At 38.2% G+C, this 63,433-nt stretch overlaps 6 protein-coding genes across 7 annotated transcripts; 3 read left to right on the forward strand and 3 right to left on the reverse strand.

Annotated features, from left to right (window-relative positions):
• Positions 1 to 3,615: 3,615 nt before the first annotated feature.
• Positions 3,616 to 6,294, reverse strand: LOC113047268 (heat shock 70 kDa protein-like). Its single transcript, XM_026208623.1, has 2 exons — positions 6,158 to 6,294; positions 3,616 to 5,700 (listed from the first exon to the last, which is right to left on the reverse strand). Exon 2 carries the CDS (start codon positions 5,682 to 5,684, stop codon positions 3,753 to 3,755), a length of 1,932 nt encoding a protein of 643 aa, XP_026064408.1. The 5' UTR covers positions 5,685 to 5,700; positions 6,158 to 6,294; the 3' UTR covers positions 3,616 to 3,752.
• Positions 6,295 to 7,342: 1,048 nt separating this feature from the next.
• On the forward strand, positions 7,343 to 9,998 carry LOC113047258 (heat shock 70 kDa protein). The gene is made up of 2 exons (XM_026208615.1): positions 7,343 to 7,495; positions 7,906 to 9,998. The coding sequence occupies exons 1-2, from the start codon at positions 7,391 to 7,393 to the stop codon at positions 9,859 to 9,861; spliced, it is 2,061 nt and encodes a 686-aa protein (XP_026064400.1). The 5' UTR covers positions 7,343 to 7,390; the 3' UTR covers positions 9,862 to 9,998.
• A 1,568-nt stretch (positions 9,999 to 11,566) lies between these two features.
• Positions 11,567 to 13,290, forward strand: LOC113047538 (estradiol 17-beta-dehydrogenase 1-like). The gene is given in 4 exon segments (XM_026208905.1): positions 11,567 to 11,814; positions 11,946 to 12,142; positions 12,842 to 12,918; positions 13,063 to 13,290. Coding segments are annotated over 4 exon segments (501 nt in total). The 5' UTR covers positions 11,567 to 11,717; the 3' UTR covers positions 13,193 to 13,290.
• A 4,238-nt stretch (positions 13,291 to 17,528) lies between these two features.
• Positions 17,529 to 20,236, forward strand: LOC113047493 (coenzyme Q-binding protein COQ10 homolog, mitochondrial). The gene is made up of 5 exons (XM_026208886.1): positions 17,529 to 17,794; positions 18,637 to 18,789; positions 18,892 to 19,084; positions 19,332 to 19,433; positions 19,940 to 20,236. The coding sequence occupies exons 1-5, from the start codon at positions 17,697 to 17,699 to the stop codon at positions 20,108 to 20,110; spliced, it is 717 nt and encodes a 238-aa protein (XP_026064671.1). The 5' UTR covers positions 17,529 to 17,696; the 3' UTR covers positions 20,111 to 20,236.
• A 6,307-nt stretch (positions 20,237 to 26,543) lies between these two features.
• aclya (ATP citrate lyase a) lies at positions 26,544 to 52,986 on the reverse strand. 2 transcript variants are annotated; one of them, XM_026208572.1, is made up of 28 exons: positions 52,809 to 52,986; positions 41,948 to 42,126; positions 40,143 to 40,265; positions 39,293 to 39,355; positions 38,646 to 38,836; positions 36,193 to 36,272; positions 35,376 to 35,506; positions 34,544 to 34,662; positions 33,805 to 33,941; positions 33,590 to 33,651; positions 33,359 to 33,476; positions 33,135 to 33,289; positions 32,777 to 32,870; positions 32,279 to 32,420; positions 31,964 to 32,135; positions 31,753 to 31,857; positions 30,443 to 30,639; positions 30,268 to 30,349; positions 30,018 to 30,128; positions 29,790 to 29,917; positions 29,619 to 29,712; positions 29,385 to 29,539; positions 29,113 to 29,263; positions 28,884 to 29,027; positions 28,646 to 28,759; positions 28,224 to 28,306; positions 27,706 to 27,782; positions 26,544 to 27,559 (listed from the first exon to the last, which is right to left on the reverse strand). In XM_026208572.1, the coding sequence occupies exons 2-28, from the start codon at positions 42,104 to 42,106 to the stop codon at positions 27,465 to 27,467; spliced, it is 3,282 nt and encodes a 1,093-aa protein (XP_026064357.1). In that variant the 5' UTR covers positions 42,107 to 42,126; positions 52,809 to 52,986; the 3' UTR covers positions 26,544 to 27,464. The 2 variants fall into 2 exon arrangements, with proteins under 2 accessions (XP_026064357.1, XP_026064363.1); XM_026208578.1 differs by having other exon boundaries at positions 26,545 to 27,559; positions 31,964 to 32,132.
• A 1,952-nt stretch (positions 52,987 to 54,938) lies between these two features.
• LOC113047371 (2',3'-cyclic-nucleotide 3'-phosphodiesterase) lies at positions 54,939 to 60,707 on the reverse strand. Its single transcript, XM_026208731.1, has 4 exons — positions 60,525 to 60,707; positions 58,110 to 58,826; positions 57,888 to 58,015; positions 54,939 to 56,778 (listed from the first exon to the last, which is right to left on the reverse strand). The coding sequence occupies exons 2-4, from the start codon at positions 58,804 to 58,806 to the stop codon at positions 56,308 to 56,310; spliced, it is 1,296 nt and encodes a 431-aa protein (XP_026064516.1). The 5' UTR covers positions 58,807 to 58,826; positions 60,525 to 60,707; the 3' UTR covers positions 54,939 to 56,307.
• Positions 60,708 to 63,433: the final 2,726 nt, after the last annotated feature.

Genomic DNA, 63,433 nt, shown 5'->3' on the forward strand with positions numbered 1-63,433 from the left:
ACCACTGATGATTTAAGGTGTTCTGACACGTCTCACTCTGTGAAATAATAGATGCACTGACCATCATAAAGGCAAGGACAAACATTATTTATGTGGATGGCTGGGAGCAGTCAGATGAAAGAGAATGTTTATGAGCGTGTATCTTTGATGTCACAGCTGTGAAAAAAAACTGTTATCAGCTTTTACAGTGAAGGAACATTTCTAGGGGAACAGCTTCTTATCACTATTAATAATAGCTGGTTGTCCTTGAGTATTCTTAAAAGAACAGAGGGCAGAGTACATCCTAAAGAAAGCACAACACCCTCATTAATAACCTCTCTCTCCCTCTCTCCCTCTCTCTCTCTCTCACACACACACACTTTCTCTGTCTCTTGAGATTATATATAGTTCAGTGGTGCTGACCTCTTGTTCTGCTGCAGACTCTGGCCTTTCAAGGCCCAACCACAAGTATGTTTGCTTAGCAACCCTTGATGTTTTCACCAAAGTGAACAGAGTTCACCAGTTCGCTACTGTAGCAGCTAATCATAATAATAATATAAGCATCACTATCAGCAGCAGCAGACTGAGCATGTGCACCTCTGGTGATGCTCCTGTTGCTAGGTGTGCTATTATATAGACATTAATAATTTTATGTTTTGAACTATTATTTAAATTATTAATTTAATTAATTTAATTATTTTAATTATTAATTTTAATTATTAATAGTTTCTTAAAATTGTGTGTGTGTTTCTCTTCCTACTAATAGTAAAGTCTTGTGCGTGTGATGTATGAGCTTCTGTCTGTGTAGCAGCGCATTAGATTACCACCGTGATTAACTTGTATAATGAGCTGTTTAAAACATAACGGATTGTTCCGGTCCTTGATTCTGATTGGTTGAGCCGTGTTCGAAGCTGTTGTAAATCACTACAAACATACACCTTTGTTTACTTCTGTGTGTTGCTCGGTAACCATTTTGTTGCAACCACAACTGTTTCTTAGGAACTACATTGTTTGGTGAAAGAATTCTATTTTTATTTATATCATTACGCTTTGTTTGCTCTGTTTTATTCTGTGAAACCTTACTACGTATACAGAATAACCATTTTTTATTAAAACTTATTTTTAATATTTTAATGCTGCCAAAGTTAATGCACTACTTTAATAATTTAAAGATATTTAATCGCTAAATTTAAATAATAGTCTAGATTTATTGCCAGTTGCACATTCATGTAGCCTATAGCCTGTAGAATTCTAAAGCTAAAATTAATTTGTCAAAAAAAAAGTGGCTCGGTGGGCAAAGACGGACAGGTTAATCTAAATAAAAAATTTATGACAAATGTGAGAATGCTTGTTTACATTAACTTTGTTGATTAGTTGTAAGTCTAGAACTCACACACTCACACTTGTGTCACTTACTGACATAACACCGTTCTTATAGGATCCAAACACGTGTATCTTCTAGAACTTTTGCACATTATCTTTATCAGTTGCCATTTTTCTCTGCTAAAAAGAAAAAAAAACACTTAAACCTTATCGTCGATTACAAGCATTTAATGCTGTTTACTACCATTTATTTTATAAATATTCTACCATATTCAGTTGTATTATGAGTGTATATGTGGTTGTAGAATGTGTAAACAGCACTGGGCTGGATCAGTTTAGAGGTAAATAGTATGCATCCTGCATGGGTGTGCATAGAAATACACTCAGGCATCTATTTGTCTAATAATATTTTAGAAGGTGCAGTTGTCCACTATAGAGTTACAATATTTGTTCCCATACAATTAGGATGACATTTAATGTGAAACAAACAGCTAAATGTACTGCATATGTATGGGGATCATGGAGATTTACCAGGATGTTTTTAAAAGCATGTCATGTGACCATGTTATATGTTTATGCAGATCCTTTTATTATGCTCATGTTTTGATGAGGGTTTTTTATTGTTCTTCCATTCTTGAGGTTATATTATCTGTGGTAGGGCATGTTTTGATTGGCATGCTTCAGCCTAAAAGGGCTGTCCTTGTCATGCCAGGGACACTGTGAAACTTAATATGGAAAGGGCCTGACATGTTGTTCTTCACACGTGGTGGCCTCACACTCTTCCTGATATGCTCTCATTGATGCACATGTGGCTTATTGTCTCCAGTCACAGCAGAGACACACATGCCTGATGCCAACATAATTGTGCTGATCAGCATCTTAAATCAGTGCTCATTATGTTACAATGACGGCTGAATGTATAACTGAAGACTAAACTAATCGTTACATTAAGTTTGATTAAAGGAATGTTCTGGGTTTAGTACAAGTTAAGCTCAATCAAAAACGTTAATGTTGATTGCCACAATATTTCCACGTCTATCATTTTGTCTAAAAACAAAAACAAATGCTGTTAACTGAACTTGTGTTGAACCCAGAATATTCATTGAATTGGCATTTATCAATCGTTAGTCAAAGAACTGTTTATTTTTAAAAAAGAGATCAAAGTATTTTCTTAGAATATTAATTTCATCCACATAACTTTCGTTTCATTTATCTATTTAGCAGACACTTTTATCCAAAGTAACTTACAGTGCATTCATGCTACACACTTTTTTTTTACCAGTGTGTTCCTTGGGAATTGACCCCACAACCTTTTGTGCTGCTAACACAATGCTCTACCACTGAGCCACAGGAACACTGTGTGCATAAACACTTGTGTATGTTTGCAGTCAATTGGTCATACTGGACAGTGTTGCCTGTGTTCCTTGTCTTGTATTAATCTTGGAGATGTACTGAGCATCAGACTTCTTGTAAGAGTGGAATCAGATTTGAGCAGTAAAGTAAGGGTCATCTCATGAACTTTTGTGTATCTTGTTCTACAGTTTGACTTTCAATATCTCTTTAGTAACGCCAGATGGTGTTGTGCTCTTAGATGAATTGAATAATTCCATTATTAATAATTAAACATAGTTTTAATGTGTGAGGATCTGCGTGCTGCATATGAAGAAGTCAGATCATTAGTGTTGGGAGTGTTTCTGGATGAAGTATTGTTTTCTAAAGTCAAGGACTATTATGTCATAGTCTCTTTTTTTGCTGCACTCATGCCAGGGTTCAACAAAGAAGCCTTCCAGGAGACATGAGGTCCAGGGATCTGAGGTTGTCTGTTTTAAGTCAGGACATGCTGACCCCTGCTGCTTATGTCATGAACTACAGCATACATGTGAAGAAGGATTTTAGCCTAAAGTAGAGAAACTGCACCTTAAACTCAAAACTGGTGTCTGTGTGTGTGTGTGTGTGTGTGTGTGTGTATACTTAATCCATAATGTGACAAAGCCTGTAATTTATGAATACTGCGTGAGTAGTGCCTTTACTGTTATTTTATTTAAAGAACTATTATGTAACTGTACTTATATTTAGTTTTAGAACAGATAAAGAGTACAACTACACAATTTAAAATATTAACAATTTTATTCAGTCACCACAACATTCAACATGTAACAGTTAAAACATGAATAAATAATTTTAAATATCATCTTAGAAAATGTAAAGCTTATTTTTAAGTCAAAACAAATTGACTAAGCAATATCAAGTTGAACACTTTTTTTTGTAGAAAATGGAGTAAATGCAATGATAGAACATATGGTACATACTGTATAAAGGTGTGAGCATTAGAGGAAAAGGAATCATAATGGAACGAGGCCTCAATTTTTTTTTTTTTTTTATAAATAAATGGAAGAGTCAATGAGAAAAGAGGTTTATCAGTCCCTTCACCATTCAGTTCATGAGGTGTTTTAATCCACTTCTTCAATAGTTGGCCCCTGAGCACCGGCCCCTGATCCTCCACGTGTCTGAGCTCCACATCCTCCAGCTGGCATCCCTCCCTGATACAGTTTAGTGATGATTGGATTGCAGACTTTCTCCAGCTCCTTCAGATGATGTTCATACTCCTCTTTGTCAGCCAGCTGGTTGTTTTCTAGCCAGCTGACGGCCTCGTTACATTTCTCAATAACTTTCTTCTTGTCGTCCTCGCTGATCTTTCCCTTCAGGTTCTCATCTTCCACACTGTTCTTCATGTTGAAGGCGTAGGACTCCAGAGAGTTTTTGGCAGCAATCTTCTCTCTTTGCAGATCGTCTTCAGCTTTGTACTTGTCTGCTTCCTGCACCATCCTCTCGATCTCGTCTTTACTCAGTCTGCCCTTGTCATTGGTGATGGTGATCTTGTTCTCTTTTCCAGTGCTTTTGTCCACCGCCGACACATTTAGGATCCCGTTGGCGTCGATGTCAAAGGTCACTTCGATATGCGGGACTCCACGTGGAGCAGGTGGGATTCCTGTCAGCTCAAATTTACCCAGAAGGTTGTTGTCTTTTGTCATGGCCCTCTCTCCCTCGTAGACCTGGATCAGGACCCCGGGCTGGTTGTCTGAGTAGGTGGTGAAGGTCTGGGTCTGTTTGGTGGGGATGGTGGTGTTGCGTTTGATGAGGGCCGTCATGACTCCACCTGCGGTTTCAATACCTAGGGACAGTGGAGCCACATCCAGCAGCAGCAGGTCCTGGACGTTTCCAGATGTGTCTCCCATGAGGATGGCGGCTTGGACCGCGGCGCCATAAGCCACTGCTTCGTCTGGATTGATGCTCTTGTTCAAGTCTCTGCCGTTGAAGAAATCCTGCAGGAGCTTCTGGATCTTTGGGATTCTTGTTGATCCTCCGACCAGCACAATGTCATTGATCTGAGACTTGTCCATCTTGGCGTCCCTCAGGGCTTTTTCCACAGGCTCAAGTGTTCCTCTGAAGAGGTCCGAGCACATCTCTTCAAAGCGAGCTCTGGTGATGGACGTGTAGAAGTCGATGCCCTCGTACAGCGAGTCGATCTCAATGCTGGCCTGAGAGCTGGACGAGAGGGTCCTCTTGGCTCGCTCACACGCTGTCCTCAGCCTCCTCAGGGCTCTCTTGTTCTGACTGATGTCCTTCTTGTGCTTCCTCTTGAATTCTTCAACAAAGTGATTCACCATGCGGTTGTCGAAGTCCTCTCCACCCAGATGAGTGTCTCCAGCCGTGGCCTTCACCTCAAAGATGCCATCTTCAATGGTCAGGATGGACACATCAAAGGTGCCTCCTCCCAGGTCAAAGATCAGCACGTTGCGTTCTGAACCTTTGCCTTTGTCAAGGCCGTAGGCAATGGCTGCAGCTGTGGGCTCGTTGATGATTCTTAGGACATTCAGTCCAGCGATCACTCCAGCGTCTTTAGTCGCTTGCCTCTGGGAGTCATTGAAATAGGCAGGAACTGTGATAACTGCATTTGTCACCTTCTGCCCCAGATAAGCTTCAGCAATCTCCTTCATCTTCACCAGGACCATAGAGGAAATCTCTTCAGGGTAAAATGTCTTGTTTTCTCCTTTGTATTCAACTTGAACTTTAGGCTTTCCTCCATCACTGACGACTCGGAAAGACCAGTGCTTCATGTCAGACTGCACAACTGGGTCATCAAACTTCCTGCCAATCAGCCTCTTGGCATCAAACACGGTGTTGTTGGGGTTCATGGCCACCTGGTTTTTAGCTGCATCTCCAATGAGCCTCTCGGTGTCTGTGAAGGCAACATAGCTGGGTGTTGTTCTGTTCCCCTGGTCATTGGCAATGATCTCCACCTTTCCATGCTGAAACACCCCCACACAGGAGTAGGTGGTGCCCAGGTCAATCCCAATAGCAACTCCTTTTGCAGATGACATGTTTGATTTGAAGTAACTGTAAAACACACAGACACACACACACATACAAAAAAATATCAGTATAAGCTGATTGTTGCGCAATGGATGAGCAAAGAAAGTATATGTCATTATGCCGTTATTAGTATTATGTCAAGACGTTTACAGTCAATGGCACCTAATAATAGTTTAAAAAGACGGTAGGCTAATTATACACTAGACAATCTGGGGGGGGGGAAATAGTTTTCTGTGGTACATAATGTCTATAGGTCGTGTGCTCATTTAATAACAATAACCTAAAATAAAGTAAGTTGATTTTTTTTTCTTTATGCAAAGAGTGAATACTACAGGCAAAAAAGCGATTACTATTTTCTAGTTTATTTAGGAGAACGTAAACTGCCTAAATAACATCTAATAAAATTTACATAGACCTATACAAAGTAAAATATAAAAGTAGACTGTGTTTAGCCACTACAGGAAAATATAGGTGGACTTACCTTAGAGGAAATACTTGAATTTAATTAATTTTCACCCCGTCGCGGAAAAAGTCAAGTTTGCTGTTTCTTCGTTTGTGTTTCGTTAGCGGGAGCGGCTGTTATTCGCTCTTTAAATACAGCAGAGCGCGCACCCGTTCAAACTCTCGTCACTTCTGGAAGCGTCCAGTGAATGAATCCGACCAATCAGAACACTGCAGGCAGCCGCGTGCCATTGTAGCGTCAGCTGAGCATGTCACTGAAGCAGCACACTGGAAACTTCTGGATGCTTCCAGACTTTTGCTTTTAAATGAGGCCAAACAAAGAAATTGCAAACATGCGAGTGTGCATTAATATACAAAGTGTGGGTTTATGACTTTGTTTCTAGTGTATTTTGTTCCGTATATACCAAATGCGTTGACATAGTTAATAGTCCTCCTTAATCGAAAATAAAATGGCATCACTTATCCTAAAACATTATTTAAAATTAGTTTTTTTTTAATCAAGTAAATAATATTCACCCCCAGTTGGATTTGTGTGTGTATTTTTTTGTGTCTGTGTTTGTAGTAAACTTCTGTTTTCCAATTTGCAGTATACATCTATTTTCCTAATCTTCCGAAGACAAGAGATGTCAATGAATGAGTCTCTTAATGCTAGATTTACAAGAGTTGCATTTTTACACATCTTTCAGTCTTTGGCACACACAACTTTAAAAATAAACGTTGCAATAGCCTATTAAAATGTGAAAAACAAAGACACCATAGTAATGGTCTTGGAAGAAATGCATATACATACACATTGTTTATGCATGTAAGCTATAAGTGGATGAAATGAATATCCTAAGAAATAGATAAATAAATGCCTATAGATAAATACCTCTTCAAGGAATATTCAATACAATTTCAGTTAACTGCATTTGTGGCATAATGCTGATTTTAAGAAACATTATTCAACATTAAAAATAAATAAATAAAAACTTTCAATATATTTTTTATTATTTTTTTAAACGTAAAGCTGTTTAAAAGTAATTTTGTTTACACATTTTATATGGTTTCAGGCTTTTCTACGTTTTCACATTAAACCACACCATAGAAATCGCCAGAAATAGCTAGGACTGGACTACATGATGACGCAGATTTGAGGGAGGGGCCGTCCCGCTGTGCTGGTTTTTGATTGGTCGAGCTCGCTGGCGCTTTCGAGAAACTTCAACAGGGCTCTGCCGGAGAATATAAAACACGACTGGTCCATTTCTGCAGTATGTACTTCGGGATAGCTCAGAAAGAAGACCGGAGAGACAACGAAGTGTACTATTTAGACAAGGAACCGCAATTAAGCCTGACAAAAAGATCTAATTATTTCAAGGTAAGTTTAAAATTATTCAAATTTACCGCTGTTCTTTTTCGATGTTTAAGTAGTGCACAGTTACACCTACAGCTTGAAATGGGACACGAAATGTATACAGTAAATTGTTTTATCCTACGCTCATCAATTTCACGATTAGAAAACCAGAAATAAGTGATTGAGAGTTGCCTAATGAATCAAAAATTATGGATTTACTCACGTTTCTTATAGCAGGATAATTTTTAAGTGCACGTTGTTATTATTATTATTATTATTATTATTATATTCAATAAAACACTATTATCGTTTTTCAGATTATTTTATATAGACAAATATCAAAAAACAAATGCATTTAACATTCATTTTATGATGAAAGTCTGTGGTTTTACATCCCAGTGTTTTTCTAATTTTCTTTTGCTTGTTGAATACAGGTTGACATTAAAACAAAATCAAACATGTCATCTGCAAAAGGAGTTGCTATTGGGATTGACCTGGGCACCACCTACTCCTGTGTGGGGGTGTTTCAGCATGGAAAGGTGGAGATCATTGCCAATGACCAGGGGAACAGAACAACACCCAGCTATGTTGCCTTCACAGACACTGAGAGGCTCATTGGAGATGCAGCTAAAAACCAGGTGGCCATGAACCCCAACAACACAGTGTTTGACGCCAAGAGGCTGATTGGCAGGAAGTTTGATGACCCAGTTGTGCAGTCTGACATGAAGCACTGGTCTTTCCGAGTCGTCAGTGATGGAGGAAAGCCTAAAGTTCAAGTTGAATACAAAGGAGAAAACAAGACATTTTACCCTGAAGAGATTTCCTCTATGGTCCTGGTGAAGATGAAGGAGATTGCTGAAGCTTATCTGGGGCAGAAGGTGACAAATGCAGTTATCACAGTTCCTGCCTATTTCAATGACTCCCAGAGGCAAGCGACTAAAGACGCTGGAGTGATCGCTGGACTGAATGTCCTAAGAATCATCAACGAGCCCACAGCTGCAGCCATTGCCTACGGCCTTGACAAAGGCAAAGGTTCAGAACGCAACGTGCTGATCTTTGACCTGGGAGGAGGCACCTTTGATGTGTCCATCCTGACCATTGAAGATGGCATCTTTGAGGTGAAGGCCACGGCTGGAGACACTCATCTGGGTGGAGAGGACTTCGACAACCGCATGGTGAATCACTTTGTTGAAGAATTCAAGAGGAAGCACAAGAAGGACATCAGTCAGAACAAGAGAGCCCTGAGGAGGCTGAGGACAGCGTGTGAGCGAGCCAAGAGGACCCTCTCGTCCAGCTCTCAGGCCAGCATTGAGATCGACTCGCTGTACGAGGGCATCGACTTCTACACGTCCATCACCAGAGCTCGCTTTGAAGAGATGTGCTCGGACCTCTTCAGAGGAACACTTGAGCCTGTGGAAAAAGCCCTGAGGGACGCCAAGATGGACAAGTCTCAGATCAATGACATTGTGCTGGTCGGAGGATCAACAAGAATCCCAAAGATCCAGAAGCTCCTGCAGGATTTCTTCAACGGCAGAGACTTGAACAAGAGCATCAATCCAGACGAAGCAGTGGCTTATGGCGCCGCGGTCCAAGCCGCCATCCTCATGGGAGACACATCTGGAAACGTCCAGGACCTGCTGCTGCTGGATGTGGCTCCACTGTCCCTAGGTATTGAAACCGCAGGTGGAGTCATGACGGCCCTCATCAAACGCAACACCACCATCCCCACCAAACAGACCCAGACCTTCACCACCTACTCAGACAACCAGCCCGGGGTCCTGATCCAGGTCTACGAGGGAGAGAGGGCCATGACAAAAGACAACAACCTTCTGGGTAAATTTGAGCTGACAGGAATCCCACCTGCTCCACGTGGAGTCCCGCAGATCGAAGTGACCTTTGACATCGACGCCAACGGGATCCTAAATGTGTCGGCGGTGGACAAAAGCACTGGAAAAGAGAACAAGATCACCATCACCAATGACAAGGGCAGACTGAGTAAAGACGAGATCGAGAGGATGGTGCAGGAAGCAGACAAGTACAAAGCTGAAGACGATCTGCAAAGAGAGAAGATTGCTGCCAAAAACTCTCTGGAGTCCTACGCCTTCAACATGAAGAACAGTGTGGAAGATGAGAACCTGAAGGGAAAGATCAGCGAGGACGACAAGAAGAAAGTTATTGAGAAATGTAACGAGGCCGTCAGCTGGCTAGAAAACAACCAGCTGGCTGACAAAGAGGAGTATGAACATCATCTGAAGGAGCTGGAGAAAGTCTGCAATCCAATCATCACTAAACTGTATCAGGGAGGGATGCCAGCTGGAGGATGTGGAGCTCAGGCACGTGGAGGATCAGGGGCCGGTGCTCAGGGGCCAACTATTGAAGAAGTGGATTAAAACACCTCATGAACTGAATGGTGAAGGGACTGATAAACCTCTTTTCTCATTGACTCTTCCATTTATTTATAAAAAAAAAAAAAAAAATTGAGGCCTCGTTCCATTATGATTCCTTTTCCTCTAATGCTCACACCTTATACAGTATGTACCATATGTTCTATCATTGCATTTACTCCATTTTCTACAAAAAAAGTGTTCAACTTGATATTGCTTAGTCAATTTGTTTTGACTTAAAAATAAGCTTTACATTTTCTAAGATGATATTTCAAATTATTTATTCATGTTTTAACTGTTACATGTTGAATGTTGTGGTGACTGAATAAAATTGTTAATATTTTAAATTGTGTAGTTGTACTCTTTATCTGTTCTAAAACTAAATATAAGTACAGTTACATAATAGTTCTTTAAATAAAATAACAGTAAAAGTACTACTCACGCAGTATTCATATATTACAGGCTTTGTCACATTATGGATTAAGTATACACACACACACACACACAGACACCAGTTTTGAGTTTAAGGTGCAGTTTCTCTACTTTAGGCTAAAATCCTTCTTCACGTGTATGCTGTAGTTCATGACATAAGCAGCAGGGGTCAGCATGTCCTGACTTAAAACAGACAACCTCAGATCCCAGGACCTCATGTCTCCTGGAAGGCTTCTTTGTTGAACCCTGGCATGAGTGCAGCAAAAAAAGAGACTATGACATAATAGTCCTTGACTTTAGAAAACAATACTTCATCCAGAAACACTCCCAACACTAATGATCTGACTTCTTCATATGCAGCACGCAGATCCTCACACATTAAAACTATGTTTAATTATTAATAATGGAATTATTCAATTCATCTAAGAGCACAACACCATCTGGAGTTACTAAAGAGATATTGAAAGTCAAACTGTAGAACAAGATACACAAAAGTTCATGAGATGACCCTTACTTTACTGCTCAAATCTGATTCCACTCTTACAAGAAGTCTGATGCTCAGTACATCTCCAAGATTAAAACAAGACAAGGAACACAGGCAACACTGTCCAGTATGACCAAGTGATTGCAAACATGTACACAAGTGTTTCTGTATAAGAGTTATAAGTGGATGAAATTATTCTAAGAAAATACTCTGGTGTAAAGTTATCTCTCTTTTTTAAATAAACCGTTCTTTGACTAACAATAGATTAATGCTAATTCTAGGAATATTTTGAGTTCAGTACAAGTTAAGTTAACATAACTCATTTGTGGCATAATGATGGTTTTAAGAAACATTATTCAGCTTATTAAAAAACAGCATTTGGCTCACTTTGCCCCATGGCTGCCATTTTGGAAAAATAGCTCTGTTGCTTATCAGTTCAGGCTAATATTTAGCTAAATGATTTGCATGATTTTATATGTTGCTTAATCACCTCTATGTATCAGAAATATTTTTAGAGCTGGGCAAATTTGGTTTGATGTAACGACCATTACATCTGTTATGCTAAAAGTGTAATTTGACAAGCCAAAAAAGTTAATGGGTACCTTCCATTGCCTCCATGTGTTTCTCCTGTTCACAGTATGGGAGAAATTATGGGTGGTTTCAAAATACATGGTCACAAGACAGTAAAAGTGTACAGTTGTTAAGAAACTGGAGGTGGGTTAACTTACCCCACTGCCCCCTACTTCCATTGAAGATGAGGCAGAAGCAGGCTCAGAGAGTGCAGGGAGAGCCCACTCTTATCATATCATCTTTAATAAAGTCTGGAATTATTACAGAGTGTGCTGTCTTCTCTGTTAATTGTATATTTGTAACAACTGGATAATTTGTATTAACAAGCACCCACCCCCTAGTGCCCATCTTTTGGTTTGGCCCACTGCCCCTCAAAATGTCTGTGCACGGCCCTGCACAGATGTATGTGACAGACCGGCAGTCTATACTTGATGCTAAGAGAAATGTTACCCAGGTCAGAATTGACATATTAGGTAAGAGAAAGAAAGCCCAAATGAAAAGCCATCCTTTAAATTCACTGCTAAATTATGATATATATATTTATAAACCCCTGTTTTAAGGGATCAATTATTTCATTGATTCCCTCCCACTATCTTGGTGTTAGTTTGTAATGCAGGTGTAGGTCTGCTGGGTCCTCTGGAAGTCCACTCACTGGAAATTATACATGCAATCCTGGATGTCAATCTGCTGGGCACCCTCTGCACCATACAGACTTTCCTACCAGACATGAAGAGAAAGAGACATGGACGCATCCTTCTGACATGCAGTACGGGAGGACTACAGAGTTAGTGAGGGAGAGATGTTTCTCTCACAAAACACATGCAGCTAAGCAATTCATTTTACTCTATTTAGCTTAATTTCTGTTCATTGTTGATTTAGTTCAGTTTGATAAGTGTCAGTAATATAGGGTTTGTGTCATTATCCAGCTTAATTCAAATGATTATTTTTTTCCTTATCAGATATTGTCAGTGCAGATGAATCAATAATATTACTAGGGTTACTCCACCCCAAACTGAAAACTTTGACATTAATCACTTACCCCCTATGTCACAGCAAACCTGTAAAAGCTTTGTTTGTCTTTGGAACACAATTTAAGATATTTTGGATGAAAATGTGGAGGCTTGTGACTGTCCCATAGACAATCAAATTTTAATTTTTGGGTGGAGCATCCCTTTAATACAATATGAATTGTCTTTTAAATCCCAGCCTAGCAAACCAAAGGAGACAAGGTCCGTAAAATAAGATAAATGTATGTATGAAACACAACTACAAAATAAGTTTACAATTATTATTATAATTAATTTTATTTAAAGTAAAAAAAAAAAAAAAAAACGTATTTTAAGATAATATTTTTTACAATCTTGGCAAATAGTTCCCCCCCTTGTTTTAAAGCGTAAATCTCAGTAAATTTTGTAAGACTGCTTGCAATAAGAAAAACAAACAGTTTGAATAAAGAAATAATAAGAAATATATAAATGTTCTCAGTCTGAAACTCAGGAGGTCTACTGTGCTAGCAAATGTGCAGTAGAGGGTGCTTGTGAGAGCCTGGCTATACTACTTCAGCACTTCAGGATCCAGTGTATTATGTGCACAACTTCATACATGACCAAATAGAATCCTTTTCCCTATTAAATGTTCCAAAATGATCCTCAGATATATTGCTCAGGTACCCCTACACTATCCTAAATCCATCTAAACATTACACACCTCCCATGCTGCAGTGTGAGCCTGATTGAATGCAGTCCAGTCATCACAGACTTCCTGATGAACCTGAAGAGAACTGATCCCAGCGTCGAGGCGCACACGCGCAGCCTGTATGATCAGTACCTGCAGCACTGTCAGGCTGTGTAGAAGAACGCAGCTCAGGACACAGAGGACATCATACAGCTGCTAACATCAGCCTCTGAGTGAACGTCTGATTCAGGAAGTCAAACCCTGACAGGGCGATCAGGGCTTGATTCAGAGCCAAATAGATAAACAGATATGAGCTATTGATTTGAGTTGAATTGTTTTATAATTTAAAATAATATTTTAATGAATCTTAAAACAATTGGCAGAGCAAAAAAAGGTCATTTTCACTATATCACACATTTAATGAATGGCTATGTTATTCTTCATTTTGTTATTTCATTTTATTAACAACATTTGTGAGTCGTAATCACTCTAATTTTGTGCATCTGGATTTCTTTATTTTTTCGTCAATGAGAGATTTGTGTTTTTAGATTTAATTTTAATATTGTTTTTATTTTTAACTGGGAAGAATTGGAAAGAAGAGTGGCATGTTGTTATAAGTGTGAAAGTTTAAAAGATACTACTCATATTACAATAACTGTGTTACCGTGCTCCTCCCGCTCTTGTCTTTACTGTTAGGTGTATATGGCATTTGAAGCTCAGACTCCATTTCTCAGATATTACACTAACAGAGAGCCCTGCTACCCATGAGCAGAGGAAACAGTGAGAGAAGAGCATACCAAGTCTGTGCAAGGTCATTATTGTGCTCTATTTTGTGAGCGTTTCATTCAAGGACACAGTGATCTGGATCATATGCAAACGTCACTGATGACCAGCACATCACAGGTTCACAGCTGCCTTACACCTTCGTTCTGGTTTTTAGAGGTCTATGGCCTATATATACACACAACAAGAAATAGCTGCTTAACCCAACCTAAGTCAGTTATGTAATACTTTGCAAAAAAATTGTTTTGTCCTGTCATATCACACTACATTACAGTTCCCAGAAGACAGCAGAGATTGTTCATTGATAGGTGCAATAAAATACACACGCTGACGTAGTGATTTGCGTATTCTGACACTGTCGGGACTAGGTGGAGGACTCTGATCAGGGACTGTTAAAGAGGATTAGATCTAACACAAGAGATCAGTTTTGGTGAGACAGTCACATAACCAACTTAAGCCACTTGATGCAAGGATCAGCCATTGCGGTGCATGTGGTACTACTTCATGGGTTTAAATTATATTAAAGGGTCGACACTTTTGTTTAAAGTTATAATATATCTAGTTTCAATAACCAACAGAACACAATCAACTGTCTTGTCCTTGTAAGAAAGTAAGACTGACTCTGAAACAATTATAACTGGGCCATTTTAGCAGCTGCCTTTGTTCTTTACTTTTAAAAATAAAGGTTCAAGAAAGATTTGTTTTTTAGAAGCAATGCCATAGAAAACCCATTTTTGGTTCCCCAAAGAACCTTTTAGTTAATAGTTCTTAAAATATATATTTTTTCTTAGTGTGAAGAATATTAAATGCAGGTAATAAAAGTACAGGTGCATCATTGACTATATACGTGTTTGCCATGTGTACAGCAGCGCCAAATCACCTGAACCTGTGGACTTTGATCCGAATGTAAGAGCCCACATTTTCTGCATCAAGCCTGTTCTTGCAACGTCATGGTTGATGTTCCAGTTATTACACAACAGCAATTAGTTGCACTTTGCAGTCCTGTACTGAATGAAAAGTTAACATTTAAGCTCATCTGTGGCGTTACCTTATTTCTAGCAGCCAATCACGGCAGTCACTTACTGACTCTGCCTTATCTGGTTTATTCCTGTTCCTCTTTATGGGTTAATGACATGTTGAGTCAGGCTCAAACAGAAGCACATGATTCCTCTCCTCCTGACGTTTCCTCCTCTTCAAGAAAGAAAGAAAGAAAGAATGAAATCTGAGAGTCTGAAATTCTTGAAATAATAGTGCAGAAAACAATTATTTTACATAATCTATTAATAAACAGATTAATATTAATAAATAATAAATAGTACATTTTGTTTTATAATTTGATACCAAATCAAAAAAAAATTAATTGTTTTTTTTTAAATAACACACACACACACACACACACACACACACACACACACACACATATATATATATATATATATATATATATAATCCAGGTGTAAAAAGTCATATATAGCCTATATGTTAGTGCTGTCAAAATTAGCGCGTTAACGCATTCGATTAATTTGAAATATTTAACGCGTTAAAAAAAAATAACGCAATTAACGCGGTTGCAGTTTTTTTTTTTATTTCCAGTTGTGGCCTATGTGTGTTCAACGTGCAAAGAAATATGGATAAGACCAAGGAAGGACTTTTAGACGGAAAGTTTCAGTATAAAACTCTGCCGGATTACTCTTCAATCTGCCACAAGAAACAGCAACATTAAAATCATGAACTCAAATGTCATTGTTTAAAAAAAAAAAAAAAAAAACAATGACTGTAACAGTGCGTAAATCAGACCTTTCTGTAACGCTAACGTTAATAAGCTTAAACGAAAATAAGGAAATAATTGTGTAGCGGAGTATTTTTTGTACACAGTGCCGCGAACTGTCAATCACTCCTGTACGCGTGCATCACTGTCCTCCTCAGCTGCAGCAACTTGCGCTCTCTCTCTTCATCAAGCTTTAAAACAAAAAGGGGACAAAAAGATCATATTGTCTTTGTGCATAGGCTATAGATTAATTAGATAAATGAATATCTAAATTTGTGCCTTGCCGTCTACGGGATTTTTTTAGAACTTAGAAAAAAGATGCTGCAGCCAATGAACAGCCAGCGGGGGCTGCATGACGACTCAACCTCCGCAGACAGTTTTTAATGTTTATCAGACAATAAATACTCAAGATTTTGCTTTAGTATAACTCACAACGAGTTTCACACACCTTCTCCGGCCACGTTGAGTTGTTGACACTTAACAGTGGGAAAAGCGACACGTGCGCTATTCACTTGTATAACTTAAGGGTGAATGGGTAATGTAGTTTCTGCTCTGGGTGGGATGAATTAGGAAGCTTGCATTGTGAAGGGCGCTCTGAAAATCGGCAGTGCAGGTAAAAGATTAAAACCTCTATTAAAACAGATGTCCAAATGAGCGTACCGGTACGCTACAAGCACGTTCTGGGCGCACGGAGAGGTGGCAGTACGCTCAAGAGCTATATTTGGAAGTGACGGTACTGAGTACTGGTGCGTACCGGCCCACTTAAAGCACTGGCAATGACTATACTTTGGAATTTTTTTGCAGTCCACTTAGAATTCAACATAACAGAAATCATTTTTGTTTTTTATTGGCATTGATTGTTTTGAAATTCAAATGGTACTTACATGCCTGTGCTTTTATTTCTGTAATAAATATGGCTTTCAAGCCAACAGTTAATTTGGAGGATATTGATGGTTTATTGCAGGTATGTTGTTTACATGAGAAAATCTGTGTTACAAGTTAAACAAAAATTCCAATAAACAATCATATTTTGAATTTAAATAGTTTATTTGTCTTGAGTTTACATTAATTATTTACATTTTACATTTACATATCCAAAAAGTTTCAGTCTTTTAATTGCGATTAATCGCGATTAATCGCGATTAATTTTTAAAAATTGTGCGATTAATTAGTTAATTTTTTTTAATCGATTGACAGCACTAATATATGTATATATCTCATATATTTCATATTTTGTCTTTTTACACCTGGAGGCCCATTTGTTCACCTTAAATAGAGTAACCTTTGTAAACTTCTTGATGTTATGTACAGTACATGTACCCACATGGTCCAAAGAAAGTATTTTACCTGATAGTTACAAACCACATTACATCATTCATTAAATGTATTTTACGGTATATTTTTTCTTAAGAAAAAAAGGAAGCAAAAACTTTGGTTTTAGGATGCAATATTGGCTCTCTGTGCACACTAAAGCAGTGGTTCTTATAATCAGGAGGCCCCAGAAATCATCTGTGGGGGGCTCAGGGTGACTTAAAATAATGATTTAAAGTCATATTAAATGCTATTGCCTTTTCTTCACTATTGTGGCATATATCCAGAGTGAAACGGCTTCTCGGATGTGAGATGTTTTTTTATTTTATTCACTCCTTCAGCAACTGGTTCACACCATGGTCTTGAAAAACCTGGATATATGAGTTTAAAAGTGTGTTCGTCTTATCTCCATAGTTGTTATTATTATTATTTTTTATATATAAATTTTTTTCTACTAAACTTTAAAATTGGCTAATCCTCATATTTAAGTCTTATCTTCTAAATCATTAAAAAAAAAACAATGGGGCCTTTAATATTTGTTGTGAACAAAGGTAGGGTGGGGTGAGAGTCACTGCCCTAAAGCGCATTTTTGTCCTTGTTCCACAGTCAATGACGCGCCACAGTGAACCCCCTGAAGGTGAATAAGTACCTGTTAGCTCCTCCCCTCACAGCGTCACTCTCCAGCTCTGCTCGTAACAGAAGAGCGACTCCACCATCGGGCGCTAACAGCGGAGCCGCCGGTTAATACGGCCATCGACACAGATACCATTCCATTCACGGAAAAGCTGGAGTGATTTTACAACCTTTCGAATAGCACAAATGGCAAAGAAGGCCACTTCGCTTCTCCTCCGGGCTCTGGAGATGTCAGAAAGACAGTCGTGCGAGGTTATGAGGAGAAACTCCAACTGCACCATCAGGTAAAAGCGCATCACTCAGCCTGTACAATACTCGCCATCCATAAAACATAAAAAAGAGAGAGAACTGTTTATAAATCATTATATATAATTCAGTAATTTAGGCTATTTTACCTGAACAAACCACCAAATGACGAATGTTAGTTCAGAAAACAGCCTGGTGCTTTAAGTTTCTTTTACAGTTTAGTTCAACGACTGTAAATAAATATGCGTTCAGTGTTTATGTCAAATGGTTGCAGTGGTGAAAAAACCTGTTGAACTGAGAGACTAGGTAGTTGTTAACTGTGTGGGAATTTCTAGTGTTAAATAGCTCACAGGACACAGAGGGGTGAGAAGTCACGAGACGGAGAAACTGAAAGAGTTACTGTGAGCACCAGAAGAAAAAAATATAGCCTTGTATTTCTGTCAAATATCGACAAAGGTAGCTGTAACGTAACTATAACATAAAGCTTTAATCCAGTAAATTAATTTAGTTTTTTTGAAAGATTTTAATGATTTTTCTTTCTGGAAGGAAAGCGAAGCGCGTGCCTTATTTGAATAACGCAGTGCCAGTGCGCGGCCGCGCGCTTCTGGCCGTGGGCCATACAGCGGTGAAACGGGTTTACCTGTAATTGATCGGCTGCTCTTTGCTATTTACTAGAAAGTACGTCATTTTACCAGGTCAACATGGAAATTTCCAAAAACACTGCTTCACATCGTTTTTTCACATTTGTTGTAAACAAATCTGTCAACAAGTTGAATGATGCGACCCTTTACAGACATATGACAAGAGTGTGGCTGTAACCTATAGTATTCTCCTTTGGTCAGGTGATTAAAAACTTATGTTTCCTTTTTTTTTTTTTAAGACATTTAAGCTCATGTGGCATCTTAGCTACACGACGAGTGAGCTTACGTCCTCCTTCAGCATCTTCTCAGATGGTGCCCAGCCGGAGCTTCATTAACTTATCAGCCCCCCTCATAGCGCGGAGAATGGAGTACTCGGAGAGCCGGAGCATTGCGTATGTACAAATCGCTGTTACATAACACAAAAAAATATTGATTTTTGAAGTTGATTCTCTTTTAGCAATATCTTTGTTAACACAAGTTGATTTTCCCACCAGTTACTCACCTGAGCAGATGTACAGCATTGTTGCCAATGTGGACCAGTACCAGCAGTTTGTGCCTTGGTGCAAGAGGTCAAAGGTGACGAAGGGGCGAAATGGGGACATGCGAGCTCAGCTTGAAATCGGGTTCCCCCCATTTGTCGAACACTACACCTCTGAGATCACAGTCATCCCGAACCACCAAGTCCGAGTGAGTCTAAAAAAACTATCAAGAAATTAGAAAACGGTTTTTCTACGAAGGCATTATTCTTGTTTTAACAAAAAGAGGTTGTGATTTGGAAGTAGATTTATGTAGATTAAATGGTATTGATTTAACGTGGGTAAATCTGATGTTTGTGCTAAGACTACAGCATGTCTATGCATCACAGGATCAGTTTACAAACTGGCCAAGTAAGCTGTCAGTGGCCTTCTGTCTGAAGTATGTTCTTGTGTTTCAGGCGGTGTGTACAGACGGGACGCTCTTCAATCACCTCGAGACATTGTGGCGATTCACTCCTGGAGCTGGGGGCCAGGCCGAATCCTGCAATGTGGAGTTCTTTGTAAGTAGTGCAGCTGGCAAATACAGAGACACGCACACCCTTTTACAGTCTACATTCATCAGATTGACACTTCTATTACTCATGTTCTTCCTCTTTGGTGCTTTAATCCCATAATTCCTGTTCAAAGTGAGCAGAGGTATTAGACCAAATTAGTGCCTATTTTTACCACCTGTGATTTGCCCTTCCGGTTCTCTTTAAATAGCCAGTAATGAAGACAGGCATAAAAACCATTCCATTACTGGAGGGAACTGTATGACCTAAACGTCATTAGATTAGGATATCTGGGAGATATGGGAGATTGAAGGCCACAGTGATTTAAAAAAAGAAGAAGATGACTAAAACATAAACAAATGTTGAAAAAAAGCCTTTTGTTAATTAGAAAAAAAACCCTCAACTGAACTTTAGCATCAAATCTTTTTTTTTTTAATCATACAGCACATAAATAAATTAACTTGTGGGTTAAAATATATGCTAATTTTACCCATAACTGTGTATCCCCTTTCTAGGTGTCATTCGAGTTCAAATCTCTGCTCCACTCACAATTAGTGACAGTATTTTTTGATGAGGTGGTCAAACAGATGGTCAATGCTTTTGAGACACGAGCAACCAAACTTTACGCCACAGGTGTTCATCGACAGAAGACATCATTCAGAAGAGCAACCCGAGAACCTTGTTAAAACGGATACAAGGAGATACATAACCACATACATTGTTAAAATGTTCTGGAGAAGAACAGATCCTCTTTGTTAATCCAGTCTGTGGGATAGGCCAGCACAGGAAAAAAAGGCCTGCTGGAAAAAAAAGAACACATTTGAGAAGTATATTTATTTAAACCAGAGATATAATTTATTGAAATCAGTGTGTGTGTGTGTGTGTGTGTGTGTGTGTGTGTGTGTAATTTATATAATACCTGTGGAGTGAAAGAGGAAGATGATTGCAGTAAAAATATTTAAGGATGAATGCTTTTTCATATTTATGATCATTATATTCACACACTTGACAAAAGGGAAAATAATCATCTCTAAATTATTATTGAGTGCACTTTGTCCAGACTTGTAATAAAACAATAATATATTTTCTTAAAACTTTTTTTCCTCATGATTTTATATGTTGTCAGAACCACACATCTAAAGTTTAATCCTTATTAAGAAAAAAAGAAAAAAAAATTGGGTTATAACAAAGGGATAAAAGAATAAAACTTAAGGCAGCGGCTATTTGCACTAAGTGTAAATAGCTACAGTATAGATTATATTTACAATTTGTTAAAAATGTTACTACTTATTGTAAGTAGTGGCAATTTTCTGCACCTTAGTATTGTAGTACATTGTAAAACAGTATACAATATGAACTTACTGAGTGTAAATTGTAATTATTAAAATTATAAAATGAATGCCACCTTATTGGGACAATAAAACCCTCCCTACACCTATCATAACCCTACCCAATACTTTATTTTCAACTTTTTGATTATATTCTTCATTTTTTTTTCTGATGTGATTTGAAATTTGAAAAGAGAGAAAAAAGTTTGGCAAAATTTCAATAGGTCAATCGGGTCAAAATGAGTACGCCAAACGATTTGCCATCTGCGCAACTGGAACAGATGATGGTTGGTTGTCTTTTGCAGTGTTGACTAGTCACACGTTGGTGGGCGGAGTTAGTGTACATAGCTTCAGCCAACAAGGCAGGCTATTTGCACTAAGTGTAAATAGACACTCCAAAAACCTAAAGGGTTAGTTCACCCAAAAATTCTGTCATTAATTACTTACCCTCATGTCTTTCCAATTCCATAAGACCTTTGTTCATCTTTAGAACACAAATTAAGATATTACTGACGAAATCCAAGAACTTTTAATGCCCAGAATGCACACGCATGCGTCATGGTACTCTTGTGGACACCAGTGTTGGGAACGTTACTTTAAAAAAGTAATTAGTTATAGTTACTCACTACTTGTTCCAAAAAGTAACTGAGTTGGTAACTGAATTAATCTATAATAAAAGTAACTCGTTACCAGGGAAAGTAACTATTTCCGTTACTGAAAAAAAAAAAATAATAAAGTTGCTACATGTCAGAGAATTTTTACTTTTTTTTTTTTTTTTTGCAGTTTTCACAAGTCAGTTGAAATGAGTAGAACAGACAGGTATATAACTTTTGATATTTATTGCCCGTCAACAGACAGCAAGAGTTTTATCCTGCACTTCAAGTATTATCTTTGTAAGAAAAGTGTTTTTGGCCACTAGCTTTGTAGATGTGTGTCACACATTATATGTACACATCACATGCACGTTCTTGCCTTTGACCACAATGAATTTGAAGTAGTGCTTATATCTCCACCTTGAAAATGCCAACTTTTCATCGGATTGCTCGCCATCTCTGCTGTGAATCTCTGTGTAGCTGTTGCGTGTGTGTGTTTGGCGCCGCTGGCGCAGCCGCGTGTGCCGGCATGTGTGTAAAAACACTGGCTTTGATTGGCTACCATGAAACACATGACTCTGCCTTAGCCAATCATAATCGCTTATCTCGTCATTAACCCACCTGCTCACTCGCTGTGTGAGCCAGGGGTACGTTCGGATTGCATAGTTTATTAAATCAATGCATAGTAACGCACCGCATTTAACGTTCAGTAATGTTAACGGCGTTGTAACGACAGGAAAAGTAATTAGTTAGATTACCGCGTTACTGAAAAAATAACATTGTTACCTAATGCCGTTCTTTTAAACGCCGTTATTCCAAACACTGGTGGACACGTGTCGAGGACTGGAAGAGAAGAAATTGTTGAATAAAGTTGTCATTTTTGTTTTCTTTGCGCACAAAAAGTATTCTCGTAGCTTCATAAAATTACAGTTGGACCACTGATGTCACATGGACTATTTAATGAATTTCTTACTACATTTCTGGGCCTTGAATATTTCAGTTCCCTTGCTGTCTATGCAGGGTCAGAAAGCTCTCAGATTTCATCCAAAATATCTTAATTTGTGTTCTGAAGACGAACAAAGGACTTAAAGGTATGGAATGACAGAATTTTCATTTTTGGGTGAACCATCCCTTTAAAATCCCAAAGAGGTTTAACACATGAAGCACAGTTGGTTTCTTTCATAGGTTTATTTTATAGCTGTTTTTCTTACCATACCCTGACCCATAATCTGGTGTTCTTTTTAAAATGTTGCAACCAATAGGATGCAATGTTTTCTGATCATACAAAATCCACAGGATATGACGTAATAGCTAGGTTATAAAACACTTCCTGTTTTTTTTTTTTAACTCTTTAGTCTTGCAAATAATCTGAAACACACTGCACTTCATACATTTCAATGAGAGCAAATATTTTACACGTTTTATCTGCATTATATGAATGAGCCTCACAGTATCACATTCGAAATGCTTGAAGTCTTGAAGGTGTTCGAAGAAACTCATGATTTCAGCATCCCTAACATAAACCACAAGCTGCCAGCAGAGAGACACCCATTTCTGTCTAAACAGCCAATTGCTTCCTTTTTCTCTAACGTTGGCCAATCACAAATTAGCTGAGACCACCTCCTTAAGAAACCAGCAGTGAGAATATTTTCTTTAAAGAGATTTTCTTACACACACCCTGACAGAAAATGTCTCCAACAAGATCCAGATTGACAGTTTTTGTTCTGTCAAATGTCACACTGAAACACAATGCATTTCCAACTATAGCCTAGCTCATGTTATGTTCTCTGCAAACTCCTTAATTACAAGTTAAATCAATCGACATCTCTAATTTTTCCGAATTTTATTTAAGTCATGGAAGAGATTCCATTCCAAAAATGTATAATACTGCCACACAGAATGCAAAACAGATACTGTATAGCCTGTTATTTTGATATTTGATTCATATCATGTGGCATCTCAGGATTCTGTCTGGCACAGATTACAGAGTAATTCAGTTATGATATCTGATCATGTAGCTTGTGACTGGTTCAGCGTGGCCATTGTTCTATTTACCTAGTTCTGTCAGATTGTGTAAAGTTAACATTATTACTCGAAACCAGAGCTTTACACTTTCTGAAGAATAAGTAAGGTTCTTTCCTGTGCAACCTCACAACAATGATGCCACATTGTGTTATAAATGGTTGTTAGCATGTTGCTGTTGATAGTGTATTAGGGTGGTTGTTTTCAGCTACAAGTCAAAAATTTAGGATATTCTGTGTATCTTGATATGGTTTGGGTTACTCCGAGTCCTTCTTTCACCCTTAATCTGCTAGAAAACTAATGTCACACCTGTCCTAAACAAGCTAAATGATTAGAGTCATCATTCCTGTCCATAGCCAAAATTTGCAAGGTCTCAATTTAACCCTGTAAACCATGATGGATGATATAGTAAGCAAAATCAGTTTATCTGATTTATTAAATATTTAGACAATATACTAAAACTAATTCATTAAAGATTGCATTTTTGTTTTTTGTTGAGTATCATATTTGACACATCAAGTTTTTTGGTTCATATATTATGATAAAGGACTATTTAAAACATCAGTTTTATTCAGAGGCCCAAACTGAGAAAAACATTATCAGTTTATGATATTTATATAACCAAATGAAATTCTGATAGCTTGTAATGTAAATAAGATCTTTATAATAATATAGTAGACTCATTACAGTCTTCATCTTAAAATATTACAAAAAATTTAAGTTTTACTTTATTAAAACCATTAAAGGTTACACAACAAAAAGAAATGTGTATCGGAACCTGAGGTTTTTTAATTACACTAAAAGTTTTGATCATGATAATTTAGAGGCCTTATTTAGTTAATATGGAGGTCATACACATATATTCTGTGTGTATGCTTTCAATTTATTTTCAAGATAACTTAATCAGTACTTGTGCACGAACAGAATTTTGAAGCCTGTAAATCTGTCATTTTAATGCTTACCTTTAATGTGGCATAAGTAAAACACTTAAACACAGATTTCAGACATAAAGTAGTGACCTGCTTTACGGATTTCCAACGAAGACATATTTTTACATACACATGAAATAATGTTTGTAGGCACAGTGCCTCAGCATCCTCTCACACACACAGCTCGGTTAGCAAGCTAGGTGTCTTTATACAAACCCCAGGGTTCATTATCTCTATCTGTGGCCAACATCTGATCTTCTTTTGAGCTTGTCCTGGGGTAGACTCGGGGTGCTCATCACACTCGTAGCCTTAGATAGTGTACCCTGATCTTGTGACACAAGGACAGATGCACTGACGGCACGTCTCACTCTCTCCTCACCTTGCATAATACAGCACACAACCCAGTTTACTAGCAATGGATTTCACAATCAGGGATTCTGCAGGATTTTGAAACACAAATTTAAGATTTTTTTAAAAACCTTTTTTAAGACCTGTACAAATAAAATTAATACAATGTAAGCAGGGAAAGGCAGTATTTAAAGTAACAGTAAAATGTAAAATGATTGTAAAAAGCATGATTTACAGTTCAGATACAGGTCTTCACAAAAAAAAAGAAAAAAAAAAAAGTTTAATGATCATGACCTTTACATCTCACTCTTTAAACCATTTGTATGAAGAACATTTTTTTTTTTCAGGATGGGGACGTTCCAGATCCAACTGGTTAGGTTATTTTGGAAATGAAAGGGATTCCTATGTTTTATTATACAGTATATAATAATACTTTCTGAAAGAATCTTTTTGAAAAGTCACTTTCTTTGTTCCGGAATGAATCAGCTGTTTGAACAAATTGACTATAATCATAACTTATTTAAAAGCATTCATCACTTAAAATTGTAATTATGAATTTAAATGCTCTCATGCTACCTCTGAGGTGCATTAAACAGTCTGTAAATATAACTAAATGGCACTTTTGTGTACTCTGTAGTTAAGTTGAATTGTTTTGATATTGATTTAATTTGATTGTTAATTCATGCTTCTTGACTGTGTCTAATAAGCTAATTGAACGGAGGTTACTGTTATAATAATAATAATAAAAAGTTTACTTGTATAATTACATTTATTTTTATACATAAAAAACACATGGTTTAGAGGAAATATGAAATAAGTTTATAACAGTTTTTGTAATTAAATAAATCTGAAAGGTCGTCTAAAAGTTATCCCAAATTTTGGCGAACATGGAATGCCTTTAAAACAGTTATTAAACTTCTATAAACTTCTAATATTAAACTTTTTTTTTTCAAAAGCTTGTGTTAAGCTAATTTTAATGGTGAAAACACTTCATAACCGAAATAAGCAGGCCTGGCCAGTCATGGACTCATCATGGTCCAGGATCCCATTGTCCTCTAGTCGCTAAACTGTGAATCTGGATCTTAAAACAAATAATATTGTGGCATTATAAGCCACAAAATTTACAAACTTACATGTATGGCATTTAATGCACATTTTATCAATTGAATAACTTTACATATTAGACTATCCCACATTAGTCAAAACCTGCTGTCCCACTTCTGAAACATCCTTTTCTAAAGTGGGACGATAAAGAAGAATATTCTTAACACATTTTAACATTTTTTGTGCAAAATTTGATGCGTAATTTCCTCACAAATATAATTTGATAATTTAGAACATTGTTTTATTTATAACGGATTTATATCCTTAACAGTTAATTTAGTCTAAATCCTATGTCAATGTCATTTCAGTGAACTTTACAAGAGGTACTTCCTGTTTGTTGATTTTCTTAGCCACATTTCTGACAAAATTTCCAGAAAGTAGAGTGATTTCAAATCTTGACACCCCTGCTTGAATTCAACACCAATCACATTCACTTTCACGTTCACTAATGTTGTAAAAGAAGAGACATTACATTACCACATTAGGTAATTATATGGAAAAGGGTGTCCGAAAGGGGCTATAGACTCATTTTCATTGTCAAAAATTTAATATGACAATACCATGACGAAGGTCTATGGACTAAAGGTATTTCAATCAACACTCAAGGGGGTCTGAAAAATTTTTTAGATCCTCATTTGTCCAAAGCTTGAGCTTCAGCATTTGTGCATTAGGACACTGCCATCTAGGGAACATTTCTTCAATAACCAACAATACCAAATCATCATCAGTGTTGTTCATAGAGCAATTCATCTAAAACAACAGAAAAGAAAAGAAAAACTACAACACATACCCAGTGAATCTGCTTTAAAACAGAATTCAGTTTAATGGTCATCACAGCTGAGCATGGATTGAATGAAAAAAAAAAAAAAAAAGAGATTACATTTTTAGAATAAATGTTATTTTTAACCAGATCATTGAAGTAAATATCTGACACTGAACAGCTGCACAGATGGACTGTAAACATTGTGAACTTTGTGGCATGCAGAACATTTACAAATAACACTGGTGGCCAAAATACTTGTTTGATCTGTATAATATATATATATATATTTATTAGTTCATAAAAATAGCAACTTTCTTTTTTTCCTGCAAATTAGTTGGTTTGACATTTAAGACGACTTATAAAGACATGCATGAAGCTACTGCATACTGTTATGCGCAGTGGATAATTGCACTGGGTTAATTATGGATCTCACTTTTGACAAGATACTACTCAAAATAACATTGAAAAAGCACAGCCTAGCTATCAGGACAGATAAGTCTGACATTTACATTCTTTAAGTGCTCTTTCACAAGTTCAGTGTGCGGTCACCACCACTAAAAATAAATGACACTGAGAAGTTTACATCAACCAGGCATTTTAGTTTCTTATCTAATTTCCCTTTTGTATGCACACTGACATGACAAGCAGGTCTTCGTGTTTTAGATATACTGTACATGAGATGCTTACTACAGAAAAATGGAATGTGTTCGAATTTTTTCACAGTTTTAAAATGACGTTGCACAATCAATACTAGGAATTTAGGTTATTCACAGGTTACAATTACAGTTTACAGAAGAAAACTCTCACTCTTACACAAGATCACAAACACTAGAGAGAAGAAGATTGTAACGCAAACACTCACATTTGGAGGAGTGCATGTAGACATTTACACATACATAAAAACTTATTTTACTTCCATAGTGCACAGGTTTAGTGAGATCTGGAATCTGTCATTACATGGTCATGTGTTCTGGAAGTACATAAGAAATATCATCCCAAGGATGGCGGTACAAACCCTGCTTCAAGCGCTTCTGGTCCAGATAATGACCTGCATAAAAAGAGAGATAAGGTTGTTTAAATAACATTATTTCATAACAGACACGTCAGAGATAGATCTCTCTCACACGCGCGCACACACACACACACACACACACGCGCACGCACACACACACACACACACACACACACACACACCTATGAACCCCATGCTGCGTCCCAACACAAAGATTCCATTCAGTGCTCCAATCTCCACAAACTCATCGGCCTCATCACTGTAAAAGAGAAAAATAAAGTGTGTGAGAGATCATTGTTATTTTTACTACCATTTATGTGAACACTCTACTTTGCCAGTGTTTTTAACTTTAGTTAAGATTGAAAATAATTTTCGTTAACTGAAAATAAGCTGAAATAAAGTAAAATATAAATATTAGAAAGAAAAAAAAACCTTAGAAATGATCTCTTGGCAGCTAAATGAAATAATTTTAAGTTGAGGTACTATATTTCTAAAACTGAAATTAAACTAAAAGTTAAAAAAAATATATATATATAAATCCCACTAAAAAGTGCATAACAGAATAAAAAATGTAATTAAAAGAATAATATAAAATATAAAAATGAATGCCAAGCCTATAAAAGACTATGATATATAACGATGAAAAATTATACATTTAATTAAAATAAGTAAGTAGAAATAATACACTTTTTTTTCTCACCGAGTAAAGCCACCACAGTTTCTCAGAAGATCCACAAATGCCACTCCAATGAAACCATCAACATTCAGGATAAGGTTTGGTTTCTGATAAAGAGAGAGATTTTATGAGATTAAATTAGGATGATCTAAATGTTTTCATTGACATTTATTCATAGCTGATGCTTTGAGCATACATGTATGTTTCTCTGGATGTTCAATGCTTTTCTTATTTTCCTTTTAAAGCTGCAGTCACATTTACTGTTGCATGGTGAAACTTTCATTGAGGAAATGAAATCATTTCAACAGGAATCAATGTGGTCAGCAATTTTAATGAGAGGGAGAAAGATTTTACAGTGCATTTCTCACTGGGTTCAGTTACAATATTACTTCCGTGGACAACGCTAATACCAGCCGTAAATCCAAGACACATGCAAGTGTTTGTACCTTTGAGGTGGTGATCTTCTCCACCTCCAGAGCGTAGTCCAGCAGCTGAGCGGCAGGGAAGTGCTGCTTCACAAAGTCTTTGAGGATCTGGACCCGCATGTCAGGATTATTGATCTGATAAAAATAAATAAATAAATCATTCAGTAAAGCCAGTAAAACAAAACTGTGAGAAACGGTGTGAAATTACAATATTACACATTTTTGAACACTTTGGATTTTCGTGTGTTGGTGTACTCACCGATTTCACCCGGTGTCCGATGCCCATAATGAGTTTGCCATCTTTCTTCATTTTATTGACAAACTCCATAGGCAGCATGCCACTGTCGAACGCCTTGCTGAACTGCTTCGCAGCTGCGTCCAGGGCACCTCCGAAACGGTCCCCCTAAACACAAACAGAGCCAGTGATGAAACAAGACGCACTTCTGATGCCAAGCAGACCGTAAGTGAGAAAGGGTTTCATTTCGTACAATGGTGAGGAGTCCTGAGGTCAGGCTGGAGATCAGGTCTTTTCCAGCCCGCGCACACACTATGGTGTTATGAGCTCCAGAGACAGCAGGACCGTGATCCGCCGTCACCATCAGACACATCTCGATGAACTGACAGGCATAGCGCGGCAGCCTGCAGCAATACACAGATTAGCTGAAAGTCCCAATCTCATTCTTAATAACAACATAATTTATGAGATTTTATAATAAAAATACTACTAGAATATTACTACTAAACAGACAGTGACACATACCTCCTCTGGAACCAGAGCAGGCCGAGGGTGCCGCCCAGCCCCATCTCAGACTTAAAGACCTCAGTAATGGGCATGCCTGCATAAATGAGCTCCTGTCCTCTCTCATCACAGATACTCGTCATGAAGGACGCCGGTTTACGGATCAGTCCCAGCTCCTACAAAGAGAGAACAGAAGAGATGCTGCTTAACCACCAGACAAGACTCTTCTACAAAACGCATGTTGTTCATACTCACTCGAGCCCAAGAGTAATCCATCGGCACCGTGGGAGGAGGAAGCTCTTTAGCAGGCACAATCACACCCTGGGCTACTAGATTATCATACACAGATCTATAGGACACACAAACATGTGGTTAATGAAGGCTAGGTTAAGAAGTTCAATTTGGAAGTCCACAAAGACGACATACTTGATGACGTCTCCCAGCTCGTCGAAGCTCTTGGGCACAAAGGCTCCTGCTTCTTCCAGAGCTTTGTTCTTAGCAAGTGCAGTCTCAGACGCCTGGTTAGCACAAGCTCCGGCGTGGCCAAACTGGACCTGAACACAAAAGCAGGATTCAATCAGTTTATTCAGCCATTAAGATTTGAAGCAGGTTAAACTCACAGTTGCTTAAACAGGTCTTTTGGACACATTGTACCTCAGATGAGAACAGGGTGGCGCAGGTTCCTATGCACCAGCAGACCACAGGTTTGGTGATCCTGCCCTCTTTAATGCCCTTGCAAATCTTGTACTCGTCATTTCCTCCAATCTATAAGCAAAGAGAAGACCTCTGAATGTATTGTGAATTTTATAGATTTCTATATAATTAATTTATAGTGACCGTGAACTTATTTTTAAAGAGGAGGAAGAAAGGGCTGTAAGTAGCTGGACAAATGTCTTTCTCTAACCTCTCCGAGCACAACAATCATTTTGACTCCGGGTGTGTCCTGATACCTCAACACGTGATCCATAAAGACAGAGCCTGGATACCTGCAGGAAACACATGCCCCACAGGTTTAACCTCACACGCAAACCGTTACACTGATCCAATGAATCAAACCATTTACAGTATTGAGCACACACCTGTCTCCTCCGATGGCAACTCCTTCATAAACTCCGTCTGTAGTGCGTGAGATGATGTTATTGAGCTCGTTGGACATCCCACCAGAGCGGGAGACATAGGCCACACTGCCCGGCCTGTACAGCTTAGACGCCAGGATGTTATCCAGCATCCCACCCGTATTACCGATCTTAAAACAGCCTGGTTTAATACCGCCAACCTACAACACACACACACACACACTTGCATTTGTGGTTTACAAGGACTTTCCATAGGTGTAATGGTTTTAATAACGTACAAACTGTATTTGCTAGCGCCCTACAACAACCTACACATAAACCTACCCGTTACAGAAAACTACTGGCAATTTTTTTATTTCATAAAACACCGTTTTGTTTGTTTTTTAAGTATTTTATTTTACAGGGACACAGGAAGTGTCCTCATAAATCATGCTTACATTGTAGTACCCATGTCATTATTCACGTGTGTCCTTATTAACCATATATATCAGAACACACACACACACACACTTAATAATAATATAACATACAACATTAATATTATATCAACTTACATCATTACAATGTATTAAAAAAATCTTATATATAAAGTACAATAATAATAAACATCATTTTACTTGCATTAAATAATCAATAAAAAATATTGTATTTTTCCTAAAATATATATAGTTAATAAATGAGTTTTTAATAAATTAGTAATTAATTAATAGTCAAGTTATAACATATAAAAGTGATTATTATTATTATTATTATTGCTATTAAAAATAATGATTTCCAATTCTAATGTCATTATACATAAAATCTATTTTTTGTTTTGTTTTATATAACTGGTATAAATAGTAATAATTAACAACAATTGTATGTGCACTGTAGAATTAAACATTTTTTTATTCTCCAATGTATATAACAATATAACATTCAGTTATTTAAATGAAAAATTTAAATTATAGTTATAATATAGAACTAATTTATTATTATTGTTTTATTATCAATATTTATTTATTAATATATTTATGTAATATAATAAAATGTTTACTTACTTTAATAATAACAACAATTACCACTACAACTACTACAGTACTACTACCGTAAATATTAATAATAAAATAAAAATGTATATATGTAATGTAAAATTAATAAACTCTTTCTTCGAATACATTTTATTATCATTGTTAATGTCAACGTTTATTATTAAACTTACAAACATCAACATTTTTTGGCCTGTAGAGGGCACACACACCTACAATTATTCCAATCAATTTGTCCCAGAGTATACACACAGCTACACACAGAAAGGCAGTTTGGAGTCATACCGTTGCAGGACCAATGATAGTGACTCCCTTCTCCTCTGCCATTTTGATGATCTTGCGAGTCAAAGCCTCTGGAATCCCCTCAGCTATGATCGCTATAGTGCGGATCTATATACAACAAACCACACAGAACAGTCAGATGACACTGGTTTGTAAACAAACATTTAAGCAATAGTAGATGAACATATAGTTTGATCTGATGCTGATCTCAGACCTGTGGGTACTGCATGGTCTCAATGGTGCTGTCGTAGGCAGAGCGCAGGGAGGCAAAACTGATCAGCACATCTACTTCTGGATGTTTCTTCATCGCATCAGCCATGTTCTTATAGACCGGCAGCAGGATCTCCTTATGACCCCAATAAAACTTCTGCTTATGGTCTCCACTGCTTAAAATAGAAATAATGTGTTTTAAGATCAAATATGCATACAGTATGTGTGATATAAGGACATTCAATCTGGGACTCCTAAACATCACTCTATAATGAAAACTGTCTCCTATTATGGTTTTAAATGGAAGCATATGACTCACGTGAAGGGGTAAACCATGGCTGCTACTGACGGCTCTTGACGCGAGCACACATAATCGAAGTCCAGCATGCCCTGCACTGCACGCGTCTGCATCCCCCACACTATAGACTTGGTGTGGTCACTGAACAGAGTGGTGCTTTTGGCTACCGAGATAAATACAGGAGGACAATGAGAAACAACAGTTGGCCCTTGAGCAAGACACTGAACCCCCAACTGCTCCTCCCTCTAAGTCATGGTACTGCCAGCCTGAGACTCGAACCCACAACCTTAGGATTAGGAGTCAAACTCTCTAACCACTAGGCCACGGCTTCCCATTAGAAGTGAGACTCAGAGACTCACAGTCCTCTTATATTTTATGTATATGTATTTGCATTGCTTTGATCCTACCCTTCTCTCATGCCTTTATTGTTTGCTTATGTACAATGCCAGAAATCCCAACAAACATTCAGTTACTGTGAATACTGTCTGCTTGTGGGAGTGTGATCCCATTTGCACAAACCTGGAGGAAGTCCAGCACGGGTCTTTTGAGCTGATGAGTTTTCTGCTCCAGTTTTGACCTCAGAGAAAGAGGCAGACCTGGACGAGGCAGGAGTCTGGGAGCAGGAGAGAGAGCAGTAGAAAGAAATTGTCAAACTATATCAGTGACACTCATAGTTCAGTACAAGCAGCACTCGTGATCTCTAAAAGCAGTGGAAAAAGACTCAACAATAGGAAACATTACTAAAAGCCCTTGATCATCTAATGGCATGCTTCAAGCTATGAGAGGTTTTTAATGCAAGCACACATAAAGAAAGACACACACACACACACACACACACACACACACGGACATGAGATCAAGTCACACAATCACTCACTGTGGTACCACTGCTAGTGTTGAGAAGGAAGTTAGCAGTGTGGGCGGCAACACGAGGCTGTGTGGCGATTGGCCGATGACCTAGTGCCATTCCAACTATAGCAGTCATGTGGGTTTCAGTCCCAAATACATGAATGGGGATACCAGTGGTCTTTCCTGCACACACAAACACACATGAGATCAAGTCTTAAAGATTTGACTTTATGTACACATGCACAAACTCACCAACTTCTCCCATCACTCTTAAACCTTCCTGGTAGTTCGGGCCGCCACGACGGACAAATATAGTGACCTCATGCTCTTTCAGAGGGACCTGGTAATCTCTGATAGCCCTGACGATACCCTGATACACAAAGCAGCCAAACAAACACATGATGTTACAATATTCATATGTGCGCTGATGAAGATAGATGACACAAATGCACATGCACAGCATGATGGACTCTATGATCAAACCTTGAATGTTGCAGCTACATTGGTGAAGTTGGCAATGCTGCCTCCAATGATCAGGACTTTACCTACACAAGAAACAATGATACATTAGATACCGGACATACAATATTTATATACTGTAAAGGTGGGATTCTCAAGTTCGGGGCACGTCTGCCTACTTTAAGTTCTCAAATCAAACTTCTAAAGAAAGTTGAACTTTAAGATCTTAGTTGACGTACCATTTGGGTGTTTCTCACGGGTCATGAGGGAGAGGATGGTCTTGGCGTAGTCGTATGTTTGTTGCTCACTCGGAGCACCCGAATACTCTCCGTAATTGGCCAGTTCATCAACTCCGCCCAGATCACAGATTGTGTCACTAAAAGTGAGGAGAAATGCAATACGTTGAACTGTTGGCTTTCATGTCAAGAACATTTATGACAGAAATCACAACATTAGGAAACACAGGAAACAGAACAAGTCAGTATTAACCAGTAAATGAAACATCCGTTTAATTTGTTTGTTAGTTTATCAGCATTAAAGAGAAATACATTTGGTGTCTTGATCTTCTGCTCTACTCTCATAGGACAGCACATACACATCCTAATTAATCTCACAACGCTTTCTCTCGCTCCATCTCCTCTCTCCATCCAGAGAAGGACAGGTGCAGCAGTGAAAGATAAACCTCTAGATAACCGTTATCATGTCATTTAGCTCTCAGAGTCTGGCTCATACAGGTATCGGCTTCATCTCTCATTCTATGTTCAGCTCATTACACCAGCATCTTCCTTCAAACGGCCTCTTACTGCAAGTTTCATAATCCAAGCTACGGTTAAGGATTTCCCTCATTAGGATTTCATTTAGAAATGAAAATTCAGTCATTGACTCATCCTCATGCCATTACAAATCTGTAACAGTTAACACTAAGAGTTAACATTCATTCATCATGTACGAACTAGATAACTCCTGAGCGACAGGTACCTGTAGACGACAGAAGCTCCGCCCCCTGCCACCATCGTCCAGATCCGTCCGCGAGGGTTCAGGAGAGTCAGCTTGAGGCTGGCGCCGCTCTTAGCATCTAGATCCGCTATGTATGCCTCCTACAGGAATGTCATGAAAAGTTTCACATGGTAAATTAAAAACAAATTACAAAAAGTGTATCTACTAGTAAAATGCTATAAGAGAAGCAGATGATAAAAAGCAGCAGAAACTCATTCGTTTCTGGTGTGAAGACACGGTAAACAGAAATGGCTTGTGGACTGTGTGTTGGTCAAATATTTAATGAAGCCAACACTCTTCTCTGCCTAACCCATATGGATCAACAACCAATTACAGTGACACATCTGACAGATATGTAAAAGAGTATACCAAAAGTTATTTATTAATACACCAACACCAATTTTATTCCAGCTAAACCGGTCTTTTGTAACAGCTTTTGTATCTGTGTGTGTGTGTGTGTGTGTGTGTGTGTGTGTGAAATCAAATAAACCTGCCCTCTGTCAGATAAACATTGCCTCAACACATACTGCAAAAAATGACAATTCACCCTCTCTTTCTCCAAGACTGATCACTGTGATAGTGTTGGTGTGTGGTGAATGAATGATTTATGAAAGACTGCCTCTAATGAATTATTAAATCATATTCTTTAGAAGAAGTGAAAGTAAGCAAACGCAGCAGAATCAGATAAGTACAAGCAGTTTCCTTCCCGTTCCTAGTTGGGCTTACAGATAAACTCGTACAAATTAATACTTGAATGGCAACGGTCACTGAAAATGAACTGCATTAATCAACAAAATACACGTCTACATGTTACCTCAGGATAGGCCTCTCTGCCGAAGGGAGGGGGAAACTCCACATCACCCCACTTGGCTTTACACAAGTAATCGGCTGTGGCATCGATTTTAGCAGCCATGTCCAGCACATACACTCCATCCTTAGTGACCACTGACAGAGAAAGACAGCGTTTGTTAATCCCAGTTTTATTTTTTATTTTTACAGACTGATGTGACTGATTTTGATTATTATTGGCATGTGTGTGATTTTATTGTTTAAAAAAAAAGTGAAATGCTATGAGAAACTCATGTAGACAGAGTGTATTTCCTAACAGACTTTTCACTTTCACTGCTTGTTCAAATATGCAAAAATGTTAAAACCTTGGCTTATTATAGACAAAAACATGAAGAGGAACATCAAAGGAAGTTTGAAACTCCGTTCACAACACAGGAACAGATGCCATAGGGCCCTCAGTGGTTATTAATTAGTGCCCTATGAAACATTCCCAGTCACCATCAAACAGCATCCATGTTAATTAATTAACCTTAATTTGATCAAATTAAATCTTTCCTCAAAAAATTCTATGATGTTTTTTTCACACCAAGTTGGATCGGAGTTTAGTCTTCAGTAATGAAGGAAAGTAAGCAAATCAATAGTGTGAATATAAGATTTGTTCTTAGTCATCCAAATGTAACGAGCTAGTAGAACTTTTACTGTCTTTCTTTGGTCTCCATAGAGTGAATCAACAGTGCCCAGACTTTGGGAAGAACTGAATCAGAAGTACAGCTGGGTGCACAATAAACATCATCCAGAAGAGACTGTCAGCTGAGGTGGGATGGGTGGCTTTTGTGTCTTACCAAGAGGGTTGATCTCCAAGTATGTAAAGTACAAGTCTTCATACATGTTAAACAACCCCACCAGGAAACTAGTCAACATCCTGCAGAAATAAAAAAAAATTCCCTTAACAGAATAGTTACATAAAATATTTTGAATGTGCTAAAATGGACACAAAAGTAGTTTAGTTTCACCTCATCTTTGAAGTCACACAAAGTAAATATGTGGATTTGTCCTTGACAATTTAATTACTGGAAAGTCAAAGCAAAACAGACTTGTTAGATACTCTAAAATGAAGTTTAGATTTATCTATCCACTGGCACTTGTTAGAATTTTTTTTTAGATATACTAGTGTTTAAAGGATAGTGGTTTAATACAGTTATATATTAAATATAATAAAAAATATAATATACAAAACGGTAATATATTACTAAATGTATTAAATAAAAGGTTATATTTTAATTTGTAACAATTTATTGCTGTGATGCAAAACTGAATTTTCAGCATAATCACTCCAGTGTTCAGTGTTCCTTCAGAAACATTATAGCATGCTGATTTGCCACAAGTGCGAATTAAATATTGAAGCCATAAACCAAAATGATCAAAACGTGCATGGACCAACTGTCTTGTCCATGTTCTCTCACTTGAATCCTCTCGAATCTTTAGTCTCTTGACCTTCTGCAAGCCCCGCCTTGTTCACGCAGTGATTGACATGGCGCGAGGGGGCGGAGACGTGATCAGCTCGGAATGCATTTTCAATGTGCACATTTTGCTACATTCATTGCGGGACATTGAATGAAAATGCAATCGTAAGTGTCTTGACTGTGAGTGTTAATGCAATTAAGAAAAAGAGCATTTGAATGATAATTTTGCCACAGTTTTTGCTTGAACGTGTTATACATATCTAATCATTTCTGTAATACATTTTCATTTTAATTTTGCAACTTATAAAGCATTAAAATTTGCATTTATTTTACATATTAAAACTAGTGTGTGAAATGGCAAATTAAAATAATGTAATTGCATTTTCATTTTGCGCCAAACGTTGCACAAATGTATTGGAAAATGTAAATGTAAATACAGAAATGCATTGTCATTTTACATATTGCATTGTCATTTTGCATATTACATTCCAAATTGAATATTGCTACCGGTATGCTTCCATAAAAACCACTGTATGGAACCTCATCCATGCAAAACAAAAGTATTCATAAAAAAAATTAAAAAAAATCTGTAAGCAGTACTTCCAAAAAAAATATGAAATAAAAATACGGATTAAGAACATACTTTTTGCAATGCTGACTGCACTGACGCTTCTGTAATATTGTTTACAAAATAAACTGGAAACAGACAGACTATGAAGAGTAATGACACTGGATTCACTGATGTGAGCCGGAACAGCTGGTGTTTGAGGTAGTGAGGGAAAACAGAGCAAGATGTGAAGGAGGAGAAAGTGAGAGTCACCTACGTCATAAAAAATATTAATAATCATGGTCCATAGTCCAGAGAACACAAATTATACCAGATAAATGACAGGGAGACTGAATCACTGGAGGAACAAGAGGAATTTGGAACTTGTGGGATGACAGTAAATAAGTTTAGTAAAAAAAAAAATGACAAAAAGGAGATATGAGGGTGGAAAAAACTGTTTACGCCACAGTATTTGAGAAGGAGTTGCATTGTTGTATTTCAAGCTGTAATTTTCCTAAAAACATTGTGTGTGTGTGTGTTTGACTGATGAGAGAGAGAGAGAGAGAGAGAGAGGGAGGGAGGAAGAAAAAAAAAAGAAAAAAGATGGATGAATACCCGTCCCGTCTCCCCGTCAATCTCAATGTCAGCCAAGACGGCGCGGCCAGCCAGAACGAGATGTCAGTGTATGTGTGCCGTCAAAAAGATGGACAGTTTATAGACGTGAGGGGTGTGAGGAGAGGGGGAAGGGGAAAGATTTCATTTGTGTAATGGATCAGTGACCTCAACTAGTGCCAGCAGAGCTGAGAGCACCGCGCTTGCTTGCCCTCCGCTCCGCTCCATCAGTCTCTCTTTTTTTGATCACTGTTATTGATATAGCATGACCAAGAACTGCCTGAAGCATCTTACGTACAGGGGTGGAGAAGTGACCCCCAAGGGGGATTTGAGGCAATTAAATTACGGTTATATTTCCCCTAAATTGGTTTTATATGGCAAAGGAGGGTGAATCAGCATAAAAAGGATGTTTCTATACAGAATTTAAATCTTGATTTTCATGCACAACTGACAGAAAATAAATAAAATAATAATTGTGGACTTGCATAACAATAAAGTACAAACAAAAATGATAAATAATCTTTACATAAAAACTATAGACAAATAGAATTATAGTCTATAAATTTCAATCCCAATACAATTTGGAGAGAAAATCTATGCATTTCTGCTGGATGGATTTAAATCCTTATAGAAAATGTAATACTTCTTTATTTGATGTGATTGTCTGACTCACTCCTTCTTATCTGCAGGAGCGTGTGTGAGGAGCTGACTCTTGACCGTGTCCGCACTGATCTTCTCATCCACTCCCAGCAGGAGTTTGAGGGCTTTAGAGTCCACGTCTCCTACATCCACACCCCCCTCGTGATGGAAGAGCATGTAATCTCCTTCTCGTGTGGCGTAGATACACACATAAAACTCCTCCTCCTGAGGGAAAGTCACAGTTCAACAATGTTACACTCAAGCCATGTCTCGGATAGTAATCCATTAACATACAATAATAAAAATAGCAGCAAAATAGTTAATAATAATACTATTAATAATAATAGCTGCAGAATTATAGTATTATTAACAACAATTCTGCATCTTACACATTTTTTATATAAAATATATATATTTTAAGTCATTTATTTGAATTATCCAATAATAATACAAATAATAATAATTCAAATAAATCAATGACAAGAGTAAGATAAATGTTAGATACATGATTATTTAATTGTGGCTTATAATAATAATTTTGCAGCTTTTATTATTATTATTATTATTATTATTATTATTATTATTATTAGACAATCAAATTAGCAATTTCACTCATATACACAGTTATGGTGATGATGATGATGATGATGATGTTTATTGTTATTATTATTCTGGGCTCACCTGCTTGTGGGCTACGAAGGGTTCAATCAGGAAGTTTTTGAGGATGCCTTTAGCCTTCCCCACCTGAGAGACAGAGAGATGGTCATTTTAAAAGCTTGTATGTAAGACTTTCCATAAAGGGTTAAATGTCAGAAATTTGACCATTAGACCATTAGTCTAAAAGCTTCATGAAAAACACACAATGAGAAGAGAATTATGTAAGAGGCAGAAGAAAAGGAGGCCAGAGATGGGAAGGAGGAGGTAGAGAGAGGAGAGCAAGTGTTCATACAGTCTGAAGTGACTGGACCTCAGTGTTCAGGGACTCGGAGAAAAACGAAAGATTTGACAAGCAGAGCCACAGGCCAAACACACACACACATACACATACACGCACACCAATCTCATTTGTGCTGCAGTCAAAACAGTGGGCCAAAAGGGCAGTTGATATAAATCAGCTAGAAAGAAAGAGGAAGGCGAGGTGACATTTCAGAGAGAGAGAGAGAGAAATTAATAAAGAGATGACAAGGTGGAAAAACAATGAAATGCTCCCTTGAAAGCGGGAGAGTCCACAGGAGCTATGACAAGTCTAGCAAAGACAGAGAGAGACCTTGCAGAAATAACTAACAAAAAATGTGTGCACTGTGCAGCATAAGACAGCAAAACACATAAGAAGAAAACAATGTCTGTCTTTCTCTCAGCAATATGTTTTCGGCCCTTAGGCTGAATACAGGACATGACACATAATATGCTGAGTTACTGAAACTGCACTCATGCAGAACAGAAAATGCACACACAGCAAATGCAATTTACACTTTAATATGCCAATGAAACTAAAGAAAGGTTAAGAGGTGGTTTGGGTCTCGGTCCTCACCGTTGTCTCCTTCATATGGCGGCTCTGGAGCCATTTCTTCACACCCTCCAGATCCAGGTTCACACCCACCAGACCCAGCTTTCCTCTGCGCTTGATCAGCTGATCCGGCTTAACAACCAACCGCTGGACAGAAGCATGATAATCAATCACATATCAATTATTATTCATGAGGTTAAGCATTGTATCCACCTTATGTCACCAGAATCATTACGGATAAGTGCATTACGTTTCCGCTCTCTGGTGTTTCTAGTCAACTTAATGTATTTCCCAAACTGATAATATAATGTTAAATCTATGAAAATAGCTTAATAAAGTACATGGCGGCTTTGTTTCATACACTATAAAATATAGAGTGTCTCAATGACCGTCTCTCTGCAGTCAAAGTAACATTCTGCAGTAACCCGTCATAGTTTAATGAACGGGATGATGAAGTGACACGAGGCAAGCTGCATTGAATACACGTGCACACATAACCTAGATACAGCGCCCGATCGGGGCAATGTTCACAAGATTTTGTCCTCAAAATGATAAGAGCAAACATTACTTTATTATTTTCTACATGGTATTTTAAATTAAGCACTGCAAGCCATGCTGGTTTTCTCTCGTCAGGATTTGACGTAGAATGCAAAACATAAACTGCTGACACGGACCGATTAACTGGTGTGCAAAAAGTATATTCACACAGTTAAAATGAACCGGAATCCTCTTGCAGGTTTAATTAAAGCCCATCGTGTGTTAAATAAAACTGGACTTCCTTTTTGAAACCCAAACAGAAGGCAGGAGGGTGTTCAAAAGAAATTTCATGATTTCTTAATTAAGCCGGTCTCTATATAACGGTCTCAGTCACTAACTAAAGATAGGGAGGGGACGGAGAGACATGAGTCATATCTAATATCATCATACCCTCTGGCTCCTCCATAAAGGTGATTAAGAGTGCTTTTTCAGCAGAAACGGTCCCTTACTGTCACTTGAGAAACTCTGCTACACTCACTTTAGCTCCCTTAATTGATGTGCTAGTCAAGCAGCATACTAATGACCACCATCCTCTCCACCCAACATCCTCAATGCGTCACTTTACGATTTCTTTTACTTATCCTTCATGCGGAGTATTCAGCAGAATTTCCTTTTATAAATCTAATTGGTTTTAACTGCTGGTAACAGCATTCAATGGATGATTTGAGAATCATTTAGAAAAAAAATTCTGTTAATAATTACAAATCATTTTAAACCCATGCATACACATACAGTACATAGTGTTAATGTAATGAAAAAAAAAATGAAAAAAAGTACTTTTCTTACCGATTTTAGAAACTACAATATAAATATTTAATAAAATGTAACAAAAATATAATTTAATTCATAATATAATTTACATAAATGTAATATATAATTAATTTAATTAACATAACTGAATGAATAACTGAATGAAAAATGATTTTTTTTTTTTTTATTAATTACATGATATGCTGATAAAATTCACATTACTAACCTGCATAAAGACAAAATCAAATAAATAAAATCAAGACATAAAATTATTGTGGCAAACAAGCAAATCAATGACTAGAGATCAAAACCAAGTGTTACCAATTACTAGCCAAGAGTACAAAATGATCCAGTTTGTAAATGTGTCGGAGTTGAACACGGAGAACAGGCTCTCTAATTCCACCTGCTACTTTTTTTTAATTATTGGCCTGTGTATAAATGCCTCATGGGCACAAGTCATCTTTGATCATTGGCATCACTTGGCATTTGCAGTTTTACAGATGTTTTGACCCCAGATCCATTTTTCCCGACAGCTGTCTTACCTCCGTCAGAAGCCAGGGGTGATCCTGAACCAGTCGCTTCCAGTCGGTTTCTGCCGTCACGTTAGCATAGCGAAAGCGGTTCTGTACAGCGGCTGAAGTGCAAATGTGTTTGTAAAGAAATTCCTTCCCGGTCTGCTCAGAGATGGCTTTAGCTGACATGATGCTAGATAACTAAAGCACTGCAGAGAAAAACACACGGTAACTCAAAACCATCCGTCACTTGAGATCAATAAATGAACAGCACTTTTTAAAAATGCTATGCATATTACTATGCATATTAATAATCAGAAATTGAGTTTGATATATTTACATCAGGAAATGAACAAAATATATTCATGGAGCATGATCTTTTAATATCAAAATGATTTTTGGCATAAAAGAAAAATCGATAATTTTGACCCATACAATGTTTTTTGGCTATAGCTACAAATATCCGACTTAAGACTGGTTTTGTGGTCCAGGGTCACATACATATTCACATATACATATACATATACGTTACACACACACACACACACACACACACACACACACACACACACACACAGAATACTTTCTGCTAGATTTGCGACACACTTTGTTACCTATAGTTCAAAAGGACACACATAGGATAGATTTACAAGCCACTGACATTTGCACAAGAAAAAAAAAAGAAGTATAAAAAGGTATACATTTGTACATGTGTATTTAATATACAACATTAACTGGGAAACAGACCAAGAAGTTAAAAGCTACACATTTTAACAAAATGCTGCTGATAAAGACACATGTATTTTCCTAACACTATTATCACATTTCTTTTTGTTTATCTGCTGATCTCTCTGTCTCTACCGGTCCCTGAATCAGGAAAGGCAGCTAAAAATGGGCTTGATGCTCACCTTAATTCGATTAGCCCTGGACTTCGTGCTGTGCATGAGAGCAACATTTAACTACAGTCTCATTGGCACGTGATAGAAAGACACTCAGCCACAAATCATGAACAGCACAAAAACCCCATCCAGACATACAGTACTGCCTGAGGTACAGACACGGTCTGTATAACCAATTAAACTAAACCTAGAAACTAAACTAAAGTAAAGCTAGATGTTATTTTTATTCTCTCCATCAACAATGTAAACTCTCATACACGAGTGCATTTGTGACTGGCAGGCTGAGGTCTCGTTCAGATGACATCACGCCGCCTGTCTGAACCCTGTCAGGACGTCCAGGAGAACGAGAGTGCCGGGCTGTCAGTGGGGTCAACATAACCCGTCTTTGTTTCAAAAAGACAAGATAAACCAGTTGGGAGAGACTGACAAAACCCAACTCAATCTCAAATCAAGTATTTAATACCATGGTGTGCATCGGCTGAAACAACAATTCAAAAATGAATACACTACCATTCAAAAGATAGTTTTTTTCATTGGTGAAAGAAATTACTACTTTTATTTAGCAAGAACACATTAAATGAATAATGATTTCTATTTCAAATAAATAGGGATGCACGATATTGGATTTTGGCCGATATTCGATATGCCGATATTTTCTAAATAATTTTGGCCGATGCCGATACCGATATCGATATATATACAAATATATACTGATATATTTACAAATATATACTGATATATTTAAACTTTAATTTTACTGAAGAGAAATCCATGTATCTCTTCTGTACTGATTCTACCATAAATTTATTATTTTGCAAATGTAGACAGACATTCACATCTGAAAAACAGGTCAATTATTTCACTTGGAGAATATCGGTTTGGCTCATCGGCAGAAATATTCATATCGGCCGATACCGATAATGGTCATTTTAAGCTTTTATCGGCCGATACCGATGTTGTGCCGATATTATCGTGCATCCCTACAAATAAATGTTGTTCCTTTGAACTTCCTATACATCAAAGAATCATTAAAAAAAGCATCATGGTTTCCACAAAAATATTAAGCTGCACAACAATATTCAACATTGATGATAATAAAAAAAATTTCTTAAAGCAACTCCGCATATGAGAATGATTTCTGACCATGGGTTCTTTCAAAAACATTTTTGAAAAATCCCACTGACTCCAAACTTTAGAACAGTAGTGTAAAAAACTGACTTTATAAAAATATATTTACATATCAGCAACATTACAATAAAAAAGATTTAAATTCTTGCAATCTTATATTTGCTTGAAAACACTAAAAATGTTTCCAGGTTTCTGTTTTATCTATATAAAAAAAATAAACATTAAATGTTTAAATCATAGCCTAGCCTACTACTAACATACAAAAAAAAAGAAACTTTATTTATGGATAAGCTTGTCTGCAAGCACAAATTTTACGAAGTAATGATAATGTCATTTTATCTTCTTTATGCATCTTGAGAATAGTCTCACTTTTTTCACCACTCCCCTTTCTGCAATGAGAATTAATGTAGCGAGGAGAACATAATGTTCAGTTACTGTAGAAGACAGTCCAGTCCTTGACCCAGCAATTTACTAAAGAAGAGAGAGGACGGCTCCACCCCCAACACCATCCCTGCACATCACCCACCCAAATCACTAGAGTACTGTAAATGTACGTACAGACTGAAAAGAAAGAGCATTCAAATATTTCTGTAGTCAGCATTGTTCTGATAAAAAGCCAATAATAATAATAATAATAACCCAAAACTACAACATCGTACCACACCCAGTCCCTCACTCACACATTGCTGTATCAATGTACATCTAGATTTGACATCAAGCATCACTGCAAACTTCGGTCAAAGTGGACACGCAGAGTCCAGTGATGTAAAACAAGTCAAGCACAATACAATAGCACGGAAACCAAGAAAACATGTGAAATCAACCACAGACTACATGCAAAAATTTTTTATCATGGTGCAGATTTTAAAAGAAGATAATCAAAAGGAGCACAGAGGTTTTTTAATTCACACCCTAAAATGGGTCTTTAAAATGAATTTATACACTGTAAAAAATAAATTTTCAAAGCGAAAAAAAAAAAAGATTATTGGAGTATGCCTTGCAAGAAACTACTATTTCAGCCTTTCGACTTCAAAATATCATGTATAATTCAATGTGTTACTTGCCAATTCTTTGTAATTATTTGTGAAGTTGAAATCAAAAGTGGGCGGAGCGGGCTATCACCATCTTGGCAGCACGTCACCGCGCATCACTCTGGGGTGATCAAAAATGGGCAAAAAGGCGGGAGCTGGTTGCTGAAACCATACCCACCTACCATGACGGCGGTGACAGTAGCAGCAATCCACCTGTCACTCTAGTGACCACGCCCTTAATTATGCAGAACTTTAAGGCTTAATATAATTTAAAATGATTAGTTGTAAAAAAAATTCAACCCCCACACAGTTGTCATGAAGGGTAAAAATAGCTATACAGACCAAACTCATTTTTTTGTACCAGGCTGTAAACATGTTTTTTTTCTGCTGTAAAGTTGAGCATTTTAACATGGGGAGTCCATGGGATTGACTTCCTTTTGCAGCCAGCCTCAAGCGGCCAGTCGATGAATTACAGTTTTAGTCACTTCCTTATTGGCCTTACAAGAGAGAGCAGGTGGTTGCTGCTCGCTTCTTACTCAACTTCTAAGTAAAAACTGCTTCTCACTAAAGGTTTTCAATGTACCAGCGTTTTCTGTTATTTGAGGTCTACATTCACATCTCTTATGAAATATCACACTGTGACCACTGCATGCAAAAAAATTAAAATACCATACAGAGATATTGCTTCACCACTAAAACTGCAGTAACTATCTATTAGAAAATATAAATCAAACCAAGAAGTTACAGTAGGATTCTAACAGCTTACACTGACTGGCAAACACACCATATTTACTTATTACGGTTTTGGGCTAGTAACAATAACTGCAGCAACTACTGACAGAGCTAAAGTTTATCATGATACATTTTTGTAAGATGGATGAGCAAGAGAAAAGATTCAGTAGATAGTCTCAGCTACAGCGACTGTGTCATTTACTTTCCTATATTACCGCTGTAGAGTGTTTTAGTAGTATTGATCCTACTGCATGCAGAATGACCAGTGACCTGAAATGACCCGGTAATTGCATCAGATGGTAATGGCGTACTTACTTTTCTGCAGGTGCTGGCCAGTTGCATGCACACACGCTCATACTGTACTGCACAGCTGGTTAAGAGCTTGTGCATCACAGTAGTAGTGATGCAGCGGGTTTATAACTGCATTTCTCTCACTCACAAAACAGCAGCAGTATCATTCATCACACTGGAAGGATGCGGGGAGGATTTCTCAGTCACAGATACTGATCTTATTACACTCCACACTAACCCAGCCCATATTATCTGATTCAAACACGTGTATAAGACCTATTACATTTGAATAACATTAAAGACAAAATTGCAGTGTTTAAGACAGAAATAAGATTTTATAACAACTATCTTCACTGATTTCCATTTATCTAAAGCAGGGGTCTCAAGTACCTTAGCTCTTGGCCTGGTTGGAGGTAGCTCGCCAAGACATTCGACATATATGCTTTGAGGTTGTCTAAATTATTCTGTTTCATATTTTAATTATTTCAATTATAGAAATGTGTCGATATTCTGTAATGCGATATATCACGGTAATTAATATGCAAGATATTGTTATCATGGGCACCTCTAAATACCTTGAATAATTATACACTACAAATTATTCAGAATGCATTTTAAGAATACCATTCCCATCAGCTGGTCAAAATGCACAACACTGCTGTATGCTGCTTGAAAGATGCATGTTCGCTCTGATGTAAACAAGCATGCATGAGAAGCACATGAGGGAACATGTGAGAGACGTGCTGAATGAAAGCACGTTCACTCTCTGACTGCAGATGGTGCCAAACTGCAGAAACCTGCAAAACAGCCTTTACTCTGGAAACCCCAGAAATAAAGCAGCTGCGCTACTTTCTAAAACGTATTTAAATAGCCATTCAAATTTGTGGATTTGCAATGGTGTTCAGCCAAATACTTTAAATATTTAGACTTAATAGGCTTATTTTAAAAGGATTCTTTTCAAACTTTTTTTTTTCCATTTTAATCTGGACCACAACATGCCCAAGAGTTTTGATTCTTTATTGTTAATCCATAATTTACATTAGGGCTTCATTAGTTAACATTAGTTAATTCATTAGTTAACAAACTGCCAATGAAAAATTATTCTGAACATTCATTAATCTTGCATTTAAAGTTGCAACTGTGTTATTTAATGAGATAACATAAACTAAGACTTTTATATGTATTTCTTTTTAACAAAGATTAATAACTTCTGTAACAAATGTAGCTATTGCTCATCGTGAATGTTAATGGTTAACTAATGAGGTCTTATTGAAAAGTGATAGCTATTGGTCTTTCTAGTTCTTTTGCACATTAATCTATGGAAAACTTAACTTTATATATTTTTCTGTATTGCTTTATTGTATTTAAATGTTAAGTTATTTTTTGTTAGAAAAAGCTTATTTAGCCTGTTATACTGAATTATGACCACTTTTTGAAATAACATTTCAATACCGTGATGATACCGTATACCGTGATACAGGGCCGTCGCCAGAACAAACCAAATGGGGGGGCATTTAATTTTCATGGGGGGCACACTTTTTTTAATGATCTGAGACGGACCATAACATAAACCCATATTAGGCTATAACTAAAATAGACCACAATAGTCTTGTTTTGTTCAATTATTCAAATAAAATACGTTACCGTTTGATCTCAACGTCTCTGTTTATTGTCTCTTAACATTTCCAAAACCGCCAAAAATGTATTCTGAGATCGCATGCAACGCGCAGCTCAGCTGCGCAAAGGAATTGCGTATAAACAATACAATACTGTATGCTTAACTAAATGAATTGCATGATTTATATACAGTGGTGTCAAAAGTATTGGCATTCATTACTCAAGTAGAAGTATAGATACTAGGGTTTAAAAAGACTTTTGTAGAAGTTGAAGTATCAACTCAAGCTTTTTACTCAAGTAAAAGTGTAAAAGTACTGGTTTAAAAAACTACTTAAAGTATAAAAGTAAAAGTAATGTAAGAAAAAATGCCATTAAGAACAAAAGCTTGGGCCGTGCCAGAGGGGCCTATTGTGCACTACCCCACCTCTCAAAAAAAAAATTTCTAAAGGCCATAATGACTATAATGTTATATTAAAATGTTCATGTTGAAAAATTTGTGATGCACTAGGGCTAGGCTACCTTTTTTCAGCCGCATATATGCCCACTGAAAATGAACGCATTTTAGTACAATGCAAATACATTAAAGAGCTAGAGATATGATGACTAGTTGCCAATAACTATTGTTATGGTGCAAAAAGTCAAACTTCAGAGGCATGTCATCAATAAGCTTTAATGGAATGTACATCCAAGCTTAGCTGCAGGAATCTGCGAGGGCAATGGACAAGAAAATTGGTGCAGGCTTAGTAACAATTACCCTTGTATGGTTGTCTATATACAATAAATATTATAGTGCTGTCAAAATTAATGATTAATCCACATTGTTAATCAAAAACTAAAAATAACTCATAATCCTGATACCTTCTTAATCGATAGATTCCTATATTCGGTACATATGTCCGCTATGTCCAGTGTTCGGGGTTACAAAGTTGGTAAAGCCTAGTTATCACAAAATTGTCAATCGCGTCGTCATTCGCAAACGATAATTTATTAAAATGTCTGGCTACCGAACTAGCTACAGCTTAATTTGTGGAGGATGAAGAGAAAGCCCCCATTTGGTAAATGAGCCAGTGAGAAATAATAACTTTTAAGTAGGGTCCAGTGCCTTTTTTGATACTTTTAAAACGGTACCGGCGCCTAAACAGTGCCTTAAACGATACTTAAAAAAAAATAACCTAAAAAAACTATGGATAACATTAGAGAATATTATAAATATTTAAAATAAATCCATAGCTTTCACCTTGGATGCTCTCATTTCCCAAGTTGTGCTTCCCTTAATAAGGCTAATAAATGTATTTCACAATCTGGGTCATTATTTAATACAAACGCACACATAATGTGTATCTCTGTCACTCACTCTGATATTTAGTTAAGATGAGTGCTGTCTGTCACTGTCTTTAATCAGTCCTGTGAATTACTGTATGGTCATTCTTTATAAAGTAGCAACAATGTCGTTTTTAAAATACAGTACTGTGCAAAAGTTTTATGGAAAAGAAAATATAGTATTTTCACCCCAAAAAGAGTGTTTTAAGTCAGTTATTTATATATTTTGCTGTAGTGTGTCCTTAGGAAAAATCAGTTTGCCATTAATTTTAATAATAATCTAGTGCGATTTTGAATGCACAAGCAGTTTGACGACGGCAAAATGGATGTTTGGAAATATAAACTGATATTTTATACTGACACACCATCATGACGAACATCATTCTTTTAAGTGAAAATACTAACGTGCCTAAGACTTTTGCACAGTAGTGTATTAAGTATATTTAAATAAGAGTAATTAAAGTATGCGTTCGATGTGTTAAGGGCTAGATTTTCGCTGGAGGAAACGGCTGTGATGAGCGCGCGGTGACAAGCGAAAACTTTATACTAGATGAGAAACCGACTGCTCCCTCGAGCCCTTTTGTAAACTGTATTTATGACAAAGAACTGCACGGATACAGATATTCTAACAATCTATCGAGAAACACACACCTTGTGTCCTCTGTCTCTGTTTGAGCTCGCATTGAATCACTGTTTCACGGCTGATCACTGAGCTCGGATTGCAGAGCGCGCTGAAAGACAGAGAGGAGACCGCGGTCTGACGCCGGTTTCATATGAAATTTAAGGGGACTGACTCTGAGGCGATCGGAAGCCAGTTCCACCCTACTTTTAAGAAATATAATTTTTGATAAACGAACCCAAAACCGGCTATGTCCTTGCTGGAGTGTGATGTGATTTGTGTCATGTGCAGGTGCGATGGATGGATCGCCTACAGACCAATAGGGTGGGTGTCGGAATGGTATATGTTTATACTTCTCATCCAACCACAATCAAATTCACTCCATCCGGATGGCGCGATTTATCTGGATATTTTTTTTTCTCAATTATGACAAGCCAGAATGAAAACAAGCCGAAATAAAATAGCAGTAACGAAGTTATTTTTAAAATGTAAAGAGTAGAAAGTACAGATACTTGCGTGAAAATGTAAGGAGTAGAAGTAAAAAGTCGGCTGAAAAATAATTACTCAAGTAAAGTATAGATACCCCAAATTTCTACTTAAGTACAGTAACGAAGTATTTGTACTTCGTTACTTGACACCTCTGTTTATATATACATATACATACACACAAACTGCATATTGTAATTTGAATTAATAAAACTACTAACACAAAAATAACATATTGAAAGGTCTGCTTCTGGAGACTTGCCATTGGCTGTTGTATTTGAATAATTAATGAGGTAGGTCTTTGCAAGGTTTGGGTGCTGTTTTGGGATGTTTTAACAGTCATTTATGAATATAATTATATTTAAAATTATGTTCTGTGTAATAATGCGTTGAATAATGAATCGTCTGAATCATTTCTGAAGGTAATGTGTTATGCATTTCTATTGTTACCGTTGTAGTGATTACTGTTCCTGTGAGCCAAGTTCTGCTGAAACAACGTTATTAGTGCAATCATAACCTAAATCAATAACATTCAATATTGAACGTCTAACTTCGCGCTCACACCGGTGGCGTGCAGAAAAATTGGGCTGCAGAAAAATTGGAGAGCGCTCAGACGATCTGACGTAGACCGAATGCTTCTTTTGTATTAAAACTGGCCGCAAAGCCAATAGACTTGTTGATCTTATGCAGACTAACCACAAGGAGGTTAATGTTAAATGTTAATCTCATTAAATGTTGTTGTGGACGAAATATTAAGATCCTTTACTTTAAATGAACGATCTCAGACACCTTGATCCACGTATCACTTTTAATTATTTTTTATGCAAACAGGGACACATCATAGATTATTGCAAACGCGAAACGGCAATAATCAACCTGTCCTCTATTTTGCTTGGGAACTAATGTGATCGGAGCTGCGTCCTCTGGAATCCTCTCAAGCGGTTGACTTCTACGTTCCGATTGGTTGCTGCCCAACCGCGTCATAGCTCATTACCATAAAGTTGCCTTGATTTCAACTCTGCTCGACGCTCTCAAAGGCCAAGTCGCGCCGCTCCTCTGACACTCTCGACGCTGGCGGTGTGAATGCACAGTAATGCAAGTTTGGTTAATTGTTCTGTGCGTTACGTAGGGGGGCACAAAAAGTCATTTGGGGGGGCACTGCCCCCCGATGCCCCCCCTTGACGACGGGCCTGCCGTGATAAAAGCATGAGCAATTAATCGCAACAGGAAAAAATTGTGGTAAATCTCATGCAGAGTAGGTTTTGTGTGAAAACATGACTGAAGGCAGACTGCTGAGAGAAATTATATGAAGGAATGTATGATTGAATGAACTGTATGAATGCATAAGGCAGAACCGACTGTCTTCAGGAAAGCTTTGATGGCATTTACTTTTCATCTTCCCTCTGTGCAATGTGCAATAAAGCAAGTGCAGCGCTGCTTTGTTAACAGATGCTACCAGGGAAATGACTCTATTTCTGCTGTTGCATTAGCGCCACCTGGAGCCAGTTGCATAAACTTAGTCACCATGTTGAGATGGTGTCTTAAGAAGTAGTTTGACCAACTAATAGTTAGCCAAGGGGTAAGAAGTCTTACTTTTTGGATTAAAGTTAGACCAAGTCACCAAGCTATGGTTTTATGTAAGCATTTAAAAAATAGTAATGACCAGTCTAAAGTATGTAATGACCAAAAAAAAAAAAAAAAAAACTTGAGATGACTCATTTTAAGACTAGGTTAAGCCTTTTATGCTACCAGCCCTCTGCTCTCTGACAATAAATATACATTTTTCTTCAGCTTATCTGCCTATTTTGTCCAAACTAATGCAAAAACTGGACCAAATCTTTGTAGTAAATATTAACCGGATGATGGAAAATAGGTCACCTTGTTATCTGAAGTGTTGAGATTTTTAATGAACATTAGCTTATTTAGAACTGTTTATGATGGAGATAAAATACAATTTATCATTCTGACTCATCCTTTTCGTTAAATATTTTAAATGTGAGTTAACGAGAGGATTACTTGCTAGTTATTAATATATTAGATATTCATTACTAGCAAGTAATTCACTCGTTAACTAATCACGAAATACAAATTCCAATTCTTTAGCTAATAGTCATTCATTATACCAATATGAAACAGATACTAGTGTTTAAAGCACGATTAGTCACAATTGCAACATGCACTGGTGACTAACTGAACAGGTATCAGTCTCTGATGGAATTAGTATCAGTGTGCAAGTTCCATATCTAATTTATAACAACTGAAACCAAAACTTATTCTAGTCACTATTACATACTAATAATTAAAAGAAAATTAGACAAAAAATTAAATACTACTAAATTAAGCCATTCATGACTCGTCTCAATAATTAAAGGAAATTAGCAGAATTTAATTCATTTTTCTTGACGCTTCTTTTGCGTTTTGTTTTGTTTTTGAAGAACATAAAACGCATCTTTGACTTCCGCCTACGTGAAAGGTGTTAACGAAGCCGTTAATTCATTTAAACCACAGGCACAGAGCAGATGAACCTGTCCCCGTACGGGTCTGTGATGTAGGACTGGTTTATTTTCATAACCAAAATAACATGCATGTAGACAAGTCACGCTGATCTATCGTGTTTTGGCCAGAAAAAGCTGTGTCACTGTACGTTTTATATTTTCTGTTTTGTTATATTATTTTTTTCGCTGAATGTAACGTTACTTGCAAATAAGAGACATCTTTCAGCATCCTCTGTTTGTATTACTAGTACTCTGAGGTTTTAAAACACTTACCGGTGTATGCACTTCTAACGCTTGTGGCAGGTTTTCTCCTTTCAGGGAGCTCCTGGTGTACGGAGTCTGTCTGGGAGTGTTGACAGACGGGATATGGTTGCAGGAGACACTTTTTCTTCAAGACAGCGTGACTATTCGCTCCCTCCCTCACTGTGCTTTCAGCTTTTCCTGTTTTCTCTACGCCGACATCTGACGATGGCCTTGGCTGATTTCTTCGGTCTCTGATTGGCTCTCGCCATCCGCTGTGATTCGAGGCCACGCCCACTCGAACAGTGAACGATTCATCGGACAAGCGATTGATTGGTTAATTTCGGGCCGGACGGCCAATCAGGCTGCACCATTGGGCGTTTAGCAAGGCGCCTCGAACCACATTAAGGGCGGAAATTGACACGAATGTGCAATGTGTACCGACTTGTGAAAGTGTCGATTTCTAAAAATGGTCACAATTATTTATATTTTGCCAGACAAGCAAACAATCATTGCTAGCCATACTGCACGCAATCTGGTCACATATGCAGGTCATATTGCAATATTTAGAGTCTTTAGTTCATAATAACTTTAATCACTTATAAATAAATTATTATCAGAAAACAACATAATCATTTCACAAAATACTGTTCACATTTGATAACCAAAGACTGAATCGTTAATCAAGATGCACAAATTCAGAGGCTTTCTCAAAGCCAGGCAGCACGTTCCTGTCTTTTGGACAAGAGTCATTTCAAATTAAATCAGCTCCATATCTAATGCTCCACGTCAGATAAAATCTGAGTATTTCAGTTGAATCAATTGGCCTTTACAAAGGGCACTGGCTGTTGCTAATGCACTGTTTGGCTCCTCTGTCATCATTTAATGGGTTTGAAAGGCTCTAGCCAAGAGACATGACTCATCCTGAATTCACAAAACCTACAGAACAGGCTTTAAATAGAAACATAACCATTGATCACTGGATGTCAACAGTGTTTGCAGAAGCAAGTTTCCGATAAGTCAGTTTGGAGACCACAAGTTTACCAGCGTGGCATAGAGCAGGGTGGTATATTTATTTGTGACAGGAATAAAAACAAGTCTGTGAGGGTTAAACAATGCGTTCAGTGGATTGTTGTTTAATAACTTGTCCATTATCAAGATGACGGGGAAAAAAATCAGTAGGCAGAATTATGTTAAAATTAATTGGGTTTCTGACTTTTATACTGTGTGTGCAATTATTAAGTCTGTACAAGAAGTCACTGCGGTTTTTACCTAATGGGGTCATATCGGGATCATAGGGATGTGGGTGGGATAGCCATGTAATGCAAAGTAATGCCACAACTTACACTTCTGTGTTCAGATCACCTTTTCTCCTGACAAAATCAGTGTAATAGCATTATAGCAATATTTCCATCCTCTAAATGCAAGTTTTTCCATATTTAAAGCTTGCCTAAAGCACTGGTGACTTAATGTGCCTATGCGAGTCGTGAAATTATGAAAATAAATCTAGAAATTATTGGATTGCTGGATTTCATATCAGTAGGGGTCGAGGCATTAAAAGCAACGAGCTGTTTTATGGATGGTAACACTTGTCCATTTTTTAAACACACACACACAAGCTACATATTTAGAGAAACAAGACTTGGCAGGAAATGATTGCCTGATATGCTGACAGAAGGTAAGTCTTGCATGTCAAAGAGAGAAAAATATATGTGGGAGGGATTATTTATACCAAAACAAAACCAACATATTTTTGGCTCTCTACCTGGTCAACTTTCTAGCTCTTGAGCTACAGCAGGATGACTGGTGGGCTCCATCTAGATTAGGAGTGCCCAAACTCCATCCTGGAGGGCCAGTGTCCTGCAGAGTTTAGAGGCACTCTGATCTAGATTCTAGAAGCTTTTTAGTGGAGACAATCGCCACCTACTGGCAAAAGCAGGACACTGAGGGAGCTATGAATAGGAAGAGGCTTATGCTGTCAATAATAAAGAGGTTGAATACTCATGATCTACTTAAAACTATGGTTACTTCCCCTGCACTTTAAAGAATTATATTTCCCATGAAACCAGAAACTGGCTCTGATAAGGAACCAAACTTCAGCTGCAGTTACACATTTGCAAGTTTGGGCAAGAATTCCCTTATAGCAAGAACAGAAAGCCAGGGTTATGAGAGCAAAGCACATTCTTTATTAAGTGTACAAAAACAAATGAAAAACAAGGTAATTGCAAAAAATTAGTGCCTTGATGTCAGAGACCTATGAGAAGCATGGCTTCGGCAATCTAGAAACCTACAGGAGAGGAAGGCATCAGATAGATGCCGGTCACAGTATTTAGAGTGAATATTATTATTTAATTTTTTTTTGTGAAAATTGATATGAATGAGAGACAGAGAGAAAGTTTACTATCACACTTGAAACTACTGGTTTATGAAAGCGCTGATTGTACAGATTATGAAGAGAAGTACAGGCATGTCTCATCCAATGTGACGGGCTGCAAATTCAGCAAATAAAGGGCTCTCCAATGGTCTGACCAACACGGTGTAAACGATAAGTGTAGGACAGAACACTACTTCATACACATACAGACACACACACATTTTAGCCTAAAAACATGGCAGAGATGTTTCGATGCATTTGATAAAAACAAAAACCTTGGTGAATTTTTACGCGATTATGAGAGAGATTAACAATGTCTTTTTGGGGGGGGGGGGGGGCAAAAGGCATGCAAACACACACACACACACACACACACACACAACAGATCACTATCGGTAAGATTATAACAACAGTGAAGCATGAATTCTTGGAAATTATCAGCTCCACAAAGGCTGAAGAAAGAGAGGGAATCCCCCCCCCCCCCCCCCCCAAAAAAAATACAAACTAAACTAACAAATTTATACTCTATACCAAAACTTCCTCTGATGAAGGTTCAAGATGTCCCATTTCATGAAATTTAACATCTAAAATGTAAATCTAGAAGGCAAACCTTTTAAAAATACAGCTTCAAATGGAATTTGAAACTCTGCACCTAAACTAATCAACAAGAACTGAGCTGGAACGGAGTATAAATCAGTTAATCAAACCAGTAAAGTTGTGCTAAATCTAAGTGTCACGTGTGAGGAAGACCGATCGTGAATGTACCTGTGTAAAGGGAACAGGGATGGGGTGGCGGCCAAAAAGCCATGCGAACTAGCACCTAACGCAGAGTGAACTTTCCAGCAGAGTGATCCATGACCTTAAGGCAGATACTAAGGCCTCTGAGCTTGTGTTGCCAGGCAAAAGGAAAAAAGGCACCAGCTAAGAGACAGCCGGGAGCCAGCAGGCCACTTTGGAATGTCTGGTCTCACACTACCTGCTAAATCATCCCAAGCCATCCCTGTGCACACACTAAAGCTGCAAAACATACACACAATCCACCTACACACATGCAAAATCACAACATCATCCTCAGCCAATTGAGGGCCGGAGCCCTTAGGAAAAATGTCTCCTCCTCCTTCCCCCCTCTCTGCTCCTCCTCCTCCTCCTCGCTTTGGCTCACAGAATGGTGCACTTTTTCTTTTTCTTTTCTCCATCCTTTTTGCCCTGGTCGCTGGTGGTGGGCTTGTCCTCAGAGAAGCTAGAGAAGTTGGTGTCTGCAGTAATCGGTTCCCTCAGGGTGAGGAACCAGCGGCCCTCGCTCAGGTAGGACAAAGTACCCAAGTCCATCTCGACCTGGGTTCCCTCCTTGCCCTCTTTCTGCAGAGCCAGGATCTCCAGCAAATCCAAACCGGTCTGAACCGCCTCCACGCCTGCCGCGCAGCCTAAAGTGACATGGGCACGGCTACCCGCTGGAAGAGCCTCTACACTGGGCAAGAGGGTAGGGGCGACCCCTTCTTTGTCCGCTCCCTCGGGCCACAGCTTCATCTGGGTTTCCGTCAAAGCCACACGGGCCCCAAATGTACGAGGGGTCACTATGAGAGCAGTGACGGAAAGCTCATCAGATTTGGCTAGTGATTCCTTGACCACCTGGAAAACAAAATATGGCCAAACACTTACTGTATTAATATTTTGGTTTTGTTAACATTAGTTAATACATTAGGTCTCATGAACTACCAATACATTTTTTTTAAGCATTTATTAATCTAAATTCACATGTTTTTATTATTGATTTGCTATATATATATATATATAAAAATGCAAAATATGTTTGTTGGATGTCATTATATTAATTTGCGCACTTTGATTTAGTTTGCTTTATCATTTTGTGAAAATGTAATATTTAGGTGGTGGCTTTAAATAAGCCCTTATGGGATTTCTGCTTCTCCCTGCACTGTATAAAAAAAATAGTCTTGAAATTTCATTCATATATATTTTTAAATTGTGCAAAATAAAGTAGTTTATTAATATTTATTATTTATTATAGGTTCATTTTAGTTTCCACATATGCTAATAGATTAACATTTCATGTTTTATAAATTAACATTTATAATTAACAAACAATAATTAATTAACATTAAAACAGATTATTGACATCATTTGTATTTGGTTATGTCAGCATGGCAAGAAAAGGGTCAAATCAGCTACAAAAGGTAAATAAACATTAAAAACAAGATAAAGAATAGACAAAAAGCTAAGAATTAACAGAAGATGATAATTATAAACCCATTTAAGATTTTTTTTCAGGCTATATAAAAAAAAGTTTATTGTAAGTTAATGATCATGGATTGTTTAATTTAAATGTAAAGTGTTATTAATATAGCACGTTTCAGACACTTAAAGGAAAAATTTGCCAAGCATCACTAACAATTTCAGTGAATATAACAAATTAGATACTATAAAGTACTGGCAGATATTGGTAATATTCAATTATAAGTATTGTTCTGAATATCAACATAATGATGACTGGTTTTCAACTGTAAAATTACATACCAGTATGTAATATTTTACACTGGAAAATAAGATATATTTTATATATCTTATAAGAATAAGATTTTTTTTTGCCAGAATATTAGTTATTAACGGCAATTATTGTATTATAATCAAGCAGGGATCTTATTCCAAAACAGATCTGAGCACATATATTTGCACTACATGTTATGACACATCTAAGAAATGTGCTTGTGTGGAAAACTAACCTGTAGCTCTGCATACGCTTTAGCCCCCTCCGTTTTCCCATAATCACAGAACTTTGTAGTGCAGTGGAGAGGCAGTGGGTTCTGGAAATACTGCTCAAGATCCACTGCTTTCTCCGCCTCACCAGTAACTGAAAAAAAATTGAAATTGAAAAAAAATCAGCACTACAAACACACCAACTCTGAGGAGAACCACGAGTCTATTTGTTTACACCGTCCACTCACATTCACTGATGTGTTCTTTGAAGGCCTCTAAAGTGTCCAGCGTCTTGAGAAAATCCATGGTCGCACACTTAATTCGTTCCTCTTCCTCTGGAAGCAGGAACCAGCCAAAGAACAAAGGCAGCTCTGGCTCTTTCGGCTTGGTTTCGGCCGCTTTTGGAGGATCCGCCTCTGGTTGTACCTTCTCCTCTCCTCCTTCTGTCTTGGTCTCCTCACCTTCATCAGATTCTTTGGGCTTGGCTTCATTCACAGCAGCGGGTTTGGACTCGGCCTCTTTGGCAGACTCCTCCTCTTTCTTAGGCTCTGCTTCTTTCACAGCTTCTTGCTCCTGTTTCTCAGGTTCGGAATTCACTTGAACCTGTGGCTCCGCAGACGACGACTTCGGTTCTGGCTCAGGAGGTTTCTCAGAAGACTCGGCAGCCGGGCTTTCCTCAGGAGATTTTTCCAGAGCCACCTCGGGTTCAGATGGTTTAGCGGGAGGCACTTCGGAGCCTGTCGTTTTCTCCATTTCTGGCAATTCCCCAGCAGGATGCTCCGTCTCTGGGGTCTTCTCGGGTTCAGGGGCCGCTTTTGGAGGATCTGCTGGCTCCGAAGGTGCCACCTCTTCAGACCCAGGCTCCGATTTCTCCTCTTGTTGCACCGCCACTTCCTGTGTCTCAGCGACAGTCTCTGGAACTTCCTGATTCTGTTCGGCTTCCATTGCTACACAGCAGGCCGCTTCTGATAAACAAGGTATATTTGGCAAGAGTTAGTGTTGTGAGTGTTAAGGGATTATGCTGTACATTAGACAAAGTGTGAGAACTGCATGCAAATGTGAACGAGGGGTTAAAGGACAGGCAGCTCCAGGAACGCTTGGTAAAGATTAACAGAAACTATCCACCTGAACATGGCAGTTAAAACGACCACTTCTTCAGACCCTTCACAGCACATATGCTCTTGGAAACTTCAATTTTACTACCCACAACTGCATATTTTAGTTTTACAACCTCTGTAGTGTACGGCGTCCAGCTCTTGTCCTTTCGAGCAAATCTGAAAACCACTGCTCTGTTCAGACCAATGCACATTCAGATTCAATTGAAATAAAACACCACTGTGCATTTCTAGTGAAATCGGAGTAGGCATCAGACTGCCAATGCATGAGCTGCTTTTTCTCTGGCCTACACATTACTCCTTCGCTTTTTATCCACATTTTGTAGAAGCTCTTCTTTTTCTTTTTTATATAAGTAAACCACAGAAACTGTATGCTGGAAGTCGTCGGTTTTAATGATACTTCATATTGCTGTCTCTGTTAGATTTCAGAGTAATAAGCAGAAGTAAAGCTGTAGCCCAGATGATTAGATTGCGTTTTCGAGACATCAGATGTCAAATGACTTGCTTTCATTGTGAAACCAGTTGTCATCATCACCTTCTGGCCAAAATACATCTGTTCCCCATTTTATAAAGCTATGCAAATCTTCACAGCTTAATCAAATGGCAAACAAACCTTCATATCAGCCAGCCGACACATTCACAGCTGATGGGTTCAAAAGGCACCTTTGCAACACACTGCCACTAAATGTTAACTTCTCTATGCAGTGGCCGGATTTTAGACCAACAAAGCTTTAATTTCACCATTAAAACATTTTTTTAATGGACACGGTCCAGGTTCTGATGAAAGCATGTGAAAAGCAGTTTTACAGGAGCCCAGCAGTGAGTCGTGAGACACGAACACCTGCACTTCATTTGGGCCACTTCTTTGTGGCCGTGTCTTAATATCAAGTGTGCTGCCTGCTTTGAGAGCATTTATGGGAAGCAAACGCTTTCCGAGTCATTTCGATGTGTCTGAAGCCCTTTTGCTTTCCAGTAGGCAGCTATAAGATTTTGACACGCAGCCTTTGTGCGACCAAATTAGATTCATCCACGCCACCTAATCTAAGCAAGACAAAGAAAACCCGAGACGCCCAACAGATTCACTCAGACAGAAGCAACACATCAAGCGGAGGTCACGCGTTACACGCACATAACGGTACTTGGTTGAACGACATTGCGCACACGAATCTAGACAACTTAGTGGAAAAAATGTGCGGCGATTTAAAAGTAACGTGGATTACACTTAATCAAATGAATGTCTAAATCTACAAAAGCTCGTAAACTAATGTGACCAAATGAGCGGATCCAGTTAATAAGCGGTTACAATGCAAAGCCACGGATTCGGGGAGTGGCAGTGCCCAGCCACGCTGCATGCAGACAAAACAAATCAGCGTGGCGATGCCTAGCGGAGCTGGGACAGAAAGCATATGCCAGAAACACCAGTCATTTCTTACATATAAAATCTTTGTTTTCGATCAAGTTTTTGATTAGGATAATCAAACGTACTTGGTTGGCAGTACGATCTAACAAGATTAAAACGTGACAAAGTCCAGCTGGAATGCAACTCACTTGATTTCTACGTTGGCAGATCTATGAAAAGCTGTCACCGTTTCCTTAGGCTGAAGGTTCAAAGCACCGTACAGACAAATTCCACGTTTCTCCAGAGCGCTGCGCAGAAATCCCCGCCTGGCCGAGCACTAGCAACAATCAGGAAACAAAACGGAAACCACTGGTGCACGAGAGCGCGGACACGGAAGGGAGAGGCAACAGAGGCAAATTTTAAGCGCGCTCCCGCCTCGATGTGCACGTCAGCGAGCGGATTTATTATTATTATTTTTTTACATCATACTGCTCAAGATTATGTCTTAATAATCATGTGGTTTAATTACTCCATTAATACAGTTCAGCCTCACATGTAATTTAATATCTTTAGTATCAATGATTAATGTTAATCTTAAATTTTAAAACTATAAATCCCTTATGCTAGCACAGCAGATGGTACAAATTATGGTTTGGGGCAAGCGGCAACCTCCCTCTCTCTCTCGTGAATCCAACACGGAAGTGATTTAAACTGTAATTCGTCAACTGGCCGCTAGAGCTGGTGAGACTTAGGTGTCTGCAGAGCAAAAGTGGGCGTTTATCACCATGTGGGTGTTTTGAAACTGCTGGGTGTTTCTGAATCATGCAATCTAAATGATCACCCTTACCCAACCCCACCCCTAAACCTAACGTCACTATTACATCAACCAATCAGGTATCATGGTGTAAAAACACCTTGATCTCGTAACACCCATTACTTTCCTGCAGAGACCTATACTTGGAGCTGGTTGCGAAAGGGAGTCAGTCCCACTAATATTTAAGGGCGTAATTAAGGGCGTGGCCACTTGAGTGACAGGTGGATTGCCTCTGCTGATACTGCAGTCGAGCTAGGTGGGCGTGGCTTCAGCAACCAGCTCCCACCTTTTTGCCAGGGGGGCAGGGTTTCATATTTTTTTGAAGCACCCCTGGGCGCCGCCATTGGCCAGCGGACCCCCAGTTGCTGTTAGCCTTCCATTGACTCCCATTCATTTTGGCGTCACTTTCATAGCGAATAACTTTATATCTGAGGCGTTTAAAGACTCCATTTGTCCATTAATTATTTCTGAAGAAACACGAAAATGTATAAAAGGCTCCATTACATTTTATCTTATGTTATGGTCCCGTAGAAGCAGTTTTTGTAAAAAAATAGGCTTACGATTGCGTTATAACCAGCAACTGTCTGTCGCACAGTAGAGAAATTACCATATGGACAGGAGCAGAAGCTCGCAGGCAATCTTTTACTGTCTATGAGGCTATCGGGGGGACGTGGAGACATAAAGCCAAGGGAGATAACTAATCAGAATACTTACCAAAATTTGCTCCTCTTCATGCTCGCCTTCTCTGAAAGATTCGGTCGGTGATTGAGATTTCTGTTGGAACAGCGATTAGAAGACTTACAGGTTGCTCACGTGACATCTACGTCATCAAGCTCAGTTTGAGTATGAGCATGTGGCGAGTGGGGTGGGGCCGAGAGGCGTGGGAACGAGGAGTGAGGCCAGGGGGCCGGAGCCTGCTGCCTCCGCGAAGGAATCCGGAGGGGCAGGGAACGGGGGACTCCTGCCGGCTGGCCAAAACCGGAGGAGCCGTCGCCGTCCATCGGGCGGCGGAGGAGTGTCGCGCCGTCCGCCGAGGGCCGTCCAGTGCCACCGCCAGGCACCGCAGAGGAGATCACCGAGCTGGTGGAGGGCCGAGCAGCAGTGCGTCTGGGAACCGAAATTTTTTTTTTTTTTTTTTTTCAATCAAAATGAAACTTTAATTACAAAAATAAACACAAAACAGTGCGTCAGCCCCTCACGGCGACTGACGCGCACAAATAAAAGCCAAACACATAAAATAACGTCCCAGGCCTGGTCCTCTCTCGTCCTTCACGGTCGTCGCTCCAGTTTTATATCCTTCCATCTCCTACGTGGGACTCAAGACCGGCGGTGGGGCGCAGGTGTAGCTCATCTCCAATCACTACACCTGGCCTCACTCCTCGTTCCCACGCCTCTCGGCCCCGCCCCACTCGCCACAGCGCATTACACTGCGCATACATTACACTGTTTTTAGACGCCATCGAACAAAAATCGCGATTGCGAGAGGAGTTGATAGTGCGATCAGTTTCGTGTCGGCACATCAATAACGCATTAAAGTGGGCTACTTTATATTAATTATCACTCTATAAAATATTTGCATCACAAATATATCACAAAAATTGTGTTTCGCTAAAAAGTCATTTAGATATTTAATGTTCAGCTCTGTGTACTAGCGGCGTGGAAGTAGAATTTGCATTGTGGAATTTTGGGAACCTTTGTGCCCCCCCCACAATTAATTGTTTTTATTTAATAAACTTTTTAAAATTCATTTAAAATGTCTACATTCTTGTAAAACAATCGCCTCCAAACTCATTGTGTACAGCATAGACAGTAAAAGAAATGGACACAGCGACCCCATTGGAACTCAATTGAGACAATTGAAGCCCATTTTTAGCGTTTTTTAGCACTTCTGTTTCTGACGCGCAGACTCAAGCGAAGCTTGACGACGTCAGCAACCTGTCTGACAGATGTAAACATTCTAAGTGGCTGTGCGTGCAAACTGCCATCGTTAATCTTGCAGAGATGGCGAGCTTGAGCGGGGAGTTCTTTGCTGTGAGTGAGCAGGAGTAAATATTCTGATTAATTATTTTGTATAGTATTTTAAAATGTAACGTCAGTACGCCATATTAAGTTGATTGCCTGTGAGCTTCTCCCCTGTACAGTCTGTACGGTAATGCGACAGAGAGTCGAGTGGTTATGACGCAATCGATAGCCTATTTTTTACAAAAACTGTTTCTACGGGGCCATAATGTAACATAGAAGGTAATGGAGCCCTTTATACATTGTCGTGTATCTTTAGAAATAAATAATGGACAAATGGAGTAT

The sequence above is a fragment of the Carassius auratus genome, chromosome 3 (genome assembly GCF_003368295.1).
Source record: "Carassius auratus strain Wakin chromosome 3, ASM336829v1, whole genome shotgun sequence".
In the NCBI taxonomy this organism is placed as follows: Eukaryota; Metazoa; Chordata; class Actinopteri; order Cypriniformes; family Cyprinidae; genus Carassius; species Carassius auratus.

What these genes read in the sequence shown, in the direction of transcription:
- LOC113047268 (XM_026208623.1), bottom strand. Translation starts at nt 5,684, where the DNA reads ATGTCATCTGCAAAAGGAGTTGCTATTGGGATTGACCTGGGCACCACC.
- LOC113047258 (XM_026208615.1), top strand. Translation starts at nt 7,391, where the DNA reads ATGTACTTCGGGATAGCTCAGAAAGAAGACCGGAGAGACAACGAAGTG. An exon ending in AAAGATCTAATTATTTCAAG is followed by an intron (nt 7,496 to 7,905) that starts GTAAGTTTAAAA and finishes TGTTGAATACAG; the next exon opens with GTTGACATTAAAACAAAATC.
- LOC113047493 (XM_026208886.1), top strand. Translation starts at nt 17,697, where the DNA reads ATGGCAAAGAAGGCCACTTCGCTTCTCCTCCGGGCTCTGGAGATGTCA. An exon ending in TCCCGAACCACCAAGTCCGA is followed by an intron (nt 19,085 to 19,331) that starts GTGAGTCTAAAA and finishes CTTGTGTTTCAG; the next exon opens with GCGGTGTGTACAGACGGGAC. An exon ending in CCTGCAATGTGGAGTTCTTT is followed by an intron (nt 19,434 to 19,939) that starts GTAAGTAGTGCA and finishes TCCCCTTTCTAG; the next exon opens with GTGTCATTCGAGTTCAAATC.
- aclya (XM_026208572.1), bottom strand. Translation starts at nt 42,106, where the DNA reads ATGTCAGCTAAAGCCATCTCTGAGCAGACCGGGAAGGAATTTCTTTAC. An exon ending in ACACTAGCAGTGGTACCACA is followed by an intron (nt 32,871 to 33,134) that starts GTGAGTGATTGT and finishes TCCTGCTCCCAG; the next exon opens with ACTCCTGCCTCGTCCAGGTC. An exon ending in CCACCCTGTTCTCATCTGAG is followed by an intron (nt 29,918 to 30,017) that starts GTACAATGTGTC and finishes TTTTGTGTTCAG; the next exon opens with GTCCAGTTTGGCCACGCCGG.
- LOC113047371 (XM_026208731.1), bottom strand. Translation starts at nt 58,806, where the DNA reads ATGGAAGCCGAACAGAATCAGGAAGTTCCAGAGACTGTCGCTGAGACA. An exon ending in CAAAGAACACATCAGTGAAT is followed by an intron (nt 58,016 to 58,109) that starts GTGAGTGGACGG and finishes ATTTTTTTTCAG; the next exon opens with TTACTGGTGAGGCGGAGAAA. An exon ending in AAGCGTATGCAGAGCTACAG is followed by an intron (nt 56,779 to 57,887) that starts GTTAGTTTTCCA and finishes TTTGTTTTCCAG; the next exon opens with GTGGTCAAGGAATCACTAGC.